Raw genomic sequence first — 72,089 nt, 5'->3', positions numbered from 1 at the left:
GAGATTAAACAATTTAATTGTATTTTAATATTTCACAGTTTTAATTTAAAAGGGATTTAGAAGAAAATGTACTTAGACAAATAATTAATGTCAAAATCACTTTAAATATGGTTAAAATCTTTACTTTACTTAAGACCAACTGTACTGTAATTGGCCAAAGTGTCACTTTCTTTAAATGTAAATGATTCATTGAATACACATTATTTATGTCAGGAGGTGAAAATTAACAGGAAGCATCCATGAAATAACTAATTGGAGGTATTGTGATTTAAATACTTAAAATAAGGGAATGGAAATCATTCTTCCATAAAATGGAAAAAAGTGGTAGAAATAGGTGCATTTTTATTAGATACAGCAAAACAGATACTTAGCAGTCTTCAGGTTACTTTCATAAATAAAGCCTACTACTGTTGATGCCTTATTGCTGGGAAATACCCTAAGTGATCCAACATATAGATAGGATTTCTGTGCTGGAAACTTTATGAAGTCCATTATATATTCCTGAAATATTGCTTGAGAATCTGAATTTAACAATTATGAATATATGTGCATATTTAATATGAAAATAAGTGGATTTCCCAGCTATTTTTAATGGAAACTAACCTTTAAGAACTGCTCTATTTTTTGAAGACACTAGGAATTCATGATACCAGTTTTATATAGCATCTTTTCAGTTCTACAACTCAAATCTCTGTTCAATCTAGGCCACCTCCTCCATGAAAATGATGCAGTTGTAAATTTGGATTTAAGCTGTATATAAAAGAATTATATTTACATTCATTTCTTTAAATCAATTGTGTGAATATTAGCTTTTAGTATGCATTCTTTGTGGTATATTTGCAGATTTTATAAAAATACAAAAAAAACTCGCTATGGTGTAGTATGTGTTCTTAAGCAATTTTGTTTAACTCGTATGATTTTTTTACTATTCTGAATTAAAATACCTGGGACTGTTTACAGCAATAAATTAAAATAATGTTGACTATCATGATCACAACCGTGAAAGATCGTGAAAGAGAACCTATGACCTTCCAGATGTTTTTGAGCTACAATTCTTATAGATTCAAGGTAAGGACTACTGATAGTTCAGCAGCATCTTGGAGGCTAAATTCTTCCATCACTGCACTAGATGAATTTCCAAGTCAGTTATATATCCTGTTGGCAGGATTGTTCATATATGTTTCTCCAAAAAGTTCAATTGTAGAAATGAAACTCTAAAGTTGAACTTTGTAAATTAAATTGTTCTGAATTATATTTTTAGAATCACATGAAAGGCCATAGCAAATATTAGCTTCACTTTGAGTAACAAAATGGTTTTGTTATCCAAATGATAATAGGAGTGAAATTGGGTAGAAGAGACTTTTCTAAGTATGTTCTTACATTGAATATTATAAATTTTGAAAATGCACAACTCTTACCGTATTCAGATGTTATCAAGGTTTTAGAATTACTTTTCCTCCCTCTGCTGTATCCTTCACTATGGCTTGGATGCAGACGGTTGCTCTGTGCATGAGAGATGTGTGTAGATACTCTTTCCCAACAAACAGACTACAACATATTTTTGTTGATTTTTTTTAAAAATAAGAATGTCTGTCTTAACTTTTGAATCAAAAATTCTAGTGATGCTTTATAAAAATTTAATACTATATAAAAAGGAGATAGTATTACAAGTAACTTGAAAGCATACAAATACAAAACAAGACAAATTGAATTTACAAGGTACAATGAAATAAAAGATTAGAGCATGGTATTCCAAAATAGAATACCATTGAGAACACTCTTTTTTACTATATTTCTCTAAGATGAAAACTATGTGGATGACAATCTTTAGATAGCTTGGTTCCAAAATGTTATGAATACTATTCACCTGTCCAGACAAGTCACTATTTGTCTTGTGTGAGAAAAATAGAAATTTATTGGCTCTCATTATGTCCAATAAATGGCGGATATTTAAATAGACTTCTAATCCTTACTTTTTGAGTTCACATAGCCAAGATACTACTTTCTCTCTTTTTGCTATATATTGCTCTACAGATCTAATTAAAATTAAAATTCTAATATTGAAGAAATAATACATGGAATGCTGCCAGTATAAAACAATTTTGCAGATAATTATCTTTTTTAAAATAAAGTATGACATAGAAGTTTTACTTTAACTTCCTCTGCCATTATCTATTACAGTATTTTCTTCATATTCAGCAAGAAAGTGTATAACAACCACAAGATGATCCTGATCTCTTTCCTTCCCTTTGGCATTTTGCAGTCTGTTAGCTAACATTAGAGTGGATTATAGTTGTACAGCTGTCTAGCATCTTACCAATTATGTTCTTGAGGATAAAAAAAAACTGGAAAAAACGGGATCACCCTTTTTTATAAACTGGCATTTAAGTGAATGGCCTCTGAGCAATCCATGACCCCAAAAAGCCCCTACAAGAAAGATCAGATTGTAGTTTATAGATATGGATAGATTAGGGATTCCAAGGTATAAATGGATATTTTAACATTACTTGAAACTCAAAAGATCCTATATACCCCCTTCTCAGTTTCCAGGTTGTAAAAGGAATTAAAAAGTTACATGGAGGACTTCACTGATTTTGCAGTTTAGCCATTCCCCCAAATCACAAAAAAATCTGACTGAAAATATTTGCCCCCACCCATTCCAGTAGCACATCACCAGCCATTTTCCTTACAATCCCTTGGTCATAAAAAGAAAAACAATCCCTCAAAAACACCTCTCACTTCGTTCAAATGTTTATTTGAAATCAATTATTATTTCTATATTGTGTAGAAACGGTTAAAGTGCTCAAATTTTCCAGCAAAATGTTCATAAGTATAAGTATAATCTTTATTGTCATTGTACTTTAAAAAAAAACCTAGCATGGAGTGACTGTGGTTGTATTTAAAAATCTGACAGCCCAAGGATAGAAACTTTAAACCTCTTTATTCGGCTGGCTATATGTCTTCTGCCCGAAGGTAGAAGTGCAAAGAGACACTGACCAGGGTGTGAATCATCTCTGAGTATCTTCCTTACTCTGCTAAAGCATCAAGATCTGGCGATGCCATCCAGTGCTGTCAGAGGGCAACCAATGGTTTCTTGTGCCAAATTGATCACTCTCTGTAGGGCCTTCCTGTCCGCAACAGTTAAACCAGCATACTATATTGTAACGCAATATGTGAGGACACTTTCTATGGTGGACCGATAGAAAGAGGTCATCAGCCATTGTTCCACCTGATTTTTTTGGAAAAAATGGAAAAGGAAATGAAGTCTCTGTTGGGCCTTTCATCAGAGATGTGTTGTTTTTCCAGGTGAGATCTTGACTAATAAGCACTCCCAAGAATTTAAAAGAGGAAACCCTCTCCACACAGCCCTCCTTGATACACAATGGGGCAGGCTCCTCTCTGTGCTTCCGGAAATCTAGCACCATCTCCTTTGTCTTACTAGTATTTAGTTGTAAGTTGTTTCTTGAGCACCATGCGGATACCTTCTGGACTTCTTCCCTGTATGCTGATTTGTCCCCTCCAGTTATGAGACCTAGCACTGTTGTGTCGTCTGCAGGGGAGCCTGTGCTGAGCTTCAGCGTGGAAGATGTAAAGGACCCAACTCTTGCTGTTTGTGGACGATTCGTCAGGAAATCTTTGATCCATTCACAAGTGAGGGGAGGGAAATTCAGGTCAGTTAACTTCAATGAGAATGCCTGGTAAAATGGTGTTAAAGGCAGAGCTATAGCCTATAAAAAGCATTCTGACATAATTCCAGCTTTCTCAAGGTGGCTCAGTGCAATATGTAGAGCAGTGGCGACAGCGTCCCCTGTCGACCTGTTGCTTCTATAAGCAAACTGGTGTTGATCAAAATTTGGTGGAAGACAGGACCTGAGGTGTTGTAGGACCAGTCTGTCAAAGCACTTCATCACTATAGATATCAGTGCAATGGGTCTATAGTCATTCAGGCTATTTATGGCTGCTTTCTTCGGAACTGGGATAATTGTGGCTGCTTTCAAGCATGATGGGACTCTAGCCTGTTGCAGGGAGAGGTTAAAAATTCTTGTCAGGACCCCTGTTAATTGGTCAGCACAGGTTTTTACCACTTTCTCCAACACCCCGTCTGCACCTGCAGCTTTGTTGGGATTTACAGCCTTCAGCTCAGCTCTCACTTGATGTTCATCCAGGGTGAGTGGCTGGAGGTTAGAGGGCATTTGGGCTAGAGCCACAGAGACTGATCTTTTGACCTCAAAGCGGGCGAAGAAGCTATTTAGCTCCTCTACTAGCAGGGCATTAGCATTGGCTATTTTTTTCGTATTGCCCTTATAGTTGGTTAGGTGTTGTAGCCCCTGCCACACCTGTCTTGAGTTATTATTTTTCAGATACTTCTCTACCTTTTGTTTGTATTTCTGTTTAGCTACCTTAATGCCTCTTCTCAAGTTTGCCCTGGCTTCATTGTATTTGTCTTCGTTTCCTGCCTTGAAGGTGGAGTTTCGGGCTCTCAGAAGTGATTTTACCTCTGCTGACATCCAGGGTTTACGATTACTGTAAACTCTGATGTACTTATTCACTTTTACATTCATTGTCTGTGCATGTTTTAATGTATGAGATTACAGTGTCAGTGAATTCTTGCAGCTGAAAATGTTCAAATATACTCCACTCGGTAATCTCAAAGCAGTCCTGCAACTGGCAGTGCTCCCTCCGGCCAAATTTTGACAGTTTTCAAGACTGGTCGTATCCTTTTCTTAAGGGGGATATACTTTGGGCACAGTAGCAGAGAGATATGGTCAGACGTACCCAGATTGGAGAGGGGGATTGCTCTATATGCCTGTCTTAAGTTTGAGTACATATGGTCTAGAGTATTCTTACCTCGGGTGGTACACTGCATATACTGCACAAACCTAGGGAGAACAGACTTTAGATCGGCTTGATTAAAATCCCCAGCCACAACAAAAGCACCCTTAGGGTAAGTTTGCTGCTGCCTCTCGATGGCGTCATGTAACTTAGAGAGCACTTTGCTAACATTTGCATCAGGTGGAATATAGACAGCAGTGATAACTATAACAGAAATCTCTCTAGGTAAATAAAATGGCCGACGAATGACAGTTAAGAATTCCACATCTACAGAACAGTGTGTATAAGCATGTGACAGATATTCAATTAATATCCCTGAACAATAGGTATATGATTAAATGTTGTTCTAAACACATAAACTAAACATTTATTCCATAAAAAATTAGCAATAAAGGATCATAGAAGTATCTGGATTTTTTGTTGCTGAAAATAATCATTTGGCAGTTGTACCTAAGCAAATGGCTAGGTTTCCTCATACCTTTTGATAGGCAAAGGTTTCATAAAATGAACAATAGCTGGATAATTTTTCATAGAAAAATTGCACATAGGCAAATTCTAGAAATGCTGCTTGTCCACTTCTGTTGGAAGTGACTGTGGCGGCTCCTGAAAAATCTATTTGTGGTGCCATATTTATCCTAGGATATTGGAATAGCCAGCTTCTTAAATCATTTGGATCTACACTGTTGAAAACTGTAGAATTATACAAAAGAACTGGCCTAAATGAAAAAAGTAAAAATTATGGGATGTGTTGCGCCATATACAATCGTATTAGGTAGCCTTTTTTTAGTGATTGTAAGAAAACTATTTAATTCAAATATTTTTGCTCATAAGAATCAATACATCCTTGAACCACTCTGTTTCCAGGATTGAATTCCAGGGAAGGGGTGGGGGAGTGGCAGTCATCATCCGAGAGGCACTAGTCCCTCGTAGGATCCCTGCTCCAGAGACTGTCGGGTGTGAGTCCCTTCTGGTGAAGTTGGACCTTGGGGGTCAAGTGGGTCTGTTTCTAACGTACCTACCTCCCAACTGCATTACAACAGCCCTGCCTGTGCTCCTTGAGTCAATAGCGGAACTGGCGGTTAAGTTCCCCAGGCTTATAGTGCTGGGGGATTTCAACCTGCCGTCGCTCAGCGAACGCTCTGATGGAGCACAGGAGTTCATGGCTTCCATGACAGCCATGGACTTGACCCAGGTAATTCAGGATCCGACTCATAGCGGGTCACACGCTCGACCTCGTGTTTCTCTCGGAGCAGTGGAGACGTGATCTAGATATGAAGGGCATTGAGATCTTGCCCTTGTCATGGTCAGATCACTTCCTATTGAGGCTTGACTTTCGGAAACCAATCCCCCACTGTAGGGAGGGGGAACCGATTAGGTGGTTCCGCCCCAGACACCTGATGGACCCTATGGGATTTCAGACGGCGCTTGGTGAGATACCTGACTCCCTGGCCCACAGTCCGGCGGAGTCCTTGGTCGCTGCTTGGAATACAGCAGCGGTGGAGGCTCTAAACTGGATTGCGCCTTTACGGCCTCTCCGTGGCAGTGGATCCAGGAGGGCTCCTTGGTTTACCGAGGAACTCCGGGAAATGAAGCACCAAAAGAGATGCCTAGAGCGACGCTGGAGGGCTAGTAACTCTGAATCCGACCGAACACAATTAAGAGCCTTTATTAGGACTTATCTAGTGGCGATTCGGGCGGTAAAATGTGCTCATTTTTCCGCTCTTATTGCATCCGCAGAATCTTGCCCAGCCGCTCTGTTTAGAATAGCACGCTCCCTCTTAAAAGGGAGGGATGCGGGCGAGCCCTTACAGGGTAGAGCTGAGGAGTTTGTTCAGTTTCTGTCGGATAAAATCACTCGGATTCAGACGGACCTGGACTCCACTTGGACAGTACCAGCCGAGATGCCGGGGGAGCGTCTTGATCGGATTTCGTGGAGCGAGTTTCAACTTGTCGCTCCTGAGGAAGTGGACAAGGCCATGGGAGCGGTGAGTGCCTCCACCTGTTTACTGGACCTGTCTCCCTCCTGGCTGGTCCAGAGGATTGTTAACACCTCTCTCCAGGAGGGATCCTTCCCGCATGCCCTAAAGGATGCGATGGTGAGACCCCTCCTTAAGAAACCTTCCCTGGATCCAGCCATCTTAAACAACTATCGTCCAGTCTCCAACCTCCCGTTCGTAGGGAAGGTTGTTGAGAAGGTGGTGGCCTTTCAACTCCGACGGACCTTGGATGAAGCAGATTATCTGGATCCCTTTCAGTCGGGTTTCAGGCCTGGTTACGGCACCAAAACTGCTTTGGTCGCGCTGATCGATGATCTCTGGCGGGCCAGGGATACAGGACATTCCTCTATCCTTGTGCTCCTTGACCTCTCAGCGGCCTTCTATACCATCGACCATGGTATCCTTCTGCGGCGGTTACGGGAGGTGGGAGTGGGAGGCACCATCTTACGGTGGTTCTCCTCCTACCTCTCGGACAGGTTGCAGTCAGTGTTGGTTGGAGGACAGAGATCGACCCCTAGGCCCCTCAAATATGGGGTGCCGCAGGGTTCGGTCCTGTCCACCCTCCTATTTAATATCTACATGAAGCCACTGGGTGAGATCATACGCCGGCACGGGATCAAATATCATCAGCATGCGGACGATACTCAATTGTATCTGTCCGCCCCGTGCCAACTCAGTGAAGCAGTGGAAGTGATGTGCCAATGCCTGGAGGCTGTCGGGAGCGAACAAGCTTGAACTTAATCCAGACAAGACCAAGTGGCTATTGATGTTGCCTCCCAAGGATAGTCCAGACATTCCACCTCTTAGCCTGGGGGGTGAAATTATACACCCCTCAGAGAGGGCCCGCAATTTGGGTGTCCTCCTGGACCCGCAGCTGACGTTAGAACACGATCTGTCAGCTGTGACCAGGGGGCTTTTGCCCAGGTTCGCCTGGTGCATCAGTTGCAGCCCTATCTGGACCGGGAGGCACTTCGAATGGTCACTCATGCCCTTGTCACCTCAAGACTGGATTACTGTAACGCGTTCTACATGGGGCTGCCCCTGAAGAGTGTTCAAAGACTGCAGTTGGTCCAGAATAATAATAATTATTATTATTATTATAAAATTGTATCACAGCGGCCAGTTGTTTTACCGGATTTGGCATTGGTTACTAGTCGGGCCCCACCCAGGGGCCTAGGACATTGTAACATATTTTCGTAATATGCGTGCAGATCCAAGCAGTGCGGCTTTTTGCATTTGACTGATGGTGATTTTGTCAATTTTTCACTGTTTTAAATGTAATTCCAGTGCTTTTGGAATAGCACCCAGTGTGCCAATTACCACTGGAATTACCACTGCTGGTTTGTGCCATAGTCATTGAATTTCAATTTTTAAGTCCTGGTATTTTGCGATTTTTTCATGTTCCTTCTCAGCGACTCTGCTATCACCTGATATTGCGATGTCTATGATTGTGACCTTATTTTTCTCAACCAATGTGATGTCTGGTGTATTATGTGCCAGTATTTTGTCTGTTTGTATGCGAAAATCCCACAAGATCTTGACCATCTGATTTTTGGTGACTTTTTCAGGCTGATGTTCCCACCAGTTTGTTGCTGTTTTAATATTATAATTTTTGCACAAATTCCAATGGATCATTTGTGCTACTGAATTTTGCCACAATTTATAATCAGTCTGCGTGATTTTTTTACAGCAGCTGAGTATGTGATCAATAGTTTCATCAGCTTCTTTGCAAAGTCTGCATTTGGCATCATCAGAGGATTTTTCGATTTTGGCCTTAATGGCATTTGTGCGGATAGCTTGTTCTTGCGCAGCCAGGATTAGTGACTCTGTTTCTTTCTTTAATGTACCTGTTGTTAACCATAACCAAGTTTGTTCACTGTCCACTTTATCTTTTATTTTTTCCAGAAATTGGCCATGCAGTGCTTTGTTCTGCCAACTCTCCATTCTTGATTTTATCACATGTTTTCTGTATTCTTATTTCGTCTGTTGGGCCTTCAGTAGATTTTTGTTCTTTACTTCAATTAATAGATGTTCTTGACTTTCTTTTAAATAATCAGCCAGTGCATGTTTTTCTTCTTCAACTGTTTGCTTCACTTGTAATAATCCTCTGCCACCTGATTTTCGGGGCAGATATAGTCTATCAGTATCACCACGTGGATGTAAACTGTAGTGCATTGTCATTAGTTTCCTGGTTTTTCGGTCCAAAATGTCCAAATCAGCTTGTGTCCAGTTAACTATACCAGCTGTGTATCTTATAACTGGTATTGCCCAGGTATTTTTTTTTAAATAAATGTTTTTTAATTTTAGTTTAAAACAGGTACAGCATCTTTCTTTACATCTGTAGAAAATGTATCAATCGATTACAGATAAATTTTGGTACATCTCCTCCACAGTCAACCAACATAACTCGTATTAACTCAAGCATTATTATATATCCATTTTCATTTAACTGTAATTATTATTTAGAAATATTAATAAAAGTAATAATCTTGAACAATACCTGCCCACACCGGTGGGAAAGAAAAAATCAAAAGAAAAAAAGGACAAATAAAAAATAAAAATTAAAAAAAATAATAATACAAAAAAAGACAAAAACGACAAGTGACAAGGCAGGAAAACAAAACAAAACACAGGTGTCTATTATGAAAAAAAAAAAGGAAGTATATCAACTGGTTGCAACATGCTTTGGTGCTTCTCTTCCATTAACTCATATTAATTCAAATATCTTAACTCGAATATTTACCATATCAACATCATTATACCTCCAGTTTAAATTACCTATGGTTATTTAAACATCCTTCATCCTTAGCTATGCTAAAGAATTAATCCATAACACATGCTGACAATTCATTTACTTATTTGTAAAATCCTCTATTATCATCAAATCCTCATATCCTATTTTAGCTGGACATCCATAATATTTAATTATATCATATATCATAACATTTTCCCAGTATTGATTAACATTTGATTGTATGTATTTTATTTAGTTTTTTTAATAGTGATAATTATTGTAGTTAATACTCTTTATGTATAATCTAAAGATGTTTTCTCATATCCAATTGTTAGTTATCATATCAACTCCACATTATATACATTACTATCAATATCAATTATTATTCAACTATATCTGTTACAAGAAAAAGCAATTAGGTTTAACTAGTTTTCAATTGTATTCTTCAATCTATCAGCCAGTTCCAAATTATATATATTACTATCCATATCAGTCATTATTCAGCTATATCTATTACACATTAAGGTAATCAGATTTAGCTAATTTTAAATTACGTTCTTCCATCTGTCAGCCAGTGTCTCTCCAATAGCAAAAACTTCTCAAGCCAATTGCCACGCATTGGATAAATTTACCAAATGTTTTCATAAGCAAGTCCAGACAAAGATATTTTTGCACCTTTGGACTCTGAATGTCAGTGATGAAATAATAATGTTGTCCTGGGCTTGTAAAATTTTCCAAATTAACTTTAATTCTCAAGGGTGGATTTTCCATTCCTCTTGCACTCTGTCTCTTTAAATGAGTCTTCTTTATAGCTCCCCCCCCTCCTTTCTTCCTCTGAGATAGACCAGACACCATTTCTCACATTTTCCATTTGTATTTCAGGAACATTTAAACATTCAACGATCTCAGTTTTTACTTCATATTTTAAAATCAGATGATTCAATTTTCTTTCCAGCCTTTGATAAGAGTCAAAAAGTCCTCTACATGCGGAAAAAAGAATCTGAAATGAAATCTTAGAGGTATTTTGAGACGCCATGATGTGTCGTAGTTAAAAATTGCAAGCTCTTTTTTTTTTTCTACAGACTTCGAAGCACTTTCCTTAGTCTCTTACAGGCTGTGCAATCTTATCTGATCGTAAACAGAGCCAAGTAATAAAGTAATAAAAATGTCGAATCGTGACGGGCTAATTAGTAGAAAATAAATTTTACGATCCACTTAGGGAGATTCAGAGGGGGGAGGATGTCGAGGAGTTTTTTGAAGCATTTAAGAAGTAAAGTAACCACCAGCCATAAATCCATTAAAAAAAGCCAATTCGCCGCTAAATTTCCCTGTTCTTTGGTTTCAGTTAGCTTAAGTTTTAACGCGAACAGTCTCTCTTGGATGATAAAATCAGCTTACCAGATGACATCACTTCTAACATTCTTAGGGGCAACCTGCAGTTTCAGTTAGCACGCAGCTAATCCAAAAAGGAATTGGCACGAGGAGTTAATACCCCCCCCCCCCAGAGACTTGCGGGTGTCTCTGAGGTCCTGGGTCTCTCCTCACCTTCACTGTCGTCTACGGGACAGCTAGAGTTCAAAGAACCTGTCCAAAAATCCTTCGGTATAGAGGAATTTCAGGAGTAGCCTGAAACTCCATCTTCTCACTGCTAAGCCCCGCCTTCTTCTCATTTTGCCCAGGTATTTATGGCCTTGATTGTATTTCCACCATTCAATTTAGATGTCAAAATTTTCCTAACTCTGTTGGTGTACTCTCGCCTGACAATAGTTTTTACTTCTCCATGCTTGATATTATCCAACTGCAGAATGCCTAAGCATTTGTAGGCTTCATTTTCGTTGCATTTAATTAGTTGGCCATTGGGCATTTCAATTCCCTCACATGCAGTGATTTTGCCTCTTTTTATGGATACAGTGGCACATTTTTCCATGCCAAACTGCATTGAAATATCGGTACTGAATACTCTGACTGTGTTTGTCAATGATTGGATTTCTATTTCTGACTTTCCATAGAGTTTCAAATCATCCATATATAGTAAATGCGAAATTTTTTCAGCTTCTTTGGCTGTTTGGTAGCCTAATTTCATTTTTTTTTAAGATAGTGGGATCATTGCGATGATGAAGAGAAGAGGTGAAAGTGAATCACCCTGGAAAATTCCTCGCTTGATATTAACCATTCCGTAGATCTCATTCCCTACTGCCAACTCAGTTCTCCATTGTTTCATCACCTTTTCAGTAAAGGATGTAATATTTTTGCTAATGCCAGTTGTTTCTAAGCATTTTATGATCCAACTATGTGGCAGTGAGTCAAATGCCTTTTTGTAATCAATCCAGACCATATTCAAGTTCGTTTTTCTGTTCTTACAATTTTCTAATATCATTTTATCAATTAGGAGCTGATCTTTTGTGCCCCTGCTCCTTCTTTTGTTGCCTTTTTGCTCTACTGGCAAGATGTTGTTTGTTTCCAAATAATCCATCATGTTATCTGCAATAATGCCTGTGAGTAATTTGAAGGTTGTTGGCAAGCATGTTATTGGTCTGTAGTTTTCAGGTGTTGTTCCTTTAGTTGCATTTTTCTGAATCAAGTATGTTTTTCCAGTTGTCAACCATTCATCAATTTGGCCCTTTTGTAAAATTTCATTCAGTTGCCTGGCCAATATTGCATGTAAACTGGTCAGATATTTGAGCCAGAAACCATGTAATTGGTCCTTTCCAGGTGATGTCCAATTCTTTACCTTTTTTACTCGATTTTTGACCATCTCAGTTGTTATTTCTAATACTTGCATTTGTTTGTTGCCAATGCTTTTCTCAAAGTCATGTATCCACTTTGCTTCCTTGTTGTAGTCCTTTGCATTTTCCCACAATTCTTTCCAGAATTCAACTGTGGCCTGTTTTTCTGGTTTTTCACTTTTGGTGTCACCATTCACATTAAGACTTTGATAAAAACGCCGTTGGTTTGATCGAAATTGCTGATTTTGTTTATATTGGATGATTCGTGCCTCATATCTTTCAATTTTTCTAGCTGTTGCTGTTATCTGCTGTTTTACAATCTCTACGGCTTCATTGATGTTTCTTATATCCAATCTATATCTTCTGATTAGCCGATCTATGGTTTTGTTGTTTTTAAGCTGTTGCTCATGCATGTTCTTTAAGTTACTAGCATCTGCCCTTAATTTTTTGACTTTTTGTTCTAATCGGATTTTCCACTTTGGCTTTGATGCTTTTTCTGTTGTGTGACTAGGTACTTTGATTTTAATGCCTAGTTCATTAGTGACTATTACAGCTGCGCTGTACATTAACTGGTTCGTTTCCAAGATGGATCCGGATTCAATTGTTGAAAACACTGCATTAACCATTTTCATGATAGGGGCCAAAATTTTCTTAGGCACAGTTTTTAGTGATGGTAAACGTTGCCTTTCCTCATTAAGCAGAAAGTGCTCCATGATCTTATCCTTCAATTCTTTTTGTTTTTGAGTTAGTTCATCAGTTGGTTCAGTGATAACTGGTTCTAGTGGTGGTGGTGTTATTTCCTCCCCGAGAGCTTCTTCTGGGAGTTCTACTATAATGTCTTTAGTTGTGTCTTGAATAGTTATTTCTGCTTGTGATATTGTTTTTTTGGTTTTGCAATTTGCCTGAATTTCCTCTATTTCAACTTCACTAAACACTTTATTCCGTATAATAAATCGCCTTTGATCTGCTAGTCGTTGTTCACTAACATTTGAATCTGGATATTGTTGTTTCCATAATTCATACATTCGCTTTAAATAGCCTCTTTTTTCTGGCTCTGAGTTGTAGTAACAGGCCATTATGGCACGGTTTTCATCTGCACTATATTTTTGTTGTTTTGTTGGCTGGTCCACTTGTAGCCCACTTGTCGACGGATGTCCAGGGACCCCAACATCCACCGCGGCCCTTGTTAACCCGCGCGACGACCGATGCGGTATGGAATTTATTCGTTTTTTTCACCATATTGTATGGGTTGGCAGGGTTTTTTTATGGGACCAGATGCCAACCTGACCCCAACCCTCCTTCTTTCTCATCCGGGCTTGGGACCGGCAACGGCGGAGTTGTTGTTGTTGTTGTTGTTGTTGTTGTTGTTGTTATTATTATTATTATTATTATTATTATTATTATTATTATTATTATTATTATTATTTATTGGTTTTGTATGCCGCCCACTCTCGGAAGACTCCGGGCAGCTTACAATAAAAAGGGAAGGGGGATATAAAAATAAAAGCAACAATTTAAAATTACAACAACATACATAACATAGAATGAGGCTAGATAATTCAACAGCCCTTGGTCTTGGTCGCTTTACGGAAGGCCGGAAGGGTAGTAAGGGTCCGGATCTCGATGGGGAGATCGTTCCAGAGGGCCGGAGCAGCTACAGAGAAGGCCCTCTCCCCGGGGGTCGCCAGCCGACATTGACCGGCAGATGGAATCCGGAGGAGGCCTAATCTGTGCGATCTAATAGGTCTCAGGGAGGTAATTGGCAGGAGGCGGTCTCTCAGGTAGCCAGCTCTGATGCCATGTAGGTTTAAAAGTAATGACTAGCACCTTGAAGCGTGTCCGGAGACCAATAGGAAGCCAGTGCAGCTCACGGACGATAGGTGTAACGTGGGTGTACCGAGGTGCACCCACAGTTGCTCGCGCGGCTGCATTCTGGACTAACTGGAGGCTTCGAACACTCTTCAAGGGCAGCCCCATGTAGAGCACGTTACAGTAGTCCAGTCTTGAGGTGACGAGGGCATGAATGACTATCCAAAGGGCCTCCCGGTCCAGATAGGGTCGCAATTGGTGCACCAGGCAAACCTGGGCAAAGGCCCCCCTGGTCACAGGCGACAGATGGTGTTCTAGAGTCAGCTGTGGATCCAGGAGGACTCCCAAATTGCGAACCCTCTCTGAGGGGTGTATAATTTCACCCCCCAGGCTGAGAGATGGAATAGCTAGACCATCTTTAGGAGGGAGCATCAATAGTCACTCGGTCTTGTCGGGATTGAGCGCAAGCTTGTTTGTTCCCATCCAGACCCTAACAGCCTCCAGGCACTGGCACTGCTTAACTGAGTTGGCACGGGGCGGACAGATACAATTGTATCCTTGTATCCGAAGGACGGTGCTTCCCACTCCCAACTTCCGCAGCCGTCGCAGAAGGGTACCATGGTCGATGGTATCGAAGGCCACTGAGAGGTCAAGAAGCACAAGGATAGAGGAGTGACCCCTATCCCTGATCATCGATCAGCGCGACCAAAGCAGTTTCCGTGCTGTAGCCAGGCCTGAAACCGGACTGAAAGGAATCCAGATAATCCGTTTCATCCAAGGACCGTCGGAGTTGAAAGGCCACCACTTTCTCAACAACCTTCCCAACAAAGGGGAGGTTGGAGACTGGACAAGTTACTCAAAATGGCTGGATCCAGAGAAGGTTTCTTCAGGAGGGGTCTCACCACAGCATCCTTTAGGAAGTGCGGGAAGGACCCCTCCTGGAGAGAGGTGTTAACTATTGTCTTGATCCAGCCGCGTGTCACTTCCCTGCTGGTCAAGACCAGCCAGGAGGGACACAGGTCCAGTATACAGGTGGAGGCACTCACCGCTCCCATGGCCTTGTCCACTTTCTCAGGAGCGACAAGTTGAAACTCACTCCATAAAATTTGCTCAAGACCTTCCCCCGGTACCTCGGCTGGTCCCGTGCAATTGGAGTCCAGATCTGTCCGAATCCGAGCGACTTTATCCGTTAGAAACTGAACAAATTCCTCAGCTCTACCTTGTAAAGGGTCGTCCGCATCCCTCCCTTTCAAGAGGGAGCGGGCTATTCTAAACAAGGCAGCTGGGCGCGGTTCAGCGGATGCAATAAGAGCGGCAAAATGCGCACATTTCACCGCCCATATTGCCACGAGATAGGTCCTGATAAAGGCTCTCATCAGTGCTCGATCTGACTCGGAGTTACTGGCCCTCCAGCGGCGCTCTAGGCATCTCTTTTGGCACTTCATCTTGTTTTGTTTTATTGTTTTATTTATTCATCTCCCGGAGTTCCTCGGTGAACCAAGGAGCTCTCCTGGATCCACTACCTCGGAGAGGCCGTAAAGGCGCAATCCGGTTTAGGGCCCCCGCCGCCGCTGTATTCCAAGCAGCGACTAAGGACTCTACCGGATTGTGGACGAGAGTGTCAGGTATTTCTCCAAGCGCCGTCTGAAATCCCATAGAGTCCATCAGGCGCCTGGGGCGGAACCACCTAATCGGTTCCTCCTCCCTACAGTGCAGGATTGGTCTCCAAAAGTCAAGCCTCAGTAGGAAGTGATCAGACCATGACAAGGGCAAGATCTTAATGCCCCTCAAATCTAGATCACGTCTCCACTGCTCCGAGAGGAATATGAGGTCAAGTGTGTGCCCCGCTGAGTGAGTCATTTGTTTGTTTCAGTAGTGAAATGTCTGCATCATTCTACTTTGCAAACCACATTAGCTAGCAGGATTACAGGTGTAATTCAAAGTGCTAGTTATTACCTACTAACCCTTGGTTCTGATAACCATGTCTTGCTGTCTCTATCCATCCTATAAGATTTCACTTGGCATGTCCTGCATCCCATCTTTTGAACAATGTAGCCAGGACCCAAGAGGTACATGTATGTCTTTTTCCTCAGTCTTTCAGATAGGCTGTGGACATTTTTATTTCTGGGATGATCATCTTTTTCATTAGCTTGATGTTGCATTTCTTTGGTTTTAAATTTGTACACCACAAAGAATAATTGAGATTAGACAGTTTAGAAATGTGAAATAGTTCAACTTCCAGGTTTCCAGTTATGACTCCCTTTGCTCTTAAAACTATGTAATATGAAAAGCTTCTCCTCTAAAGGAAATTCAACAGTAAGTTTACACATTTTAGACATCTATTTTTTTAACTCATTATGTGGGGATGTGATATATGTGAAGAAATATGCATAATGGCTGGAGCCTTGAAGGGCCTTCAGAGATGCTAAGCAAAGCGAAGGCTAACAAAATTAGTCAATACTTTTTAAAAGCACAACATTCTTACTTGTATGCACAAATGCACATTAAAATGGGTGAAACAGCATGAAGAACAATTACAATAAAAATAAATAACAGGAAAAAAAATACTGACAATGTCTACATCAAATGAGGCCAAGATTTCCTTACACAAGTTTTCCTATAAGGAAATTAGAAGTACAACACACTAACAATATATCTACAGAACACTTTTATTTTTTTATAAAAGAACACAAATTGTTCATTTCTCAAAACAGACCGCATAATTTCAATTATAGAATAAAATTTTGGAGTGGAAGAATTATAACTGGCTCATCAATGAAGGCTTCAGACATTAAAAATAAATGCAACAGAAGGTTCACATCAAAAAAGGGACCTGTATTTTTCTATAAATACTATAAATAATCACCATTTACAATCCAACTTGAGCAAAGCGAGAACTATTTGGTCATTTGGGACCAGATACTTTTCATATATTTTTGTGGAAAATACTTTTAACAGATGTACTGAAAATCACATTTTCCTCTTGCCACTCATTGATGTTTTATTGCATGCTTCTTTTTAATGTTCGATGCCACAACTGGATTAGTGTTCTGACTAGTTTGCAAAACCTGGAAGAAAACCTAGGTTCCATTTCTTAAAGTACTTGTTATATCAAAAAATAAAGAAGTGATGCAGATAATAGGCTAGGAAAGGAGAATGACATATTCAACAAAGTATTGCCAGATATATGTTCTATGCTGATATATGCCACTATTTTTATTCACTGAAATTGTTACGTTTTATGTACTACAAGAAATGACAAAATTATTAAAAATATCTGGCCAATGGTTTATTTAATACAGTGCAAAAATATTAAGTCGTTTTCTTTTTTTCTTTTTGTCCTGAAACAAGTCCTAGCCACCAATACTAGCTTTTCAACATCTACATAAAGTCTGACAGCACATTTGGTATTTTACATGCTTTATTAAAATTGTATTCATATTTACAATATCTGAAGGAACCATCCTCCCACTTTTTGCACTCAAGCACATCCATGCATACCCTCATTTCACAATATGAGGTTAGGCTCCTCATCTTTAAGGAGCTCCCTGGAGATGGAAAAAGTACTAATTGAGCTTATTTAAAAAGCAAAGGGAGAAAGCATTTGGCCATTATACTCTTTAAAGTTTGCATGTGTATGTATATAGACACACACATACGTTATTTATATCTATATATATCTATATATAACACTGTGCATTTCTTTATATTCTATATACAAAATGACATCAACTGTTCCAGTAAACTGACTGTTCTAGCCAATCTTCAATGCTGCTTTTAGTGACACATATTATATTTTGGGTTTTCTTCTAAAACAATTCAAGTCTAAGTGAAATAAGGCACAAATATTTTGTTTTGATTCAGGGGAAAAAGAAACATAGAAGGCAGATTTCAGATGATAATGTCTGCAAATAAATTCTCTTCTATCCTTTAGGAGAATTTTATTTGAAACTATATAATCTTAAGTAGTTTTCAGTCTGAGCAGTCCCATTTATTATGTTTCAGCCACTACACTAACTATGGATTCCCTAAAAGAACTAGGTTTTCCATTTAGAGCTCAAAAAGTAGAAATTACACATGAAACACGTAAGCCTGTAAATAACAAACTGTTCAAAGGCTTCAACATGCTGCAAGAAATTGCTTTCTTTGCATTTTATATCCCTGGCCCCCATTAATGAAGCCTTTCCAGACACAGATAAATTGCAAAAAAAAAAAAAAAAAAGGAATAAAGAAAAAATGTTTGGCAGCACAAAGAATGCCTACTAATCAAATCAAATCTTCATCAGGAAAGGATCATATATAAAACAAATCATTTTCTGTAGTAGTGTACCCCAAGTCGTAGGGCATTCTTTGAAGGGGAATAAAAGATTACAGTTCCAAAGGCCCCTGACTTTGGTGATTTACAAAGTTCATTCTTGTTTAGTGTGATCCTTGGTATCTTCTTCATCTGTATATTCTGATGGTTCCTCTCCTGGCTTTAGGAGTCTACCTACATAGTCATATTTTTCTGGAAAAGATATAAAGAATATTATAATACATATATTTAAAAACCAGTTGATATCATACTAATTATTACATTTGTTGTTAGAAAGCCATCATAAATGTATAAATTTCATGTCTGTCTTATTATAGTCTATTTTCTTGAAGTAATCTTTTTGTATTGCAAAAGTAACTTTTAAAATGAAAAGGCAATATGTTCCAAAGACATTTAACCATCACAGCTTTTGTCACTGTAAAGAATATATTACATGTTCTCCTTTAGTAATTTTACACGAGAAGCAATACAGGGATTTAGATGAGCTAGCCGGCTCACATTAACTCAGAGGGTACAGAAGCTTCCAGTTTCTCTTTAAGAAATAAATTGAGATTGCACAGACCTCTGAGTTAATTGACTCAGATACAAGGATAAGAACATACTGCTATCTGAAAGCTTTTAAAGCACATATCTTTGTGATGTAAGGGAATGGAATGGAAAATATAGGACATGTCCCACTTCTCTAATTGCACCTCCAGAAGTTATGGAGACAGTATACAATCAAACACTTCTGTATTCCATTTCATCTCTTGAAGTTGGGTTTTGGGCGTTTTTTGTACCTGATAATAGAATTCTAGTAAAGTCATCTTCCTATTAATTCTTTATATATAAATACTAGCTGAATACCCATGCTCTGCTATGAAATTATGTGATCAGGCTTGATAAATCGACACTTACAGCTTGAAAATTAATTAGTAGTTACGATCGGCCTCTTCTCCTTTTCTCCCCTCAGGCTTGCCCCACAGAGGCCTCTCCAATCTTATCACTATCCCTTCCTCAAGCTGGCTTCATTGATCCTCTCCTATCCCCTTCTCTCCCTCAAGCTTTCTCCACAGAGGCCTTTCCTATCTTATCCCCTTCTCTCCCTCAGCCTAACTCCTTAGCATCAGAGGATTTTTCAGGTGGGGAGGGGGAGTAGAATGTCTAAATGCCCAGCCTGCAGGCCGGATGAATCATGCTCTGGCCACGCCCACATGGCAGTTGGAACAGGGTTCTTTTCAGGTTGGAAGGGGAAGTAGAATATCTAACTCTAGCATCAGAGTGTGTTAATAATAATATAAGAAATACTAATAATCTGATGATCATTTCGGAAAAGCCTTTCTTAGAGAGCACCTAGAAGCTAAGAGGAACATACATGCCAAATTTCACGTTTGTAGACTTTACAGTTCTGGAGATTTCGTGAGGATTTTTGCGTGGTATTTCGCGCATATACACACACACATTCTTGAACTATTCTATTGTAAAAGAGAAGTTACCACTTGTAGCAAGATGTGTATATGCTGTTTGAAAAATATTGAGCTGTATTTCTATGGCTTGTTTTCCATTTGATCGAAAGAAATCTTTCAATTAAAATAATTACCTTTAAACTGCATTTCCCATTCCCTAACACTTTCCATTTGCACAGCATTTAAGTCCGATAAATCATCATATTCATCTCTGAGTGCATCTTTATCTAGACAGAAAGTTGCTAGTCCCCTCGAGGCATCTCTGCCAGCAAATATTCCATAAGGACCTTCTGAAAACAGAAAAAATACATTTATAAAACTACATATATTTAATGGTATACTGTTCATTCTTGTCTACATAGTGACTTCTACATAGTGACTAAATCTTTCTTTAAAATAATTAAATTTGAACAATCAATTATATATAAAATATAAGGTACCTGAAAACTCATACTTTCAATTAGCTTATTTCTTTTAATTCCAGAAAATATTTTGAGATTGACAAATGCTAAACAAAAATCATTTATTGCAATCAATTGAGATGCTGCCTGAAATTTCTATTTCAGACTTCTAAATATAAAATTATTATATTTTACCTGGATCTAATACCACTTAAGGAGTATTACACCCAACAAACATAGTCCTTCCTCTGTCAAAATAAGATTATCCATGTGAACAAAGTAGAGTTATTACACTGATTATATAAAGCAACAGGTTTTGCACCAAAACTGTACTAAAAGATGTTGAAATATATATAAGGCATTGAACATTTTCATTTAGGTACAAAATTCAAGAGGGCTCATGTTCCTGAAAAATTGGGGGGTTTCATTGTCTTTAAAGAAACTAATCAATATTTATCAAATTATCTTTGGAAATAGCTCATCTGTAATTTGCAGGTTATATACTATGGAATCTGTAACTGCTTATTAAAAATAATATAAAGAATTTCACATTAGAAAGAAGCTTTATTTTTTATTGCACAAACTTCATCCTTCATTTCATGACCAAAGTTACAACAGCGCTGACAAGAGACTTATGATTGTTTTTCATTTACAACTGTTCCAGCACATCTCTGATCACATGATCAAAATTTTGAATACTTGGCAGCAGGCTCATTTATAACACTTGCAGTGATCATCTTTTGCGACTTCTGACAAGCAGTCAATGGAGAATCAGATTCACTTAATAACTGTTTTACTAACTTAATTGGAGTGATTCACTTAACAACTGTAGCAATAAAAGTCATAAAATGGGGTACAACTCACTTAAGGGATTGTCTCATTTAGCAATGGAAATTTTGGGCTCAAATATGGTTGTAAGTCAAGGACTACCTGTCTTATGTGCTTATATTAAATATAGAATTATTAATGTATCACTAGATTTTAGTATTTCAGTAATATGGAACGCAGTTGGATTCTAGGCTGACTAAATAATATATGCATATATATAAATGTATATTTATTTGCAGCTTCAAGACAGTAATCACTCTTTTGACTAGTCTCTGCAGTTTTCTTGGCAAGTTTTTGGAAATGGTTTGCCATTGCCTTCTTCCTAGGCTGGTAGAGGGTGGCAGGCAGAAGGTGACCCTATTGGCTTCACAAACTAAAATAGTCCCACAATTTCTAACTTAGTTGCTTAATCACCAAACCAAATTGGTTAATTTGTGTTAAAATGTGAAATGCAAAAATGTATAACTGTTTCCCAAGATTACTTCTTTCCAATATTGTACAAAGTTTGTTTTATAGTGGTGTTTCTTCAAATCTGATGGTATTGTGTGCTAAACAATGATAGAACAAATGATGTTAGGATCAGGGATGTGCAGTCAAGGGAGGCAGAGCCTCACCACTGTCATCATGAAAAGAAAAAAAATGTAAAAGGAAAAAGGCCGAGCAAGTTGCTGCCAGAGTCACAGTGGATGACTCTGCTTAGTGCTTAACTGTTTAAAAAAGCCTCTAAAAAACTATAGGAGGAGGCGGGAGAACGAGGTGCCTCATCTAGTCTGACTTTATGATCACTCGAGCAGAGCTAAGCAAGGGTTAAAAGCCGAAAAATTCCTGACGTAATGAGGCACGTTGTTCTCCTGCCTCCTGTAGAAGGCGTTTTTTTAGAGGCTTTTTTAAACAGTTAAGCAGAGTCATCCACATGGTGACTCTTGTCAGCAACTAGCTCAGCCTTCAGCTCTTGTCTTTTTCCTTTTACATTTTTTTTTCATGATAGCCGGCAAGAGCAGAGTTGAAATCCTCTCTGAAACAGCTGGAAAAGGTACGTGATTGCATGCAGAGCTACGTTGCCTTTTCTCTCTCTCTCTCTCTCTCTCTCTCTCTCTCTCTCTCTCTCTCTCTCTCACACACACACACACACACACACACACTCTCTCTCACACACACACACACACACACACAGCTGGATAAACGTATATAAGCCCAACTTCACTGATTACAAGTTTGAAAAGGCAACGTGGCTCCACCTGCAATCAAAGGCTCGGATCAGAAGGTAGCAGGGGAATGGGGAGGGGGGTATGGCAGAGGAGCTGCTTTCAAGCCATTGGAAAATATATCCAGTCCAACTTCTGTGTTTGTGTTTGTTTGAGATTGAGTGAGTGGGTGAGGGATCCAACTTCTCTGTGTGCGTATTGTCTGTCTGAGAGTGGGGGGAGGGAGGGAGAGAGGGAGGAAAGAGGGGGAGGGAGAAGAAAAAGAATGATGTAAAACTTTTTCGCAAAGGAGAAAAACAAATGCTGTCGCTTTAAATCGGAATTGAGCATGCCTGGCTGTGGAATTCTGGGAGTTGAAGTCCACAAGTCTAAAAATATTTGAAACCTCTGTGTCAAGTGCCTCACCAGCCATAAATCTCACCGCACGTCACTGGTTAGGATTTATCTAACAATAAGGGAGCTAACATTTAACTCTTCATCTTAAAAAAAAGCAAAACTTTGGACAAATATAAAATTAAGATACAAACCCCAGGTGTAAGATGCTCAACGTTGCACATACAGATCATAACACTTTTCAATGGATGCTCTCGGTAAGGCAAATAAGAAATCTCTTGCAATTCCCAATGATTTTATACAAGCATAAAGACTGAGATAATCTTATTATCGAGCAATTGCTTCGAGAATTATAAGTTCACTCACGTATAGAAAGTGGAACCATATCCAACCTGTAAATATATATTTGCAACACATAACCAAGTTTTGAAAAATGAATTTCTGAAACATTTGCCCAATATTAAAATGTTAGGACTTCAGAAAATTCCATCTTGAGGTATAACTGTGTTATTTTTCCTCTGGCATAGTTTTTGTATTATGACCAAGTACTATAGTGATATTGTGATACCAATGTTAGCTTTAGTTTTGCATATTTCATTCCCACATTTTATTAAACTTTTATCCCTGCAACACAAAGTATCATTTTTTTAAAAAAGTCAGCTGTATATTTCGTACCTGCTTTCTAATCATCTAGCAAAAGTTATTATTGCCTTGCTAAAAGCCATTATAATATTATTGTAGAGTATTTCATCTAAAGTTGATAATCTATTCTAAGGTTTTCAAACACCCACAGAAGCACACTTTTTTTAAATGATTAAAAAACCTGAGCAGGTAAAACAATAATTGATTAAAACTGAAGCACATTTTGAAAGTTGGTTAAATCTGTGGGTATAGGAATCTACCACAACCATCTGCCAGGCAGATCAAATTTATTTATTTTGCTTATTTTGTTTATGTATGTATGTATGTATGTATGTATGTATAATATATATATATACACATACACACACTCTCTCTGTTTCCCCGAAAGTAAGACATGCCCTGCTAACAAGCGTAATCAGGCTTTTCAGAGCATGCGCCATAAGCCGTCCCCTGAAAATAAGCCTGCCCCCAACTATTTAAGCGCATGTGCAACCTGTCCCCACCATTACCATTGTACCACCTACCAGTACAGCTTGCAGGGCAAAAAGAGGGCTCACTGCAAAAACAGCGGCAGGCGAAGCAAAATGCTTTCACCCCCCCCCCAACCCTTCCCTCTCGTACAAAAAGAGCCTGCTGCAAAAACAGCGGCAGGCCAGTAAGGCGATCCCGCCTGTTCCTTCTTGCGCAAAAAAACACCACCCACCCCAATGGTAAAGGTAGCCTGCCTGGTTCCCTTCCCTGCCATCCCTTTAGCGAGGGATGGCAGGTGGGGGGGAGAAGCGAGGCGTGCCTCTTACCTTTCCAGGTCCATTGCATTCCTCACCCTTTCCCCCATCAAATCCCCTTGTAAAAAAAAAACCGCATGAGTTCAACTCGCGAGGTTTTTTTTACAAGGGGATTCAATGGGTGAAAGGGCGAGGAACGCAACGGACCTGGAAAGGTAAGAGGCGCGCCTCGCAGCCAAATTCCGCCCACCTCACCCCAATGGTAAAGGCAGCCTGCCTGGTTCCCTTCCCTGCCGTCCCTTTAGCGAGGGGTGGCAGGTGGGGGGAGAAGTGAGACGCGCATCCTAGCACTACCAGAGACTGACAGCTCTGTTCCTTTCCTCACCCTTTCACCCATTGAATCCCCTTGTAAAAAAAACCTCGCGAGTTGAACTCATGAGGTTTTTTTTTACAAGGGGATTCATTGGGCGAAAGGGCGAGGAACGCAACAGACCTGGAAAGATAAGAGGTGTGCCTCGCTTCTCCCCTCCACCTGCCACCCTTCGCCAAAGTGATGGCAGGGAAGGGAACCAGGCAGGCTGCCTTTACCATTGGGGTGAGTTGGGCCACAAGGCGCGCCTCTTACTTTTCCAGCTCCGTTGCGTTCCTCGCCCTTTCGCCCATTGAACCCCCCTTGTAAAAAAAAAAAAAAACCTCGCGAGTTGAACTCATGTTTTTTTTACAAGGGGATTCAATGGGCAAAAGGGCATGGAATGCAACGGACCTGGAAAGGTAAGGGGTGCGCCTTGCTTCTTCCCCCCCCTCCTGCCACCCCTCGCTAAAGGGACAGCGGGGAAGGGAACCAAGCATGCTGCCTTTACCATTGGGGCGAGGTGGGCAGTGTTGAGCCACGAGGCGCGCCTCTTACCTTTCCAGCTCTGTTGCGTTCCTCGCCATTGTGTTCAGGGAAGCCCCTGGTAAAAAAAACCGTCCTCGTAATTTCAAGAAGTTTGATTGAACTCGTGAGAAGGGTGGTGTTTTTTTTTACCAGCCACTTTCCGGAGCACAATGGTGAGGAATGCGACAGAACTGGAAAGGTAAAAGGAGCGCCTCGCTTCTCACCTGCCCTAAAAAATAATAAGTCCTCCCCTATAATAAACCCAAGGCCATATTTCGTGGGGCAAAAGAAAATAAGACCATGTCTTATTTTTGGGAAAACACGGTATATATACTCATGAAGGTAAGTAATATGTACCACCTTCCATACTGCAAAGTTTAAAAGACCTGCTATAATCTGAAAGAACAAATGCATTTATTCAAATTATTTATTGTTTATCATATTGACATTTTTCTGAAACTCTTAATTTTTTTACAGCTTGGGGCAAATTCCTTATAGAACTCATCACAATAGGATGGTTACACATCAATACACAAAGGAAAATAACCGATGCCCAAAGTTTTATACTACTATAGAAAAGATAGGTAATATAACAATACCCTATTTCTTTAATTGTAGATAAATAGTAATATTAAGGTGCCCCAAACAAATTTAATATTGCTGAGCTAAGAGGTTTACTTTTTTCCCTATAAAACCTATTGCCATAACTATAAAGCCCCTCATTAAGAAAATAATCGCAGGTGAAGGAGAATTCCCCAAACTGCCAGATTACCCACACTTTCTTTGCTTTTGAAATATATACACACAAAAACCCACTATCCATTAGCATCAGAAGGGAATGGAGCATGCTGAAATTCATACAAATCTGTCACTGACTTTAAAAAAAAAAAAAGAATCACAGATTAGGGAAAAAAACATCTTAGAAGTTCAATATTTATAAAATAAATCTTTCCCCAGGGTGAAATCTACATTTTGCGCTCCTCTCAACATTTGGGACCTCACCTTAAACAAACTCACAAAAGTTAAAGGGAACATGAGAAAGTTCCTAAATGATTAGTTTATTGTAAAAAAATGAATTTGAAGGTACATTAAATGGTAATCAGAAAAAAATATAAATTTCTTAAAATAGCTCTTTTAGCTTCGTCGATGTAAGGGATTCTCTTTCCTATGGTTATCAATGGAACTGGGAAAAAAACTACCTTTGGTTGAACCATGTGTCTCTGCAATGAATTTAATAGTCTCCAATTATGTTATTTTCAATGATAGATGATTTATTATTCTGATGTAAAGCTGCAGAAGATAAAAAATCTGATTATAATAACTCATAAGGATTTATAGTTTAACATGTTTTGGAATGTATTGACAAAACGTAAGAATATAAACTATTTTTCAATAAAAGTATCAGAATATATTGGCTCAATAAATTTAGCCGGTTTATAAAAGCTAAAATCCCATAGGTTTTGGTATCCAATTGAATTCTGAAGATCTGCACAAACGTAACTCCTGTCCTTCAAATTGTTATGGCAAAGTTCACAAGATTTTGAAGGGAATACTATCTATGTTGTATTCTAGAACAGTGGTCCCCAACCTTTTTATCGCCGCGGACCAGTCAGCCTGTGATAATTTTACCATGGCCCGCTGAGCGCGCGCAGGGGTGGGGGGGCGTTGTTCGCGACGACACATTGATTGTTTATATATCAGATTGTTTTGATTAAACAACTTTTATTTTATTGTATTTAAACATGCCTTACAAAATAAAATACAATTACATAAATATAAAGTGCTTTAACATTTTAACAGTTAAACTTTAACTAAGCGCTCTAGTTACTAGAATCTAGTGAATCAATGAGAACCCTGAGCTTGTTTTTCTGCAACGAGACGGTTCCATCTGGGGGTAATAGGAGACAATGACACCCGAAGTGTCTTGCTTATGTCCAGTTTATTTCGTTGTTTTGTTTTGGTTGCTGTCATTGCAGAAAACCCCGCTTCACACAGATAGGATGTTGGAAAAGGCAAAAGGGACTTAAGAGCTGTAGTGGCAATCTCAGGATATTCCGCCATGACTTTAATCCAGAACACCGGCAGAGTTGTTGTCTCAAATGCAGTTTTAAGGCCGCCGTCATTTGCAATCTCCAGCAGTTGATCTTCTTCTTGTACAGACATGCTACATTCGTCTGGTTTGTTGACAAATGGGTCGCGGATCCATTCCTTACCAGTTCGTGGGTCTTTTGTGGTTGGGAAGTAGCGCTCAAACTCTTCTAAAAGCAAAGACAGGTGATCGTGCACCAACTGGGAGAATGAACGCTCAGGCTCAGTCTCTCCTAAAATCCCCGCTAATGTCTGAAACATGTCCAAAATGCCTCTGTTCACACGCCGTCCCCACAACTCCAGTTTGGCTTTAAATGCAGCTACTTTGTCAGCCAACTTGAAAACAGTTGTCATTTTCCCCTGAAGGGACAGATTGAGTTCATTGAGCAGGCTAAATATGTCACACAGGTAAGCCAGTTTTGCAAGCCATACCTTGTCACTGAAATGTGCTGCCAGTGGTGACTTCTTTTCTGAGAGAAATCTTTGCAATGGCTCTCGTAATTCAAACACCCTGGATAGTGATTTGCCTCTGGATAACCATCTTATTTCTGTGTATAAGAGAAGGCATCTGTGCTCTGTGTCCATCTCCTCACAAAGCTGCTCAAATAGACGCGAGTTAAGGGCGTTTGCTTTGATGTGGTTAATAACTTTAACCGTATCATTAAATACACTGTTAAATTCTGGTGACATTTTTCGGCTTGCCAGCATTTCCCTGTGAATGATACAATGTGTAGATTCGCACTCAGGTGCAACCTCCTTAATCCGAGCAGTTAAACCAGACAGCCGTCCGGTCATGGCAGCAGCTCCGTCTGTGCATATGCCGACACAAAAGGACCATTTTAGTTGTCCTGATATATAACCATCCAGTGACTTGAACAGTTCTGCTCCTGTGGTGTTGGTTGGCAAAGATAGTGCACATAATAAATCCTCATGCACATCCTCCCGATAAAGATATCGCACATAAACAAGTAGTATTGCCTTATTGTCGATATCTGTAGATTCATCAACCTGTAGTGCGTACCACGGTGATGTATTAATCCTCTCCAACAATTGTGTCTCAATGTCTTCAGCTATTTCATCAATGCGCCTAGTCACGGTGCTAGCCGACAAAGGCACATTTGCTACCTTTTTTACAGCAGCCTCTCCTAAAAGTTCACGACAAATGTCTTTAGTGGAGGGCAAGATCAATTCTTCACCGATAGTGAATGGCTTTTTAGCCTTAGCAATACGGTTAGCCACCAAATATGATGCTCTCAGAGCATTCTCCTTTATTGCTGTGGTAGCCCTCAGAAATATCTTCTGTCCTTCGTGTTCCCTTTTTTTTCTTTCAAAATACTGCAGGGGTTTGTCTTTTAATCCAGAGTGCTTGGCATTCAAGTGGCGAAGCAGTTTTGAGGGTTTCATTGCCTCATTAGAGAGCCGCTCACCACAAACTATGCAGAGCGGGGTTGGCACGTGGGAATCACCTATCCCGATAAATCCATATTTCAAGTAGGACTCATTGTATTGTCTGTTAAAAGTTTTATGTTTCTTTGATGCTGAAGGCTCTTCTTCTGTCTCTTCACTGGGCCTTTTCTTTTTCCCAAGGAAACTTTCTAACGACATCTGTTTCGCTAATTTGTGGGTTAAATTTGAGCAAAAACAATATACACCTACACCAACCACTGTAAAAATGAGAAAGTACCAGTGAAAAGCGAGAAAAAGATGCAAAACATCAGCTTGCCCTCCCCCCCAAAAAATGTACCGACCCATTTTTGTAGTTTTGTTATAGCTGGAGTTACCCTAGTTGGGGAACACTTGTCTAGGTAAGTATTTTATTAATGTAAAAAAACTCCCAGCCCGGAGTACCCCTTTAAGTAATCCATATTTCAGTAAACTGATCTACCGTCAGGTTGTTGCTTGTAAACTGGACTAACTATTTCTAGTTAATTTCTATTTGAATGGAAGATTATATGCTTATAGTTTCTATTCTTTTGTTAACACACAACCACATTTTTATTCTTCTACAGACACCATTTTTAATTACCAGGATAGTACACCAATGACAGCACCATGATCAGAAAATGTTAGATGTTGCATTATTTTCAATATGTATTTGTAAATATATGCCAAATAGATTGCAATGGCTTTCTGGACTTCCTTTAAATTTGCAGGTAAATGCTGCAATAGATATATAGCTCCCATCAGATTGATGATCACCCAAAAATGTTATTCATTGAATTCACTGTGAATCCTTTCTTAGTAAGTGCATTCAAGCCAGCCTACTACTAGCTGGTAGCCTCTCTGTCCATTCACCAAATTATCTGGGACAGGGGTGTCAGAGTGACATCGAAAATGTCAAGGTAATAGCCATGACTATGAAATTAAAAGCCTATTTATTCTTTTATTTGCATCACATAAAAACCAAGATGGTTCCCATCTTGAATTTTTCTAAATACATCCTACATACAACCATGATGCAGGAGTTTTCATTCAGCAAGAAAAAGGAACCGGTGACTTGAGCCAAGTCAACATCTGGAAATCTTATCCCAGTCATATCCAACCTAGCTTATTTTTTGAGATCACCTCAAGGCGAGCTGGAGCGGGACGCGCTGCGCCACGAGTTGGAGAGCTTGGAGAGGCTGAGCGCGCAACTTGGAGAGCTGCGTCTCTGCCGCCTGGAGCCCGAGCTGGCCCGGCGGCAGCAGCAGCTGGAGGGGCTGTGGGCCGACTGCGCCACTCTGGAGGCGCTGCTGGAGCAGCTCCTGGCCGAGCACGAAGGGCTGCAGGAAGCGCGCAAGCAGCAGCCGGCCGCGCTGCTGTCTGCCCTGCGCGTCCTCCGGGCCGGGCGCTCCGAGAAGCGGCAGCTGGCCTCCGACTACGCGCTAGTGCTGAGCTGGAGCTGCGCGCAGAGCCTGGAGCAATACGAGGCCGAGTTGCGGGTGCTGCAGGAGCTGGAAGGGGGCCGCCTGGGCCAACAGGACCTGCGCAAGCTGCGCGCGCAGAACCAGGAGAGCCGCCGGCGCCTCGAGGAGCTTTGCGCGCTGGGCGAGCAGCTGGAAGAGGAGCGGCTGGCGCAGCAGGAGAGCCACGGCGCCCAGCTGCAGTGATCATGGCCCCCGGCCGCTGCGCGGCCCGGTGCCAGGTACTCCGCGGACAGGCACCGGTCCGCGGACCGGGGGTTGGGGACCACTGTTCTAGAACATTAAGTAAAAACAAGCTTAGATTTAAGAAAGACAGGCATCATGGTAATAATAAACTCTTCAAAAAACTAACTTTGAAAAATTCATTCCACTTACAAAAGAAACAAGCAACCTATAACAAAGATAGTCAATTTTCTTTGGCTGATTTTGAATTTTCATTTTAAAATATTGGCTTCTGAGAGACTTTATAGAGCAGTGATGGCTAATCTTTTTCCCATCGCGTGCCAAAAGCAGGGAGAGCCCAGGGGGGTCGTGCGCGGGTGTGCCCACACCCATAATTCTATGTGTACGACCCTCACGTACATGCACATGTGACCTCTGCCCTCCCCCTGCTTTTGGTGCATGATGGACCCGTTTTTCTCCCTCCCCAGGCTCCAGAGGCTTTCTAGGAGGCTGGTGAGGGTGAAAACGCCCTCCCCCACCAGCCCTCCAGAGGCTTCGAAAAACGGTCCTACAGGCAACCCAGAAGTTGCCCGTAGGACCATTTTTCGCCCTCCAGAGGCTACAGGGAAGCCACCTGAGGGTGAAAAACAGCCCCATGGGCAACCTGGAAGTTGCCCCGTCAGCGCCAGCTCACATGCACGCACTGGCCAGCTGACTTCAGCCTTTGTTTTTGGCCATTTTTTGCCCTCCAGAGGCTTCCCTGAAGCCTAGGTTGTTTTTGGGCCGAAAAAATGGGCGAAAACAAAGGCTGTTTTGTTTTCCATAGGTTCACCATCATGGTTATAGAGTATTGCCAGCAAACCAATATAATAATGGAATTTTCAGAATTGCCCTCTTATGATACTTCAAGGAATAAGATCAGTGCATTAACACTCACAGAGGCTTGATATAGTTATTCTGACCCTTACTGCAGTTAAAAAAAATGAAAAAATCAGTATAATCCAAAAAATTTCTGAAGACCATAACATGAATGTTGTTATATGTGCACCTCATATGTCTTGTACTTCTATTCTGAAGTGTGCTCTTTTTTTCACAACCTCTTCTTTTTGAACCATTAATTCATTCTTTTGGCAACTGAGAGATTTTAACCTTCAAAAGGTTGAAGAGAGCATTTTCAACCTTTTCTCAGAAATTTTATTCTTTAGACTTGTCTCCCATATCAGACTGAACCTTATTTAGTATTATTATACATCATAATCCCTACTTTCTAATTTTTCTACTGTTCACAGAGAATTTGGAAAAAAATATGCATGCTTGCCACTAATACATGATTGATTTTTAAGAAAATTAGAATTAGTATGTAATTTTTTGGCAAATTCTAATGTGACAGCAGAAAAAAAAAACCCTCCTTAAAAAAAATCTGCACCTATTATATAAAGTAGCAAAAAGAATGTGTCTATTAAATGCTGAGGAATATATGGCCAGACCAGTACTTAAAAGACAAATATTAAGCTAATCTATACGACTCACAAATAGTTTTATCATATCTGCTAGATTCCCGTACTAGTTTTAGAATTTTAATTTAACAAAATTAAATGGAACCTGATATGCTGTAAAACACTAGTCTCAAGTATCTCACTTAATAGGCATTATTTTTTAAAAAAATTTAAAAAGTAAAAAAATAGGTGTTGCTATCTGGTGCTTTGGGAGATGGGAGAGACACATTCTCAGAAAAGAAGACAAAACTGAAAGTAAAATTTTGAAATCCTGAAAAGTAAAAACAGTTGTTCACCATCATGCCTTCTTGGAAAGAGAGATTTTTGTGATTGTCAACTAAATTCATGTCATGTACTATCAAAGTTACAAATGTGCCTATTTATCCCAGTATTGCATGCTCTACAGTATACTAGATTGGGGTGGGTACTTCCAGTGATTCATCAAAACATTTGTTGATTGACATATGTAAGAAATAATTAAGCTAAAAGATGAACAAACAAAATATGTATGCATCTCAAATATAACTCAGCTATAATCCCAATCAACCTATAGAAAAACTGATAGGTAAACAAAAAACGCTCTCTTGATGAATCTCTGGTATGTACATACAGTTTACAAATATAACACTAGATATGCTTACTTCCACTTTTCTGCACTTATTTCTGAGTCAGGACTTTATTTTTCTTCTCATCATATACCTAATTACCCCTATTATAAATTTCTATTACTGAAGAAAATATATGAATAAAACTAACATGAAATCTTAAGCACCAAATTAGTCCTCCTTTTCCTCTTCATTCACCTATATTTATATCTCAGCAGATTGTTTACAAGCCAATTCCACTTCAAAAGCAAATTCTGATGTATCAAAAGATTTAAGAAACCCATCTAGGCAACATGATATCTACTCAGAAATTTTAACTTTTCCCATTTAATAAATTCTATTGTCCTATCTATACTACTAACTTTCTCCTGTCTCCTTCAATTAGCCCAAATAGTGCACTTGTAGCAAAACGTTTTTTGGATCAAGGTGCTTCAAATCCAGTAACTTATAAGAATGTATATAAAAACCAAGACCCATTACACCATATAACTGGTATTTCAAGAATCTACATCTCAGTTGTTTTCATAAAGTTGTGGTCACAATTGTGATTTCTGATGCACCCTGCTAGCTTCCTACAAGCAAAATCAATGGGGAAGCCAGCAGAAAATCAGAAGTCACTCCTACTCCCACTGCTTTTTTGCCAGCCCTTAATCATTTGATTTTTTTGTTTAGGAAGTATCTCTGAAAGAAAGATCCAATGGGATCATGGGTTGTCTAGTTTTGCTAGATCAGGAAGAGTTCCAGTCCAGCCACACCTAAGCATTTTTCAGTCCCTAGGAATTTAGTAGGAGCCCAGGTATGAATGTGAATACAGTGGTACCTCGGTACTTGTCGTTAATTGATTCCGGGAGGTGCAACAAGTACCAAACAAACTATGTAACTTACCACGTGACCTTTTGTTCTATTGGGAAGGTCTTCCTGTCTGCCTCTTTTCCTTTTGCAGCAACCTTCACAGCATGGCCAACTTCTTGTCTGTTCTCTGCAGCTGTTCCCCTTTCCTATCACAGCAGGTTGAGTACCAAACAAACGAGTACTGGGACATTTTTGCATCAAAATGCAACAAATTTTGAAACAGTCAAGTACCAACGTACCACTGTATAGCTGAAATCAATAGAACTGGAAACTGTATCCATTTAGACATTCCATATCCCAGTGTTTTTCAACCACTGTGCCGTGGCACACTAGTGTGCCGTGACATAGTGTAAGGTGTGCCGTGGGAAAATTACTTTATATATAGTCAATATAGGCACAGAGTTAATTTTTTTTAACATTTTCTAATGGTGGTGTGCCTCGTGATTTTTTTCATGAAAAAAGTGTGCCTTTGCACAAAAAAGGTTGAAAAACACTGCCATATCCAATATGGGATGAATGACATCGGGCTTGCCAATGTTCTTTTGCTCTTGGATTTAATTAGTTTAGAATTTACATTTCTAGCATCTATTTCAATCTCGGATCAAAAAGCATACTGTTAAACGCATGCCATGGCCAAAGAAGGATCACAAAATGTACTCATTACATTTTGACATGGTAGAGTTTTGTTTGAAGCCCACCAAATACATTACAGATACATGTCGTTTCCTATCAATGATAGATGACAACCTTGAATAGGTACATGTAATGTAACAACCAAAATTGGGAACAGCAATGGAGTCATTAAATGAACTGTGCTTAGGATTTTATTTCAGCTTTCCTTTGCTTTACAGTGTCAGAAGGGCATGATCCCAAACAGCAGGATTAGCTCAACCAACAGGGAAGTCTTCTGGAACTTTGTCACAAGGAAGCCAGGTAAAAGGGCAAATCTTATAGCCCTTTTCCCTACTCCCTAGCCCTTTAAAATCCTCACCCCAGCAGTGAAATTATTACCAAGAGAATGTTTGTATTTACATTCATTGGAGAGGAAGGAATTTCAAAAGAGTAACCAAACACACAATGGGAACAGACATTGAAACAAATGCACTAACAACGGCAGTTTGCCTAGCATTAACTTAGGAGGCAAAAGGAAGCTTTCAATCTGAAACTGATTATGGTCTAGTCAGTTAAATGCTGCAACTGTAAGTCCAAGATTCTAATCTACTAATTAAGATCACAGAGCTTAATTTATTAATTTGTGTTGGCATTTTAGTGATACATTGACCAAAAAAGTAGCTGAAGAAGAGATACCTTGTTTAAGTAGTCTCTGCTCTGTGAGCGAAAGATAATGCATACTACCTAATGGTAATAGTGAACATATTACAGAGAGGGACACTGTAAAGATCATAAATGCAGGCATTTGTTGCAAAGTTACTTTTTCACCAATGTCACAATTGCAAATGGTTGTTGTCTGAGGCAGTCACTAAATAAAGACACTATTTATGGTACATTCTAACGTGCCTTCTATAGTACATTCTGAATCACAACAGACATGTTATTCTTGAGGAGGGCAGAATTCATAAGTCTTTTCATAAGCCATTGATAATTACTACATATTGTTTCTGGCCAAATCTGTTTTCTGCAGCTATTCAACTGTTCACTAAAACCATGCCTACTTGGCTCTTTCAGGTGATTGGAAAAGTGAACCTGGATTTGGGAGGAGATAAATAACTCTTTGAATCAAGAAAGGTGTAACAGCCAATCTTGAAAGAGGCAGTGGTATAATTCCTCTTGAAAGTACATTTTAAAAACTTAATCCATCTACTAAATACTGGCACCTAATGGAACCCAGATGTTCCTTCTATTTTACAGCATCCACGCCCAAATTTAGCAGGCTTTAAGAAAGTCCTAAGTCCTGTTTTTTTTCCCTCAGGTGTTAGGCCAGGGACTTATTTACCTTTGTTGGAATTATAGGAGGCATTTGGCTCTCAACACAATATAGTTTACATTTTGTTTTAACTTTATTATTTTCCTATACTGAAGTTTTCAAACCTATAGCCATCTATAGTTGTTTAACAAATTAACATATAAATTTAATAAACCACACTGGACAACTTTATGTAATTTCTTCCTTTCGGAGAAGATTTTAAAGGTGGTAGTGAGAATTCATTTTCAGAAGATCCTACAGGAAATATAATATATGACGCTTTCTATTCAAAGTTCAACCCAAACATGGGACAGGAACATTGGCTGCCTTGGTTGATAACCTCTACTAGGACTTGGATGGGGAGAGTGCACACCTGAACCTATTGGACCTCTCTGCAGCATGGTATCCTGCTGGACATTCTATGAGAAATGGATCCTTCCAAATGTCTGGAAGAAAAGTGGGTCAAGTCTTTGGCTCCTTCACTGAGGGATGACATAGAACTTCGTGTTCTCTCCCATGCTTTTCACTAATTACACAAAACTGCAGGGAGCGTGACATACCATCAATTTGATGATATGATGATTACTACACATTGCAACTCCAACTGAGCCAGATACGTTGGAGAAGTTCTAACTAGGTGTTTGGAAGTGTAAGAATTTAGATGGCCAAAAGATCAAAAGATGTATTCATGGAGCATAATTATCGCTATGTAATTAATCTATTTTGATCTCAATCATTATTTTGCCTCTAAGGATTGATGTATTATTCCCTCTAAAAGAGCAGGAATGCATATTGGGAGTCATCCTGGAATTGTGGGTACTGCTTAAAGAATAATTGGAAGCTGTGGCCAGGAAGGCTTTTTCCCAATTGGGCTGATGTGCCAGATGTGTGGAGCTTTTTCTAATAAGGATGCCTTGAAACAGTGATTCATATCCTCATCACTTCCAGGCTAGTATATTGCCTTTTTCATGGCACTGCTCTTGAAGATGATTCAGTAGCAGCAATTAGTTCAGAACATAACATTCAGTAGTAGGACAACTATGCTGAGGTTACTACACTGAATGCCAGTACGCTTTCAATTCTAATTCAAAGTGCTTATATAGATCTTGTCATCTATGTATTTGCAGGACTATCTCTCCCAGCCAGAATCTTTGCCACTGTTTATATCCCTGAAGAATTAGAAATAATTTTATTTCAAAAGGGCTTTTAAGAAAGACAATATGTTTGGGGCACATTATTTTGAATAATCTCTAAATACATGGTGAAGAACATTCATGGAAGACGTAAAGGCTGTAAACATCACATGGGAAGACCCTGAAGTACTTTCCAAGACCAAAAATGCAGGAAATTTCTTGGTGCCCAATATGCTACCTAGCAGGGGTGGGTCTAATGATATAATAAACATGTAATGTTTATACTTTTGAATAACTGTCTTAACATAAGGATTGGTATAGAAATTTTACAGTTAAGTTATTTAGATTAAGTTATTTAGAGTTGTAAATGTAATGTTATATACTCAATATTTACAATACTGATAAACAAACCAATCTCTACTGTATAATGTGTGAATATTCACCTTGATACATTAATTTGCTACAATTATGTTGTCCTAAATTAACCCAAATATCTAGATTAGCAAGATCTAATGGTCCAAGTATGTTAGCTACTTGAATCCTGTAGTACAAGTTACACATAAGCTACATGAAATATATTTAAAAGAACGCTGATAGGTTAAACTGATGTCTCAACTACTTTGCTGGCTTTCAAACTTTATTTACAATAAAAGCAAATAGCTATTAGAGGTCACCAATTTTTAGGAATTTAGGAATTTCAATGGTGTCCCTATGCATGTCATATAAAGTGATAGCTTTTAAAATAACATAATTAAGTTTTTTATGATCCTAAGTATTTAAAAATAAGTAGGTTCAACTAATTCTACTGCTATTTTACTTACAACTACACTTACATAAATTAGAAATAGCTTGACTTATGCCATGTTTTTTTACTATACACTACATGCTTCTTTACAGATGTCTGCTATTGTTATTACAATTCTGTACTATTCATTCACAATAGATTTTAACTATCAAGTTCATTGAAATCTACACAAGAGACTAATTTTCATATTTCTAATGAATTGTAATGCAAAATATCACTACAATTCCACACTATCTTAAAAATACATTGTTCATTTTTAATTGGAAGCTGGGGATTTTTTAAAGGTAACTATGGGTAGCTATTACTATAAAAAACTATGATAAGATCAAAACTGCCTACTCATATTTAACACAATGTAATAAGCTGGACTATGGCCCATATTCAATTCCAACTGTTGAAATATCTTCAATTAAGATGACAAGGCAGCCTTAATGAAATGACAACACTACCCAGAACTTTGACCAGATTTAGACTTCTGTTTGAAAGAACATGTTTCCATCTACTCAGGCCAAAGGCTAAAGGAATGTCGGCACCTCTTTTATCCAATAAAATAAAGTTGCTTCTTTTATCTAATAAGTATCTGATAGTATTGGGCTCACACAAGACATCATTAGCCTGAAATTAGTAATGAATTAAGTGAACCCAAACAATGTAGTAAATCCTGGTTAGGTTAACCACAGATTGGCTTAATGTGGGAACTAGTTGAAAAGACTGTCCAACCTTCTCTCCCCCAAAGGCCTTTCTACCCACAGCAATACTGAAGACCCCTCATGCCCCCAAACTGCGTTGAGTCAAGAAAAAAAGCAACAACCCTCTTTTCTTCCCTCACCGGGCCCGTAGAACTTGCTGCCTTTGGTTACATCGAAGACTTTGCCGTTGACGGCCAGAAGGATGCGCGGCAACCGCGCGCCGTCGTACTCGCGCAGCTGCTCCAGAGTGAAGTCCCGCCGCTTCATGCGGGGCAAGGAGTGGGCCTGACTTTGTTGCGCCGCGCCCCCAGCTCCGATCCTTTTGCCCCAGCGCTTGTAGACCTGATAGGCCAAAAGCGTCACGACCACCAGCGTCAAGATAAATAGCATGTCGAACCAGCTTCCCCACAACCAGCTTCCAGACGAGGCAGCCGCCGTCTCCGGCGGAGCGCCGTCGCTGCCCCCGCCGTCGCCTTGTTCCGTCCTTAGCTTCCCAAGCACATCGTCCGCCATCACTGCCCAGCCAGCGCCTGCCTGAAAGGAACCGCTCCGCCCCAGTCGGGGAGGAGGGAGAAAGGCGGAGGCGGGGCACCCGCTGTGTTTTTTCATTCCTTGCTCCTATTGGTTGCGGTGAAGGACACGTCACCCACACTAGCTCGCGCCCAGCAGAAACGAATAAAAAACAGGTGCACGCGGCTACCCAACGGTTGAATTCCACCTTATGAAAGCTTCGTTGGAAGAGGGCGGGAGAAATCATGAAGCAAAAAAACCGCGCCTGCGTCCGTCATTCCCCTTCCCCGCCCCCCCCTTTATATTGACAAAAACCTTCGCTCCTCGGTGTCTGTCGGTTTGGAGTTTGGCGGGTGGTTGGAGCTGCTGAAATGTAGGCGTGCTTGATGGACTCTGACGTTGCTGTGAGCTGAACTCGTATCCCTCGAATGCTTTTCGTTTATCATCATTACTATAAATACACTCTAAGGTCTCGCCCTGCAGCATAAAGCAGACGGTAAATACTATAGTTATTTGGAGGAGGATTTTCGGGACGGAGTTTCAATGTCCTTTTTCCAGTGGAGAAGATGTACAATTTCCTAAGTCTCAGCCTTTATCCAACCGGATGCCCTCCGGTTGTTTTGGACCTCAACACCTATAATTTTCGATGGAATTGGCTAGGGTTGTGACCAATGTTCCCTCTAATTTTTTTTCAGTGTGAGCAGAAAAGTATAGTGTTTGAGTGGCATATTTTCATGCCTGAGCACCTGAATTTTTTTCACAGATGTCACCTAAGACAAGGAAATCAGTATTATTTGAAACTCAAAGTTATGTTTATTCAAGGTACCCGCTTAATTAAAAGTTATATAATATCAGTATCATTTAACAATGGCCCTGCTTAGCAACAAAAATGTTGGCTCAGAAACTCTGGCATTGAAGCATGCAAGTCTTAAAGCTGTCAAGTTACAAGACCCTTGCACCCCTAACCCTTTAGGAAAAAAAACCCCAGGGGTCTTCAAACCTGACAGCTTTAAGATTTGTGGACTTCAACTCCCAGAATTCCTCCTCCAGTCATGTTGACTCAGGAACTCTGGCATTGAAGCATGCAAGCCTTAAAGCTGTCAAGTTACAAGACCTTTGCACACCCTTTAGGAAAAAAAAAACCAGGGGTCTTCAAACCTGACAGCTTTAAGCCTTGTGGACTTTAACTCCCAGAATTCCTCCTCCAGTCATGTTGCAGCAACGTCATCTGCGTGGATCTGCTCCATCTTCGTTTTTTTTCACAGGGGGCAGGGCTGCCACTGAAGATGCCAGCGAGCCCCCGCCGCCACTAGAATAGCTGCTGCCGCCTCCTCCTCCTCCTCCAACAGCACCAACATATTTGCTGCCCAGCGCTGCAGCCGAGGTGAAGCCTCCAAAGCTCCTGCAGGCGCCCCCGCCCATGGCAGCGGCGGCGGTGCCTCCCCCTCCACTCGGAGCACCTCAGCTGGGCTCTGGGTTACCCCTGCTGCCGCCTCCACCTCCACCGTTCTTTTGAGAAGCCATGAGGCCTTTTTTCCTGCTTCCGCCCCCTCCGCTGCCTTCCTACTAGCTCCCGCGGCCAAATGGCTCCTCAAAAGCACGGTGGAGGAGGAAGTGGGAGGGATAACGCGGGGGCCAGCTCAGGTGCTCTGTGTGGAGCCTCCACACACAACCGGTGTGCTCCACAAACGTTCCTGATCACTAGCTCAAAAGGGCCCTCGCTGATTCTCCAGGCAGCCCTCGCCCCTCCGTCCAGCCGAAGGTCGCTCCTGGCCAGGCAGGCTCCCCGCAGCTGCTCAGAGGCTTGCTCTCCTCCTCGTAGCACTGTGAAATCCTTGGGTGGCTCCCAGCTCCTCTGCAATACAGCCAGTCCTTGACTTAGCCTCCACGGCGGAGGGGGCGGGAGCAGGAAAAAAGGCCTCATGGCTTCTCAAAAGAAGTGGAGGTGGCAGCAGGGGTAACCCAGAGCCCAGCTGAGGTGCTCCGATCGGAGGGGGAGGCACCACCACCGCTGCCATGGGCGGGGGCACCTGCGGGAGCTTTGGAGGCTTCACCTCGGCTGCAGCGTTGGCGGCAAATCCGGCAGTGCTGTTGGAGGAGGAGGAGGCAGCAGCAGATATTCCCCTCAGCTTCCGGAGCCTGTGACAGAAATCACTGCACGCAGTTAGAAACGGCTGTGCGGTGTTTTCTTGCCACATGCGCGGCCACGCAGCCGCGCACCTTAGAGGGAACAGTGGTTGTGACTAGTGATCTCATTTATTAATAAATGAATTACTATTGCTGTATGAGAACATAAATATCGATTAAGCAGGTCTTGTCTGAATCAGCCACAGAACACACAAAGTTTAATAATGCTTAATATTATCTTGAACTCACTCAGCAACAATTTCCAGAGACTTTATTAACAATTGTAAAAGATGCACCTGCTTTTGCATAAGTATAAGTATAATCTTTATTGTCGTACTTAAATACAACGAAATTGGTTTTAACCTCACTGGTGCAAAATTATAGCAGAAACGAAAAAAGAAAAAAACTAGCATGTGCATGGAGTGATTGTGGTTGTATTTAAAAGTCTCATAGCCTCTTTGTTCGGCTGGCTATACTTTGATGCCTTCTGCCTGGTGGTAGAAGTGCAAAGAGACACTGACCAGGGTTTGAATCATCTCTGAGTATCTTCCCTACTCTGCTAAAGCAGCGAGATCTGGCGATGTCATCCAGTGGTGTCAGAGGGCAACCAATGGTTTCTTGTGCCGAATTGACCACTCTCTGTAAGGCCTTCCTGTCTGCAGCAGTTAAACCAGCATACCATACTGTAATGCAATATGTAAGAACACTTTCTATGGTGGACCGATAGAAAATGGTCATCAGCCATTGTTCCACCTGATTTTTTCACAGGACTCTAAGGAAATGAAGTCTCTTTTGGACCTTTCCAATCACCAGAGACGTGTTATTTTTCCAGATGAGATCTTGACTAATAGCGCTCCCAAGAATTTAAAAGAGGAAACCCTCTCCACACAGCCCCCCTAGATATATAGTGGGGCAGGTTCCTCTCTGTGCTTCCAGAAATCTAGCACCTCTCTAAAATAAGGTGACCAGACGTCCCGGTTTTGGCGGGACAGTCACGATTTTGCACAATTTGTCCCGCGTCCCGGGGTGTTCTTAAAAAGTCCCGGTTTTTGTGACCAGACCCGGAAGTAAGCCTGTCCCGCCCCCAGCCCTGTATACCCGTCCTGGCCGGCCAGTATTTTTTCCCTTCTGTCTCCCCGTTGCTCAGAAAAGCAACTTCGGGAAGGTCCTTTGCTAGCAGGCAGGTTCTAGGACGCCTGCCGCCACCAAAGGACCTTCCCGGAGTTGCTTTTCTGAGTAACGAGGAGACAGAATCTCCTTTCATTCTCCCTCTGCCTCATTCGCTCGTTCGGGCAGCAGAAAACGAAAGAAAATTGCATAGCCGAGGACAAAGGAGCCTGCAGCCTCCTTCATTCAAACGTTCAGGCAGCGGGGATGGGGGGGGCTTTCTCACATGCCTTCTTTCTCTGAAGCCGCGCCGGATTCAGCAAAACGGGCAGCGCGTGCCCTTGGGATTGTGCAACAGCCGAAGAACAGGAGGCGAGAATTCGGGTGCTGCACAAGGCCACGGGAACGCCCTACCCTCTTCTCTCTGATAGCCGCCTGGTTAAAAAGGAGGAGGCGACTCCGCTGGTCTGGAGCCCATCCGGGAAGACGAGGAATGCAAGGGGGATCCCTCCCCCCGCAGATGGGCTCCGGACCAGCGGAGCCTCCTCATTGTAAACCAGGCGGCTATCAGAGAGAAGAGGGCAGTGCGTGCCCATGGGCTTATGCAACAGCCGAACATCGCCTGGTTAAAAAGGAGGAAGACGAGGCTCCGCTAGTCCAGAGCCCATCTGCGGGGGCAGCGATCCCCCTCGCGTTCCTCGTCTTCCTCGATGGGCTCCTCCTCCTTTTTAACCAGGCAGCTATCAGAGAGAGGAGGGCAGCACAAAGGAGGAGCAGAACGGCCTTAATCATGTCGAGCTGCCCAGTCAAAAAACCCTTTCCTTCTGTAGAAAAAAAAAGGGGGGGGAATTCCAGAGACCGACTGAAAGAGGGAATCCTCAGCCAGGGCACCCTTTGCTCCGCCACAGCAACCTTTTAAAGCAGGATCAGATTAGTTTGAAAGCCTTGCCTTCTACTTCAGCGGGGAAATTCCCTGCTGGCCAGGCTCCATCCCGCAGAAAAAATCCCCTTCGCCAAAGCTTGAGAGGCAAGCGCTGCCTCCGCCTGCCAGAATCTCTGGAGAGAACTTTGCAACTAGCTGAGGAGCGACGAGCAGCGGACTTGAGCATTTGCACGCATTCAGCCAACGTCTTGCTGAGCCCCGCTACTTTGGATGGCCCGATGGATTTTACGATGGATGTGCACCCCCGGGAGGTGCTGAAGAAAGACAGGCAGCTCAGCCTAATCCAGGACGACAGGCGCGACAGCAGCTTACAGACAGAGACACACACACAGAGTGAGAAACACACACACAACACACACAGGGAGGGAGGAGAGACAGAGAGAGAGAGAGACAGACACACAGAGAGAACGACAGAGAGAGAGAGAGAGAGATGGAGGGAGATAGAGGCAAAGAGCCACACAGAGAGTGAGAGACAAACAGATACAGAGAGAGAGAGAGAGGCTGAAGGAGTGTTTATGCACAGAAGAGGGATTTAAGAAACTTCGGAGTGAATCCAGGAAGAGGGAAGAGATGGCTTTTCGCTCCGATTTCTGAGCCCCCAGCTGTTAGTGACGGAGGAGGAGGAGGAGGATGAAGGAAGGGGTTGCATTTTGTCAGGCTGACAGCTCATTCTGTGGCGTTTTTTAAAAGTCCCGGGTTTTTTTTAAGCACAAAAGGAAAAATCTGCAAAAAGTCACGGGGAGCCCCTGGGATTGTTTCTCGCAAAGCATCATGGTCGCAGAGAATACAAATGAAGGTGCTTATCTCCCCGCCCGGCTCCGTGTCCTTCTATTCAAATCGAAGTCATGCTGAGTCCCTTTCAGAGGGCAGAGGGACGCTGTGCTTTTTTGTTTTGTTTTACCTATGTTCTCACATCCATGAAAAAGTGGGTTTTGTTGTACAAGGATCTTTCTTTCCCTGTCTGCGGTTCCGATTGCAGTTGCTTCGGATTAAAGCACCGTTTCTCATTCCTTGCAAAACTGGGGAAATGGCAGGGCTGCCTCCCCACTTTCCTTGCAGCATCCTCGGTTGCAAAATGTTCCCCTGATTTGATTTATAAGTTCGCAGCAATGCGATCCAACAAATAGGAAAGTTTTAATAAGATCTTCTGACTTTATTTGGTCTCTACTTCCCCCCACCCCCGCCCCCTTAGCCATTGGGTTTTGTCCCCTCCCAAGGAGAGAGTGGGAAGGAGAGGAAGGATGGAGGGATGGGGGAAGGAAAAGAAGAAGGGAGGGGGGGAGAAGATGGAAGGAGAAAAGATGGAAGGAAGGAGAAAGAATAGAAGGAAGAAGGAGGAAGGAGAAGAAGGAAGATGGAAGAAGGAAGGAAGGAATTAAAAGAAGGGAGGGAGAAAAGAGGGAAGGAGATAGGAAGAGAAGGGGAAGAGAGGGAAAGAGCAGAAAGACAAAGAGAATGAAGCTGATAGGCAAGAGGAAGGAGGAAGGAAGAAAAAAAGGGAGAGAGGAAAGAAGAAAAGATGGAACTAGAAAGGAAAGAAGGGAGGGAGGAAAGGGGAAGACAGGGAAAGAGCAGAAAGACAGAAGGTGAAGGTAGAAAGGCAGAAGGAAGGAAGAAGGAAGAAATAGGAAGGAGAGAAGGTGAAAGGATGGAAGCGAAGGGGGAGAGAGATGAAAAGAGCAGAAAGACAGAGAAGGTAGATAGGCAAAAGAAAGGAAGCTGAAAGAATGGAAGGAGGAAGGGAGTGAGCGAGGAAAGAGGATGGAAGGAGAAAGGAAGGAAGAGAGGGAAAGAGCAGAAGACGGATAAGGTGAAGGTAGATAAGCAAGAGAATGAAGGAAGGAAGAAGTGAGGTGTCTCGAGGAGGGGGAAAACGTTTAGTGACCAAGTTACAATGGCATTGAAAAAAGTGACTGATGACCATTTTTCACACTTAGCGACCATTGCGACCATTTTTCACACTTAGCGACTGTTGCAGCATCCTCATGGTCACGTGATCAAAATTTTGTTTGGCAACAGATTAGTATTTCTGATGGTTTCAGTGTTCTGGGGTCATTAATCACCTTTTGTGAGCTTTTGACAAAATATAAAATTTTTAATCAACCCCCCCTCCCCCGGTCAATGGTGTTCCTCTTTACCAATCTGAAAATCTGGTCACCTTACTCTAAAAGCAACTCTCTAAGAGAATTCCAAGATTTTTTCCAAGTAATGTTGGAAAATTACTTGACACTTGATTTCATACTAAATGGATAACTATCTCTACATAAAAGTTGTTTATGCTTTAAGTAGTTTGATTAAAATAATTTTATAGTGCTTTTTTACAAAAGGCTATTTTTATAATGTATCAAAATATTTTAAAATTGCTTTAAAACAAAGCTATATTTAAATGTTTAGTGAGTAATTTACAGGAAAAGAGTTATAGCCTTAGATAGATTCATACAATTTTCAATGAATTAATGGATGGCTAATTTCATATTGTACAACAAGTTTGCTACCGGATTTCTAGGAAGCTACAATTTTGAGATAAAGGATTTATATCATATACACTATATATATAGACACTGAAGATGAGACCAGATTCTATAAATCAACAGCATCTTGTATGCTGCCTGGCTTTTAGAAGATGTAATGTGGAATTATCTGCTGACCTGGCAATTTCAAATGGTTTCATTTTTTTTTGGACATGGGTTAGTTTAAAAGTTTGGCTTCAGACACTTCAAACGCAGGTGACAGGTAAATTATTTCCTTAAATAAATGAATACTGATTAGTATTCATTTATTAGTGAATAAGGATTAGTTATTTATTATTGTATATTAATTATTATAATTGTTTAATAGATCCTCAACTTAAGACCAATCACATAGCATCATAAGATGTTATGATGGACTCCTCAAAAGCTATTTATGACCAGTTATGGCTTCTGTAGTACTCCTGTGGTTGTTGGTCTTTATGATAGACTTCTGGTATGCTGCAGCACCTCCCTGCCTATCTTCCCCCATTCCCCTCATGGGTCTCCATAAGGCTTCCAACTGCACCAGGCCCCACACCCTCTTTATCTTTCAAAGGTCTCTGGAGCTTGGATTAGGGAAGGGGGAACATGCTGCTCCTGGGCCATATGTTGTGATCGTGGAAGTGGCCACCAGAAAATGGCAACTGCTTCTAGGATTGTGTAATGCAGCCCAGGAATACAGAACGATGCTCTGCTTCCTAATACAAGTTCCAGAAAGTGCCAGTGTGATCTGCAATTGTCTGGAACTCATGTTAAGAAAGCAGGAGAAGCCTCTCCATTCCAGGCCATGTGGCATGATCTTAGAAGAGGCTGCCATTTTTGCCCACAATTCAATGCAGCCATCCAGGAAATAGTGGCTTCTTCCTCGATTGCACCAGACAGAAGGAATGCAAAATGGAGTGCTTCGGGGTGGAGGAAGCCCAGTGCTGGGCCTGCACAAGGCCTTCCCAAGCCTTTTCCTAGGGCTCCTGAGACCACCCTGAGGTCCACTTAGACATTTGAGACATTTTATTAAGATTTATAGGCCGCCCTTCTCCCTGAGGGGACTCAGGGCGGCTTACAATCATGAGGGAAGGGGGTGCAATAACAAAAGACAAACAATAAGTGAACAAAATAAAATGGTAAAACACAACATGCATTCAACAGTCAACACTCGGGCGGGTAAATTGGAAACCTATCCCCAGGCCTGCTGGGAGAGCCAGGTCTTGAGGGCTGTACGGAAGGTCTGGATGGTGGTGAGGGTACGAATCTCAACGGGGAGGTCGTTCCACAGGGTCGGAGCTGCAACAGAAAAGGCTCTCCTCCGTGTAGTCGCCAGTCGACATTGACTGGCAGATGGAATTCGGAGGAGGCCCAGCCTGTGCGATCTAATCGGTCGGAGGGAGGTAATCGGCAGAAGGCGGTCTCTCAAGTATCCAGATCCACTACCATGGAGTGCTTTAAAGGTGGTCATCAGTACCCTGAAGCGCACCCGGAGACCGACAGGTAGCCAGTGCAGCTCGCGGAGGATGGGTGTAATGTGGGCGAACCGCGGTGCGCCCACTATCACTCGCGCGGCTGCATTCTGGACTAACTGCAGTCGCCGGATGCTCTTCAAGGGCTGCCCCATGTAGAGCCCATTGCAGTATTCCAGCCTAGAGATCACAAGGGCTCGAGTGACTGTTGCGAGAGCCTCCCGGTTCAGGTAGGGCCGTAACTGACGGACCAGGCGAACCTGGGCAAATGCCCCCCTGGTCACAGCCGACAACTGATGGTCAAAAGTCAGCTGTGGATCCAGGAGGACTCCTAAGTTACGGACCCTGTCTGAGGGGTATAAAATTTGACCCCCCAGCCTGAGTGTTGGAATATCGGCCAAATTATTGGGAGGGAAGCACAACAGCCACTCGGTCTTGTCCGGGTTGAGTACCAGTTTGTTAGTGCTCATCCAGCTCTTAACGGCCTCAAGACCCTGGTTCGTCACGTCCACCGCTTCATTGAGTTGGCACGGGGCGGACAGATACAATTGTGTATCGTCCGCGTATTGATGGTATTTTATCCCGTGCCTCCGAATGATCTCGCCCAGCGGTTTCATGTATATGTTAAATAGTAGGGGGGATAAGACCGAACTCTGCGGCACCCCATATGTTAGGGGCCTCAGGGACGATCTCTGCCCCCCGACCAACACCGACTGCGACCTGTCCGAGAGGTAAGAGGCGAACCACTGCAAAACAGTGCCTCCCACCCCCACCTCCCGCAGTCGTCGCAGAAGGATACCATGGTCGATGGTATCGAAAGCCGCTGAGAGGTCAAGGAGAACCAGGATGGACGCATGGCCTCCATCTCTGGCCCTCCAGAGATCATCGGTCAATGCGACCAAAGCGGTTTCTGTGCTGTAACCAGGTCTGAAGCCGGACTGGAAGGGGTCAAGATAACTAGCTTCCTCCAAGGCCCGTTGAAGCTGGAAGGCCACCACCTTTTCAACAACCTTCCCAATAAAGGGGAGGTTGGAGACAGGACGATAGTTGTTTAAAATGGCTGGATCCACGGATGGTTTCTTCAGGAGGGGTCTCACCACCGCCGTTTTAAGTGCGGCGGGGAAGTGCCCCTCCCGAAGGGAGGCGGTCATGACCGCCTGGATCCAGCCATGTGTCACCTCACTGCTGTTGGCAACCAGCCAGGAGGGACACGGGTCCAGAATACAGGTGGAGGCACTTACAGCTCGAATGGCCTTGTCCACATCCCCGGAGGCAACATCCTGGAACTCAACCCAGAGATGGTTTGCCAAGTAATCCCCCTGTGTCTCGGCTGGATCTACTGCGGTGGAGTCCAAGTCCGACCGAAACCGAGCAACTTTGTCCGCCAAGAACTGGGCATAGTCCTCAGCCCTACCCTGCAAGGGGTCTCCCACATCCCTCCTATTAAGGAGGGAGCGGGTGATCTTAAACAGGGCGGCTGGGCATGACTCGGCGGACGCTACCAAGGCGGAGATATGCGTTCTTTTGGCAGCTCTTAGTGCCCGGATGTAATCCTTGGTGCAGGTAGTCAGAAGTGCTCGGTTCGCCTCGGACTTATCGGACCTCCACAGGTGCTCTAGGCGTCTCCTCCGGCACTTCTTCTCCCGGAGTTCCTCGGTGAACCAAGGAGGTCTCCGGGATCCGCTGACCCGGAGGGGCCGTAGTGGCGCAATCCGGTCAAGAGACTCCGATGCCGCCGAATACCAGGCGGCAACCAGAGCCTCCGCCGAACTGTGGGCGAGAGCGTCAGGAATTACCCCAAGCTCCGTCTGGAACCTCAAAGGGTCCATAAGTCGCCTGGGGCGGAACCACCTGGTCGGTTCCTCCTCCCTACGGTGGGGGTTTGGCCTCCGGAAGTCAAGCCTCAGTAGGCAGTGGTCTGACCACGACAGGGGTATGATCTCATTACCCCTCAGACCAAGATCACACATCCACTGCTCCGAGAGGAATACGAGGTCGAGCATGTGACCCGCTGTGTGGGTTGGGCCCCAAATTACCTGGGTCAAGCCCATGGCTGTCATGGAAGCCATGAACTCCTGTGCCCCGTCAGAGCGTTCACCGAGCGATGGCAAATTAAAGTCCCTCAGAACGATAAGCCTGGGGAGCTCAACTGCCAGCTCGGCTACTGACTCGAGGAGCGAGGGGAGGGATGCTGCAACGCAGTTGGGAGGCAGGTACGTTAGCAGCAAACCCACTTGACCCTTGAGGTCCAACTTTATCAGCAGGGACTCACACCCGACAAGCTCCGGAGCAGGGACCCTACGAGGTAACAGAGACTCCCGGATAACAATAGCCACACCGCCACCCCTTCCCTGGGCTCTCGGCTGATGAAGCACCTGAAATCCCTCTGGGCACATCTCTACAAGGGGGACTCCTCCTTCTGTGCCCAGCCAGGTTTCAGTAATACATGCCAGGTCTGCCCTCTCGTCAACAATTAAGTCCCGGACGAGAGGAGCCTTGTGAATAACAGACCTGGCATTTAGCAACAGCAGCCTGAGACCAGGGTCCTGGCTACTCACGCCATCTGGTCTTGGAGTGGGACTCATAGGGCCGGAAGGAGGGATCTCTGTAATGTAGCGAACCCTCCTTCCCCGGTAATGGCTAGCCCTAAAGTCCCCGCCATATCTGCCCCTCCCTGTCACGACCACAATGCTCCGACCCACTCCCGTGGCCATGGTCCCCCCACCCACCCCGGTACCCCCCGCCTTCCCCGGCAGGTCCTCCGAATCAAGCATACTCAAACACTCACACAACCAGTCCCCACATGATAATTAAAATACACAAATACAACAGTAATAGCAATAAAAGTGGGTCACTCACATACAATCCCATATACTCAACATACCTGTTTAAAAATTAAGATTTGGAGGTAGGAAAAAGAAGAGGAGAAAGGGAAGAGAAGGGGTTTTGTTAAGAAAGGAGAAAGAAAAGAAAAAATTATTAAAAAATTATAAAATGCGCAGAAGTTCTGTTAAAATTGCGAGTTCCGGGGGAGGTCACATGGTTCTCCACAGATGGCTTCACAGTCAGCAATAATGATATTAGAACCAAAACAATAGTGATGTTAAGAGCGGAGGCTAAGCCACGGGGAAAGGCAGGGAGAAGGGGAGGGCGTCTGTGAGAGTTGTGATGATGGCAGTCACAGTCAGTCCCATAAATTGGGCAGACTCTACAGGCACCCAACCCCAATCCACGTCCTCTAAAGTAATGTCGGTTTGATTGTCGGTTTGAAGAGGAAACCGGAAGTTCAGCCAGCTGGGCAATGTTAGTTAAAAGGTGCTGCGGGGATTCAATGAGGATGCCCAATGCCGCCATCATCTGTCCACCCGCAGTCTCAGCGGTGGCCCAGCCCAGGAGTCTTCTTTCTGGGGGTAAAACCACCCCAGGGAGTTCCCAAAATCTCACCGTCAGGGGCAGGCAAAACGAAAAGATGGAACAGGCACTGGAATGGCCAAAGAACGCTGCTGCTCAGAATAAAGCAATCTTAGCAATCCATGAGTTTGTTTAATGACCATATTGGAAAGAGCAGGGATGGAGGTACATAAGTGAGGTCGTTACAGTGCTTCACTTAACAGCTATCATAACTTTCAATTGCGTTTGATTTCTACTATGGTCATGAGTTGGGGACTAGTTTCAACAAAATATGTTCATAAATCTCTAAATATAATCACTAAGAATACAGTGATATTTTAGAATTTAAAAATAGCATGATTTCTAATCAATAGTCTAAAATACCAGAAGATAAAAATAAATAGCAAGTCATGTAGACACAAAAATATTTGATGTGAAGAAAATATGTTAGATTCAGCCTTACAAAACCCTAAACTGAATTGGGATTGTGCTGAATTTTCTATTGGTAACTATGAGAGTTTTCTAGATTCACTTAGCCATCAATTAGGTGATGTGAGCCTGTCATCATTGTGCACCATAATTATGTTTTTGAATAAGGGTTTTGTGGATGATTTTTTGGGTTTTATTGCATGTTGTTGTGAGCCACCTAAGGATAATTATGTATAATTATGTATAAGATAGGAAGGCATAAAATTAATAACTCTTATTAGCATAAGAATAGGCTTGTCTACTGGAAGGTTGGCAGTTCAAGATGCAAGTACTGCATGAGTATTTCATCAAGTGATATAGCAAACCAGAAAAGCCATGATTTATTGATTGCAAATTTAGCTGGCTATATTTCAACCACTATGTAGCGATTTATTGTTTTGAACAGCAGTCTGATCTGAATCAAAGACACTTTGTCTGGTTGCGAAAACTGAAGATGAAACAAGATGCTGAGACATTTTTTTTAAAGTTTATAGACCAACTCCTATAAGGGGAGTTAACCCTAAGTTAATATTTCTCATGCTGCTAATGACAAGTGATTTAGGGATTAGATAAATAAAGAGTACTACTAGGCTCTCCAAACTAGGTGCAAATCTCACCCAATCCCTCCAACTGTACATGCCTTAACTATGCTTGAACTTAGAGTAGCAGGAGTCTCTCAGACATTGCAGCTAAATAAGAATATTTTACAACTTAGATTGAAATCACTTTATGTAAAATAGTGCAGTCCCTTTATATGCCCACATACCTCTTACCTTTTCTTTCCTCACATTCCAGGATGCAGTGAATTCTTGGTTCTGTCTTTATGACCTTGAAGCCCCCATTTGATGGTTCTTGACATAAATGATTTTTCTGTCTGAGAAGTACTTGCTCTTGGCTTAGTCTCATGAGTGCAAACTGAAATTGGGTGGGTCTGTCAGTTGTACAAGTCAGGGTTTGGATATCATGGTTAATGCAATAACAATGTTGCAGCTATTACTTGTTGTTTAGAGTTACTATCATGTAAAATCAATAACAATATTGCAGTATTGCTGCAGCATCATTATAGGCAATAATTTATGAAAAGTTTGGCATTTAGTGGCTTCCTGCAATTGTTAATGTATTTAAAAAGTTAAGGAAATGTGTTAAAGACTTGTTTTGTTCCCGGTAAAACAGTACATACAATTTAGAAAAAAAATCTTGACACTATTAAATTATGTAAAGAAACTTGATATATATTCAACTCTAATGTAGAGTTGGCTGAAGACATGTAAGCATAAAACTTGGTAAGGCTGCCTTGCATTTCATTTAGGAACTAGTTTTTCAATTGTTGTAAAACATGTTAATTATCTGGGTGTGGAAATCTGGAATTTCTTTCATAATTGCCAATGCATGGTAATGCATTTTGTAAATTAGGATGTAGCTCAAACAAAGGATGCTTCCTGTGTAAATAAACTGACACCTTCTCTTTGAAAGTCTGTTTAGACATTCCCAAACATTTGCTTAACACCCAGATGATAGACATACAAAAAAGTTCAGGGATTTCATTAAATTGTCCCTTTACATTGCAAGAAGTCTTAGAGCTTTACTTTTTTCAGGGTCAGCTTCCTTACCCTAATAGTAATAGCTCTTTCCAAGTTAATGGTTAACTCAAACAACACACATCAGGACACACATGTCTTATCTTATTTAATATTGCTGTGTGTTTTACTGCTGCATTAATAGATATACCTGATTCTCATCAAACATTCTCCCTGCTATTCCCAATTACCGAGAGAAATAATGACTCACCAAGCAGATATTATTCATAATCCTAAAATTCTTACCTCAAATAGATATTATTTTGAATTTCTCTAAATATCAAATGCACGTGGTACAAATCTAATGCACATGGTGTACAAGTTATGTTCAAATCTATTCAAATGTAATGCATATGGTGCACAAGTTATATTCAAAATAATCAGCTCTACTTAATATTATTCACATGTTTGCAATAATTTGCTGTGAAAGCCAAACACACATTCTCACCCCAGCTTGTAAAGTACTGGTAACAGAACAATGAGAAATGGGAAGCCTATGCTATCTGGAGAACTGGATTAGAATACTGCATGCAAATGCAGTATCTCCAGCATAGGCTCTAATGCAAGCATTAGAATAGCAGTACAACATAATTCCAAAGAGAAGTCATAACTCACCAAACATATCAATAACAGTGTGGCATAATATTTATGTTTACAATATGACATGGTATGCATATCATAATGGTTGGAAAGCGAGAAGGTGTTAGAAGCAATACTGCTTATTGTGGACCAATAGCTTTACAATAGATATGGGCTTCTGTTGTCCCTGAATTTGTTCATTTTTTTCTGTCCAGTTTTCAATCTATAAATATACCTAGCTCTAAATGCTCATGTCATTAGGATGTTTTAAAAATAAATTCTTCTCATCACCAATACCTGGGCGAAGCAGAGATATGTTCTGCTTTCGGTCCTGCATTTGAAGAGAATTATCCCCCTCTATCTAATTTATTTCTTACTCTTCATGTCTTCAGTTTTCAAAGCCCACCGAAATTATTTTTCTATGCAATTGATTTTGATGGCTAAAGCTATATATTCTACTGAGAAGAACTTTTCATATAATTTGATGAATAAAATGTACTTTTATATAATAATGTAATATGAGCTGTTGTGCTACATACTAGTTTAAATTCATTTTCACAATAGTGATTAAAAACATCTAATAATGTTAACTAATATGAATCTATTTTTTTAATTACTGATATATCAGCAAATTAATAGCAGGATGATCTTATAAGATGCTATACGGGAATAATTAACCTACAACATAAAATCATAGTAACAAAGAACGCAAGATACCTTGGAGATCTTTTACTCTAATCTCCTTCAGAAATCCAGTATTAAAGTAGCTCTGTCAAATCTCCAGTCAATCAATCATGCAATCCATTAAAGCATTTTAATGCTCTAGCTCTTTGGAGAAGTCTGTAATACCGTGAAAGGTGGAAGGGGGAGAGAAAAGAGGATGACTAGCATCAGAGTGCATGTTAGTTACATTTCCGAAGGGTATACCTTTGGAAAATCTGAAGGACTAATTTGAGGACAAATCATCTTGGAAAAATCTATGTGATTGCTAAGAACTGACACCAAGTTGATGGTTCATTATCAATATAAATTGTAGTTTAAAACAATAAGATGTTTTTTTTTAATGCAAAAAAAGTGAAGAGTAAAGAGTAAACTGAAGAGTAAACAATAAAATGTACATAGCAAATGATACAGTAGACCTGCAGTATGTAATTTCTTTGTGGGAATGCTTCACTAATAAGAAGTTAAAAGTAATAAGTTCCTCATTAGCAGTTTAATAAATCCTTTCTTTTTAACTTTCCTTAAAGATCCATGTTGGAGAAATAAAAAACGAAGAAGCACATAGGACAGTGATGGTGAATCCTTTATCCTCCGAGTGCCCGAACTGCATGCGTGCATGCATGCCCAAACTGAAAGGTGTGTGCACGCAAATGCATGCGTGAACATGCACATGCATGCTCAGCAGAGACCCGAAGACCAGCTGGCCGGCAGGAGGCGGGGCATCCCAACACTGGCAGCGCAGCAAGAGTTAGGATCTTTTTCTTTCGTGAGCTTCTGTCTCGTTATTTGCAGGGAAAGAAGCTCACGAAAGAAATGCCACGGAGATCTGACCTGGGGCGACAGCGCATATGCCAGCAGAATGGCCCTGTGTACCACCTCTGGCACGTGTACCATAGGTTTGCCATCATGGGTTTAGCAAAACAAATTGTTTCAGGTTCAAGAATAGGAGAGTAAAAATATACCAACAGTGTAACATATTCAAACCTCATTACTTTTGTTCCATGATTTCTGAAGAGAAATCTTTCATAGCTATATGATCTGGTATATTGACTGAAATATAAGATAAAAAGCAAATGTCAGCAAAGTTAAATGTTTTGATTACTCATAAAGAATTCTCTAATTTTGTTTGTTTTTGTTTTACTTAGGGCTTGTGTGTGAGAGAAAAAGAGCAGGGGAGAAATGTATTCTTGAGTTTTGGACTCAAGCCATGTTTTGATCTTTGTTGCTTTGATAACAAATCTCTCTTCTCTTTGACAAGGTCATTCTCTTTATTCTCTATAATTACTTTAGAATTAACTTTTATTTGGTCTGTATATCAGTGAACTTCTCATAATGTCAATAAAAGTCCAAATCTACAAACACTAATGTATATTAGATCAGTGTTTTTCAACCACTGTGCCGCGGCACACTAGTGTGCCGTGACATAGTGTAAGGTGTGCCATGGGAAAAACACCCGCCGGCATTGCATCCCAGCTGGCGGACAGAGGCTGAGTCGGCCGGCCGGCCTCTCCCCGGCTACCTCGGCCGCGCCTGGTGGGGGGCGGGGAGGCGGCGTGCTCCAGGCCACCCCGCGCCCCAGCCGCATCCCCGGGGCCGCAGGAGCTGCCAGTTGGGAGGAGCGTCGCGTCTCGTCGCCGGCCGCCTCCAGGATTGCTAAAAATAGCGGCGGGCGGAAGCAGGGAGGGTCTTGGGCTCCGTTGGAGGGTGGCCCCTCTGCGCTGCGCTCGGGGCTGCTCTGGCGTCCGTCAGGCCCCGTTGGCCCCTCGGCGCTCTTGCCACGCGTGCCACGCTCCCGCCCACTTCCCCCCCGCCAACGCGGGGCCCTGGAGCAATGGAGGAGAGCGAAGAGCTGCTCCAAGGAAGGGCGCAAAAGGCGAGGTTTTTGAGGAGGCTTTTCCCGTGGGATTCCCGTCGCAGGAGGAAAGCGCGGAGCCCAACCAAGCCAACTCGGGCTCCGGCTCCCTTTTTGTATGTTTTCCTCCTCCACCACCACCGGGGGAGAAAAGTGCCAGCGCCGTCAAGGAACAGGCTGCGCCAAACGGCCGCGCGCCCAGGCTCAGCGGGAGGCCAAGTCCGCGCGCCCCACCTCACCTGCGCCAGTCGGGGAGGGGGAAGGAGGGGGAGGGGGCGAGCGCCGCACCTGGCCGGCCTCGGGGAGGACATCGCCGCGCCGCCCCTCACGCTCCTTTCGCCGGTAGGATGTGATATTTGAACGGGCTGTGGAAGGGGGGGCGCGTAGTCACACCTCTCCCCCATCACCTGAATCTCCACCCGCTTCCCTTTCCCCGGGCCGCTCCAAAGGCGCATCCTTTCCTCCTCCCCCCCCCCGTGGTTCCTCCGCGCGCGTGGCTGGTGAGATGAGTTTGCTGGTGTGGAGGGATCCAAAAAGTAACATTTTTTTTTTTAGCCTTTGCTTTAAAAGAAATGAAAACTTTTATCCAGCAAAGGAGAAGTTCAGAAAGGTGAGGAAGACTTAAATTCGAAGCTTTTATTCCGTGCGAGGGTTGTTTTGCTTTACTTAATATGTGAGCTTGGGTGGAAGGGGATGCTGGGCAGGGGTCTGAGCTGGGCCTGCATACAGAGGCCGAGAGACCCTCCCAGCCAGCCCCTGCCCTCCCAGCCAGCCCCTGCCCTCTGAGACCATGGGAGTGAGGATCCCACCTCCACAGCCAGCCACAGGAAAGGCTCTTCAGGGGGTCCACTGAGAACCCAAGCCCAGGGCTGCTTTCTTTTACGCACACCACACACACACACACACACACACACACACACACACACACACACACACACACACACACAAGCAGATAGTTCAGCAGACCAAGAATCAGCCCCTGCTGCTGGGCAAGAGCAGAGGTCAGCTGGGGCCGCATTAGCAAACGATGGCTGGACAGAGTCTTGCTTCCCAACCTTGGTTGACTGAAATAACACACACACACACACAAACACACACACACACACCACTGAGCTGGCCTTCCACTGTGGCCTGGCAGGGAGGCTCCTTACTCAGTGTTGACCAGGGTGCACCATTTTCTAATGGTGGTGTGCCTCGTGATTTTTTTCATGAAAAAAGTGTGCCTTTGCACAAAAAAGGTTGAAAAACACTGTCTTAGATGCCTATATTTTAAAAAGAGTTATATTATTTTGCACCATGATAAATATTATGTGAGATTCCTAAAATTATATGCAGGTTGAAGATAAATGTGCAGCTAAGCTACAATTTTAAAAGTCACATTTTCTCCCTGTTACTTTAAAGGATGTAATATATGATAAACTAGGAAATGAAAATGAAACATTGATCCATCTAAAAATGGTTGGTCATTATGCTGGAAGTGTAAATTGAGGGTGGAAGATTTTATCCACATGAAACTTGGTTTGTTCCATTATTGTCCTATATTCTTTTAATACTTAGAAACTGTTAATAAAATTTTGAATAGAATAAAATGAATCAAATACAAGAATGTGGGTTTTTTGTTTAGATACCAATAATTTGAATGCTTTTATATATGAAAATCTGAATTGAAATGCAACCAAAAAGTAAGCACCATCCTGGATTTATAGATTTAAACTGGTGACATCTGTCTGATCTCTGCTTAGAAACTCTCTCTCGCAAAATGTCTATGGAGATTCTCAGTCATCCAGGTCATGGTTGTCTCTTTATCAATGTAATCAATATTTATCTTACGATCAAGATTTAGTATAACATTTAAAAATGAACCTTTTTATACATTATATTAATTCTTGATTCTTTCTTCCTCCTCCTCCTTCTTCACATTAGAGAAATTCAAATGTTTGAATTTCTCTAATGTGAGGAATGTGGCACTCTTTGGTGCCATCTCTTGGTTAGTCAGGTTTAGTAGTCCAATCTTTATACTCATCTTATCTCGTTCAGTCAGGCCTTAGTAGAAAAAAAAAAGAATTTTATTTTCTACTGCTCATTATGCAACATCATATGATGAGAACAACTTGGGACACAGATAAATTTGGCTGCCAAACTAAACTAAAAAAATAAAAATGAATATCCACAAAGTTACATTTGCTGGTTGAAAACAACTTAGATATTTCTAGAAATAAATTGAACCAAATGAAACGCAGAAGAAGCAAAAGTTGAATAGGAAATTTGGAAATTTGTAGCACCCTATTAATTCAATACCAAATAAACTATATTAATCATCTGAGACAGAAATCCTGAAGTTGGAAATAAAATAGCATTTGAAAGAACAGGAAAATTTTCATGTATACAAAATAAAGCAGGAGACAAACTAAAAAAAAGCTTTTTCTTGAAAAAGTACATGTATAAAATTACTGAGAATTCTTAGGGATACACTTTATATGGTAACATAATGCTATGAAATTGTCAGATGTGAAGAATTGGGAACACAGGTAAAATTCCAGTTAATTTGACTTATTGTTCATGTCTATACATAAGAATCTAGTCAAGTAATGGTCAGCACTAAATTGATGCTAAATAAGAGTTAATGGAATTCAAAGGGACACGACTTGAATTGCTTGTGGGAACTTAATGACCCCAGGCTTTGCCTCTTCTACAGAAATATTTTTTACAGAATTTTATTATTTATTAGTTTGACACCTCATGGATTGGTGGGGACATAAATTTAATACAACATAAAAATAGCACTTAAAAATATAATATGCCAGTACTGAAATGTACCATGTGTAATTATTGACTCTGTTTGAAAAAATGTGGTTTTCAGCATGTAACTATGTCAGTAGAAACCAGTCAGTCAGTCACTAAAAGAGAGCCCTGAAATAGGCCACTCAGTGTTTCTTTTCGGATTGATGCCGAACCATTAATATACCCATTCATTAGGTTCAAACATATAACTGGTTCTATTTTTATCTAAAGGTAACCTAGTCCCACCCTCATTTTGCCAATGTCTATGCTAAAACTTCACAGGAGATTGTGCTGAATGTTTTGCTGAAGGTACACCATGTCCATCATATATGGTTGACTATGGTATTATAACAAAAAAGATCAGATTGGTTTAACACAATTTATTTTGTTACATTCAGCTGGTTCTTTCCAAGTAATGTATTATTTTAAGACCCTTAAACTAACTTTTAAATAATTTATTCCTGACTTTTTAATAATTTATTCCAATGACAACATCAAGCTGGCCAGTTTGCAGTTACCTGGCTTCTATCCCTTCCTCCTTTCATGAGAGAGAAACATTTTGCTTTTCTTGAATCCTCTGGCAATATGCCCATACTCCATGTTTTCCCCCCATAAATATTAGAAAATTTATACTCATAAGCTCCTTCAAACTCCTAAGCGTTTAATTGGTCTGGTTTTGGTAGCTTAAATCTGTTCATTTAGCAGATTCTCCCTAACTATTTTTTTACTTACCTTAGGCTGGTATTCTTTCCTTGTATTGGTTATTTATCCAACATATAACATAGAACCTCTTCCCGGAGAAGACTGAAACAAAATAGGTATTGAGGGGCTCTATTCTTACTTTGCCACACATTACCTGTTGCTATCCTGCTATGTCCTAGCAGTGCGTCCAGCCCTTTGTTCTTTTTTTAAAAAAGTTAATTATCGACATAGCTGGAAAAAAAAGTCTTTGTTGCTTTCAAAAAAAGTCTTTGTTGCTTTATTGCTTTATGCATCTTTAGATATTAGTCACTTGGTTATATATCTCCATGGTAATTGCACCCATTTTCTATTTCTTATACATATCCCTTTTAGTCCCTAACTAAGTTAAAAACGTAAAACAAATCTTAATCTTTTTTCTATAGGAATCATGTACTGCCAGTATTTTATTTTTGAGCAGCTCCCATTCACTTGTATTCCTTTGGTATGAGAATTTCTATCCATGGAATCTCTAAGTTTGTTGAAATTTGTACATTTAGGACTGTGCTCCAATTTCTTTTACTGTAATATGTTGAACCTCAAGATGATGTGGTCATTTAACATAATCACAGCAGTAACACAGAATTGAATTAGCTACAGCTCGGCACCATTTTCCCAAATTTCATTCCCTTAGGAGTCATGGGTCCCAGATTTTAGACGCATTTTGAAAATTAGCTCATTTGAGGTAATGGTTGCTCTATGATGCACTGTTTCCCAGGTTAAAAGTTATGGGAATGAGAGTTTTGATAGTAGACTGTATAAATTTCTCCCATTTCCTTATCTATCATTCATTAGTTATATTTTGTTCTTGGTTTCTATTCATGATCCCTTAATATACAAAGTGTGTTTTCATTTCTTTGCTAATATTAACTGTGCCTCTGTTAGCATGACCCATTGAATCACAAGATAACCAACTGCATTTTAATTTAAGTGTTCTATGTGACTGGAGTTCATGTGATCACTTTTTGATTCAGCTCATAATTCAGACAAGCTGGTAACCTGAGCATATCATGCTCAAGATTAACATGGGAAAACATGTAATGCAAACAGAACCTCTGTCTTTAAATATCTAAGGTCTAAAAAAATCAAAGGTGTAAAACAATGTCTACAACAAAATAACTCTGTAGGTTATTAAGATAATATTTGGAATCTTCTATCAAGCAAGATGTTTCTGAAAATGACCAAAAGGTGGCAACACTAAGCATTGCAAAGATTTTCAAATGTATTTTCTATTCTAAAATGTTTGGCTTCTAATGTTTATAGCTTCTAACTGGAGCAGAGTCCAGTGTCATGTAAAATTACTTGATTTTAACAGTGATCTTAAATCTGCATTAATACCACATTTAAAATGCTACTATGCATAAACTAATCATTGCTTAATTCCTGAATCACATGCCACAGAAACTGCTGGAATGTCATGCATATTTTTCTTCAGATCTTACATTCTTGCCAGTAAAAGAAGGGGAGGGAAAAAGAGAGAAAGGGAGAGGGAGAGAGTGCAAAACAGTCTTTAAAATATTGACAGTGTTTGTACATCTCCAAGTAATTGATGGCAAAAGCCTTGGAAGCTGGACTGTAATTACTGACTGTTTTTTGTTCCCATAGTTTCAGTTACTTGTGCTCTTGACATAGCTGTAGCTAGAGCTAAAAGCTTTTTAGCATTATCTAAAAGCCATAGATTTAGGGTTAGGATTCCTTGCTATAGGTAGGTAAGACATATGTTCTTGCTGGAAAGCATTCACCTATAATGGAGTTGCACATTATGGTTCCTGACGTTTTATATCATAGGAAATAAGGTATTCTAGTCAATTCTACAAATCCTAATTAAATAAACCCTGACAGCACAGTCTAACCTATTGAATAACATAGCATACAGAAAGTGTGAATACAACCACTATCATTGGTGTCTGATAGAAGTTGATGAAGTTGTATACACCAGAGGTGGTATTCCACAGTTTCTGACCAGTTCTGGCAGTAATCTTCCCCTGGAGTCAAGAGGGAATGGAGATTTTATAGTATCCTTCCCCTGCCACACCCACCAAGCCACGCCCACAGAATGGTACTAAAAATTTTTGAATCCCACCACTGGTATACACCCATCATACCTTTGTATTATTGCACAAATGATGCAAATCACATTATCCACATCATTTGAGTGATAAAGCTAAGACGGTATCATTTACTCTTTTCTCCCTGTGCAACCATTTACTCTTTTCTCCCTGTGCAACCACCCATAACCATTATCTAGCAACATGATTCCAAAGCAGGGCTGTCAAACTCCTGGCCCATGGGTTGCATCATACCCCGCCTGATTTAGTGAAGGGGAAAAACATCCCAATATGTCTATGACAACGCAAGTTTGATACCCCTGCTCAAAGGCTTTCCTAAATAGAATTTTATTGACTACCCAAAAGTGAGTGTTGACTAAACTAGGCCCCTCTTTTTTAAATGGGAGCTTTCTTAATAATGGGATTAGAGTTTTATATATGTATCTAGCTCAACTGCCCCTCACCTTTTGAAGTCCAACTCAAGCTAATTTGAATAATTTTATCTATCAGAAAATTCCTTAAATTGACTCTTGTTAGTGTTTATTTTGTTCCATTCTTTCACTTATTACCACAACGTAATCCTTAATATATACTTTTTACATGTTTGATTGGATTTCCCAACAGTGGATTACACATCTCATCTGTCATTTTGCCTCCCAGAGCTTTTCTGAAAACCAGGGAACCCCACAAGATTGACTGTGGACCTGGAGTCAACATTGACTGGAAAAAAAATTCACCTGAGTCTCCCCTAGTCTAATCCCACTGTACTGCCTCTCATTGAAAGAGGACAGTGACCTCTGGAATACTAAGTCACCTTCAAGCTTCAGGCTCTGAAACTTAGTACATACTTATCTCACTTTTCACTTATTTGGTTATATCTTATCCAATTTTAGGTATTTCTGTTTTGTTTTTAATTTTATTAATTATTGTATCTCATTTGCTTCTTTATTTATATTTTCTACTAATTTGTGCTATTGGAATTATACCTATTGTAAAATGTTGGGTGGAAAAATGTTACTTAGATTGAATTGAATTTAATAAATTTATAGGCCGCCCAATCCCGAAGGACTCCGGATGGCTTACAGAAACAAACTTCAAAAAATTAAAAATTAAAAACAGAGGAAACAGTTTAAAAACCACATCATACATCCACTCTGGTCGGGGCTGGACCTCAGTCATGAGGTCAACAGCCCCAGGCCTGCCAGAAAAGCCAAGTTTTGATAGCCTTTCGGAAGGCCATGAGAGTGGGTAGGGTCCGGATCTCTGGAGGTAATTTATTCAATAGGGTCAGAGCGGCTACAGAGAAGGCCCTCCCACGGGGAGCCACCAGCCGACATTGTCTGGCTGATGGCACCTGGAGAAGGCCCACCCTGTGCGATCTTATCGGCCGTTGGGAGGTATGCGGCAGAAGACGGTCTCGCAGATATCCGGGTCCTAGGTCATGTAGGGCTTTAAAGGTAATAACCAGGACCTTGAATCGCATTCGGAGACCGATAGGGAGCCAGTGCAGCTCACAGAGGATAGATGTAACGTGGGTGTATCTTGGTACACCCAGTATCGCTCGCCCGGCTGCATTCTGGACTAATTGTAGTCTCCGAACACTTTTCAGGGGCAGCCCCATGTAGAGCACATTACAGTAGTCAACGGAAGCAGAAAGAGTAAAAGAAGTCATGGTAACCTGGGCCCAAAACATCGGCCACACAATAGACCTAGACGACTGGGAAAGAGTCTGGGAATGGAACCTAAAATTGACAAAGTCGACGGCCTATAAAGAAAATATATATAAAATGTTCTACCGCTGGCATCTTCCACCGACAAGACTGGCGAAAATGTCTTCAAAAGTTTCGGCCATATGCTGGAAATGTAAAACAGTGCTGGGCACGTACTACCATATGTGGTGGACGTGTCCGGTAGCCAAAGCATATTGGAAGCAAATACTAGGATGGCTGAATGGAATCTTGTCAATTAAACTATGTCTTAAGCCGGAAACTTTCTTATTAGGGATAATAGATCAAAAAATTTGCAAATCTGACCAATACCTCCTAGTCCATATTCTGACAGCATCAAGGATTGTTTACGCACAGTGCTGGAAGAGTGAAAATGCCCCCACCAACACTATGGTGATGAATAAAATTTTAGAACTAGCAGAAATGAACAGATTGACGATGCGAATTAATGACAAAGAAGACACAGACTTTTATACAGTCTGGGAGAAGCTGTACAAATGGCTTGATGAGTCAGTGAAGACTTAGACACAAAAAGAGATAGCTGACTAACCTAATACGATTAAACCAATAACTCAAATGAACAATATACAACAACTGAGAGATAAGCGAAAGGAGAAATGTATTAGGGGCGAGAACCCACCGTCGAGCAATTTTGTTACACTACAATGTTGGGAAAACTTTAAAAAGCTGATAGGAAATCCGCTATAATTACCTGCATGAAATTAGCGATTAAACTTCATTTTAGATGAGGCGAGAGGACTTATAATCCTTGCCTCTTTAAGCAAGGAAAGGAAAAGAGAACCAGGTTGTCCTCAGCAGAGGAAAATATGCAAATGTAACAAAGGTTAGAAGGGAGGGAAGGAGGACAGTAGGGAAGTCAGGATGGAGAGGAGAAAGGAGAGGAATAGGAAAGGCAGAAGAAGGGGGGAAGGATAAAGAGGAGGAAGAGAAAGAAGAGAAGGGAAAGAAGGTGGGAAGAAAGAAGGAGAGAAGAAAGAGAAGAAACTGGGGGAGGAAGGAGGGAGGGAAGAAGAGAGGGTAGTAAAGAGGGAAAGAGGGAGGGAAAGAAAGAGAAGGAGTGTTGAAAGGAAGGAAAGAAGGAGGGAGGAAAGGAGGGAGGTTAAGAAAAGAAAGGAGGAGGGAAAGAGGAAGGGAAGGAGGGAAGGTATGTGTGAAGGAGGGGGGATCGAGGGAGGGAAAGGAGGGGGAAGGAAAGGAGGAAAGGAGAAAGGAAAGGAGGGAAGGCAGGGGAGAAGGAAGTAAGGAGGGAGGGAAGAAAAGGGTATGGAAAAGAAGAAATGACGGAAGAGAAGAGGGAGGGAAGGAATAAGATACCTAACCTTTGATGTTTATAATGATTTGATAGTATGGGAATATCTCGAAATGTAGTTGTATTGTTTTTTACAAGTTATGGATGTTGTATTTTCTTTTTACCAATAAAATCTTTAAAAAAAAAAAAAGTCTTGAGGTGACGAGGGCATGAGTGACCGTTTGAAGTGCCTCCCGATCCAAATAGGGCAGCAACTGGCGAACCTGGGCAAAGGCCCCCCTGGTCACAGCCGACAGGTGATGTTCTAATGTCAGCTTTGGATCTAGGAGGACTCCCAAGTTGCAGACCCTCTCTGAGGGGTGTAAATTTTCACCTCCCAGGCTTAGGGATGGACTATCTGGGCTGTCCTTGGGGGGCAGTATCCACAGCCACTCGGTCTTGTTAGGATTGAGTGCAAGTTTGTTCACTCCCATCCAGACCCTGACAGCTTCCAGGCACTGGCACATCACTTCCACCGCTATGCTGAGCTGGCACGGGGCGGAGAGATATAGCTGTGTATCATCCGCATATTGATGGTATTTGATCCCGTGCCGACGAATGATCTCACCCAGTGGCTTCATGTAGATATTTAATAGGAGGGGGGACAAGACCGAGCCCTGCGGCACCCCATATTTAAGGGGCCTAGGGGTCGACCTTTGCCCTCCAACCAACACCGACTGCGACCTTTTGGAGAGGTAAGAGGAGAACCACTGTAAGACGGTGCCTCCCACTCCCACCTCTTCCAACCGTCGAAGAAGGATACCATGGTCAATGGTATCGAAGGCCGCTGAGAGATCAAGGAGCACAAGGATAGAGGAATGTCCTGTATCCCTGGCCCGTCAGAGATCATCAGTCAGTGCGACCAAAGCGGTTTCGGTGCAGTATCCAGGCCTGAAACCAGACTGAAAGGAGTCTAGATAATCTGCTTCATGCAAGGTCCGTCGGAGTTGAAGGGCCACCACCTTCTCAACAACCTTCCCCAAAAAAGGGAGGTTGGAGACCGGACAATATTTCCTAAGAATAGCTGGGTCCAGAGAAGGCTTCTTGAGGAGGGGTCTTACCATCACTTCCTTCAGAGGTTGCGGGAAAGATCCCTCCTGCAAAGAAGTGTTCATGATCATCTGAAGCCAGCCTCATGTTACCTCCCTGCTGGTCGAGAACCAGCCAGGAGGGACACGGGTCCAGTAAGCAGGTGGAGGCACTTATCGCTCCCATGGCCTTGTCCATTTCCTCAGGGGTGACAAACTGGAACTCATTCCAGGAAGTCTGATCAAGACCCTCCCTCGGCATCTCCGCTGGTACTGTCCAAGTGGAGTCAAGGTCTGCCTGAATCTGAGTGATTTTGTCTGACAGAAACTGAGCGAATTCCTCAGCCCTTCCCTGTAAGGGTTCCCCCGTGTCCTCCCCCTTCAGGAGGGAGCCGGTTATCCTAAACAGGGCGGGTGGGCGGGATTCTGCGGACGCAATAAGAGCGGAAAAATGTGCACATTTTGCCTCCCGTATAGCCTAATGAAATAAGTCCTAATGAAGGCTCTTAATAGTGTTCTGTCGGATTCGGAGTTGCTAGCTCTCCAGCGTCGCTCTAGGTGTCTCTTTTGGTGCTTCATCTCCCAGAGTTCCTCGGTAAACCAAGGTGCCCTCCTGGATCCACTGCTGTGGAGAGGCCGCAAAGGCGCAATCCGATCCATCGCCCCAGTCGCCGCTGTATTGCAGGCGGTGACCAGGGACTCTGTCGGATTGTGGGCAAGGGAGTCAGGTATCTCTCCAAGCTCCTTCTGAAATCCCAGTGGGTCCATCAGGCGCCTGGGGCAGAACCATTTAATTGGTTCCACCTCCCTGCAGTGGGGGAGTAGCTGCCGAAAGTCAAGCCTCAGCAGGGAGTGATCTGACCATGACAAGGGCGAGATCTCTATTCCCCTTAGTTCAAGATCCACTGCCCCGAGAGAAATATGAGGTCGAGCGTGTGTCCTGCTCTATGAGTCGGACCCTCAATTACCTGGGTCAAATCCATGGTTGTCATGGAAGCCATGAACTCCTGAGCCCCATCAGAGCATTCGCCTAGAGATGGCAGGTTGAAGGTCCCCAGTATTATCAGTCTGGGGAACTCAACCGCCAATCCGGCTACTGACTCTAGAAGCGCAGGCTGTTGCGACGCAGCTGGGAGGTAGGTACGTCAGAAACAAGCCCACTTGAACCCCTAGGTCCAACTTCAAGAGAAGAGACTCACACCCCACAATCTCTGGAGCAGGGATCCTGCGAGGAGCTAATGACCCTCGGATAATAGCTGCCACTCCCCCACCCCTTCATTTGTGTCATGGTTGGTGGAGCACCTGGAACCCTTCTGGGCACATTTCTGAGAGGGGGACTCCTCCCTCATGGCCCAGCCAGGTTTCAGTAATACATGCCAGATCTCCCCCTCGTCAAGTATTAAGTCCCGGACGAGGGGAGCTTTATGGATCGCAGACCTGGCTTTTAGCAACAACAACCTGAGGCCAGGGTCCTGACTTCTCTTGCCACCAGGTCCTTGAGTTGAGCTTGCAGGGCCAGAACAAGGGATCGCTGTGACGTAGCGAGCCCTCTTTCCCCGGTAATGGCTAGCCCTGTAGCTCCCGTCATGCCTGCCCCTCCCGGTTGTAACCGGAATGCTCCGACCCATCCCCATCCCCGTAGACCCTTCCCCCTCTCCCATGGCCCCCATTCTTCCCGGCAGGCCTCACATATCATTCATTCTAGGACGAGAGGTGAGTCTGGGCCCCCTTCCACTTCTGCTTATGCACTCAGTGGAGGGGGCACCAGGCTGCACTCTTGGTCCTCTCATATATACCACACAAACTCTCTCAAGCATACCACACTATAATCATTAAAACATAAAATACAATAATACAATAATATAATTTAAAAGTGGGTTCATTAATCTTCATTCACACAGCACACATTCCACCAGCAGAATTGGCGCAGGTCTTAATTCCGCCTGAGCAGATCAGCGCAAGTTCGATAGAAGATAGAAAAGTTCGATAGAAAAATAGAACCTCTAAGTATTCAGGGATTATTTTCTTCTGATTGTTCAGTGTTAATCATAACAATTTTAATAGATCACAGCTATTGCCATTGATTATACATAACAAAAGGAAGAAAGCTGCCACTCAGACATGTCTTTATTAATATAGATTCTGTAGACGTGCTGTTAGATAATGTATTTTGGATCAACTGTACATCAGCATCTCTTTATGATTCAGAGTTTGACTCTCTCATTCCTTGGATTTTGGCATCTTAGCTTGAGGAATTATACTCAAGGCATACTATTGATGAAAATTCTCAGTCATTCAGGTATTATTTGGAAGTTGAGTCATGGCAACTGGACTTCTTTTCTTGTTTGCTTTGAAACATTTCACTGTTTACCCAAGTAGCTTCTTCAGACTAAATTGCCATTATTCAACTTCTAGTCAAGGCATATCGCTGTCTATATGTGTTTCATATAGTATCATAGGTGAATAGAAGTAGTCAACTTATGACCACAATTATAGCTGGAATCTCAGTCATTGAGTGAAGCAGTTATTAAGTGAAATGATCATGTGACCACTTTGTTCAATGACTGAAATCCCAGCACTCCTGTTTGCGGTCATTAAGCAATCTTCCAGGTTGTGGAGTGGATGGAGTGCCAGGTAAGAAGTAAGGGGTGCTTTAGGGGTAGAATGGGGACTGGGAAGATCCACAGAAGGGGAAGTTTTTCAGGATTTTAGACTCTAGAAAGTAAAATCTTCATTCCTACAGGTCAACAAAAGATTTCCCTTCCATTATATCCACTGAGGGAAAATCCTTTGCTGGCTACAGAAAAGGAGTTAAAATCCTGAAGATTTTATAGCTCTATTCCTGCAGCCCAGTGAAATTTTCTGTCCCTTCTAGCCTCTGGTGGGGTGTGGGGGTGTGGACTTTCAGGATTTTTTTTTCCTGTAGCCCAATGAAAGATTCCTCACACACAACACACAGAGGAGAGGGAAAATACCTTGTTGGCCTGCAAATTTCATCTTTCAGTCAGCCCCTAGAGACAAGAGGGAATCTTCTTAGCAAATAGCAATAGCAATAACTAGCAACCTTTCCTGCCAGTTTCCCCATTGACTTTCTGGAGAAGCTGGTAGAGAAAATTGCAAATGGTGATCACATGTTTAGCTTGCTTGATCACCGGGCATAAGTGTGCCAAGCACCTAAATTGCAAACACATGACCGTGGGGGTGGGGGTGGAGTGAGGTGCTTTTTAACAGCAGGAAGGGCTTTATGACTCAGTAAGTATCCTTTAATTTCATAGGATAAGAATAATTTTTATTGTTAAGATATGTATTTATACTTGCAACTTAGTAATCATAAAGTTAATAACCAATACTGTCATATGCATGTGTCTTGTTGGCTGTATTAGGGTTCAGCAGAAGATATACAGCACTTATTTCATAAGCTAGGTTTCCAGCCAATGAATGGGGAGTTAATAGGAAAAACGGGATATATAATTCCTCCAATATTAACCCAAAATTTTATTTAGAAAGTAAATAGCTGGTTCAGTAAACTTATCTAAGTACTTGGCCTTCCCAAATGATATCAGAACAGATTGATGTTTCAGTAAAATGTGTCTAAAATAATGCTTTTACTTGTCTCATGTCATCTTGTGTCAGAAATGTAAGAGCTATATTTTCACTGTTTTTTAAAATTCATAGTATATGCTTGATGCTCTTTTTCTGAAAAGCCAATTTAACAAATGGCAATGGCTATTTCTATAATACTCCAGGCTTTATAGATGTTTGTCACAGACAATTTACAAGAGAGATTTTGCAATAGAGAATGTTCATTATCAGTGAGTAAGAAATCAAAATGAAGAAAAACTAAAAGTTATTAATACAGTATGTCTAGGAAGGGAAGATTAAAAAATCAAGATGTAAAATGATTATATTTGTTTAATTCTTGTACTTATGCCTTTGATTATAATACTTCTACAAAAAAGGTAGTTATTGGCTTTAAAACAAATTGCATATGCATCCCAAAAGGTGTGATGCAATATTAAAATCCATTTTATATGCTTGGTAAAGTTTTGTCCTGTGGGCACTTCTAGCCACATGTGTACTTGACAAGTTATGTCCAAGTTGATTTTCTAAGTTATATGAAGCTGACATCGCTGAAATCTCTTCAAGAACTAGGAAAAGCCTGGAGGATATATGATAAGATCAGCTTCAAGCTGTGCAATATTAATTTCTTTAGAATGGTTTATTAAAACTGTTTCCTGACGACAGAGAAAATATTGTGAGTTATGGATGCTTGCCTCCATGTTCAGAATAATTAGATGCTTCTCTTTCCAGTCTGAATTTGAACAGTCAAGGATAAGAGGGAGGAAAGGTTACACACACAAAATAGACATTTGAAAATAGTTCCAGGGTAAATTAAGCAGGAAAAGATCAGAAAATGAGTAGGGAACATAAAAGGAATTCATTAAAAAAGAGACAATCTACCTACCAATTCATCTGAATAATCCTCACTAAATAAAAGATCTATACAAGAGTTGATGCTGGCAGCCTTAAGGGAAAGTAGGTCTTCCCCTTCCTTAAAAGGCTGTATCTGGATCCATAGGGATTAGACAGCTACTGGGTCATTTTCAACTTACTCTTTGTGGGAAGGTGGTGGTGCAGGGCCAATAAATGAAAACCTTAAATGATGTAGTTTATTGGCACTCATATCAGTCAGAGTTCAGGTTTGAATGGAGAACATAGATGCCATTGGTTGCTTTGGTTGATGACATATCGAGATCCATACAAGGATAGCAAACCTGATCTGATCCACTCTTTAAGCAGCTGACACCCTAATTGCCACTACTTAGACTAGTGCAACACACTGGAAGAAACCCCACCTTGAACAGTGATGGGCAACCTTTTTTCTCTCAGGTGCCAAAAACATGTGTGTGCTATTCTGTGTGCTCACTTGCCCACCCCCATAATTTAATGCACTCCTGTGCCATGACCCCCCCCCCTGCTCCCCCATGCATGCGTGCACGGCTTTCTTGGAGCCTGGGGAGGGCGAAAATGACCTCCCTCTCCCCCAGAATCCCTCCAGAGGCCAGAAACGGCCCATTTTCTGACATCTGATGGGCCTGGTAGGTCCAGTTTTTGCCCTCTGCAGTCTCCAGAGGTTTTCTAGGCTTTCCCTGAAGCCTCTGGAGGGAGAAAAATAGCCCAATGCGCAAACCGGAAGTCTGCTGGCCAGCTGATTTTCAGTCATTTTTCACGGGCGAAAAAAGGCTGAAAATCAAGGCTGAAGATCAGTATATCCATTAAAACTCTGAAATGGTTTCCAAATATATACTAGCCTCACCAACCTTTGGTCCTTTCCATGCAACAACAAGTCTGACACAGCCCTTGAGACAATTTAAATTGTGTAAATCTCTATTATGTAGGAAGCATTCAGAGATGGTAGACACACAGACAGATGAGAGTGAGAGGAGTTTTCATAATACAAATAGGAATTTCCAATATGATCCAAGTGATGGTTCAGAGAAGCTATTTGTAGTTAGGGTTAATTCTTTTCCCCTTTGTTCTCCACTTATTAGAGACTTAAGGCTGCTCAGATTTTCCTATGGTTCTGCCCCTATAACAAAATTTGTGTACCTTTGTGTAATTAAGTCTGATTTTTCATATTGTTAGTCATGCAGCAAATATATGAATCATTTTGTTAACAGAATATATACTTTTTCAGGTAGTCACTTTCAGGTTTAATGCAAAAATGACATGGATAAGAGAAAAAAGTGGCTTGTGTTACAAGGTTAGTACCAACTATCCAGATGTAGAGAGTAGATAATATTTGGAGCTAGAATTTGTCCTCTAATGCTGTCATTTTTCTTTCTTAAGTACCCATGATAAAGATTTGCCCTATCATTGAGCAGTTTACCTTGTTTGTAATTTCACACAGCTTTCCATCTGGCAGATTGATTAACCTAGACAAAGCTGTGGGTAATTGGATTGGTTTTTTTTAAAGGCTGGAGGTATCCCTTATGTTAAACATGTCTTTGAAGTGTATCAATAAAGTTATACCATACATAATAAAAGCCAATCTCTATGGAATAATGTCAAATTTGTATCTGTATTAATTAAGCATTTAGGTAGATTAAAATTGCTTTCTGAATTGCTAGACTATTTTTTACTCCTGTTCCTGGAAACTGATTTATCAGGAAAGCAAATTATCTTCTTAAAAATCAAGACTGTAAATTCTTGGACTAATGAGAGGCATTTTTCTTAGAGAAACTGCATCCTTTGAATCCAATTGTTTTTGTTAGCTGACTACTTAACTGAGGATGAATTTAAACTAGAGAATTTTAGACAAAACTGCATCCCAGTTGAAAATATGTCTTTGTATGTGTGTGTGTATATATATATATTTGTATTAATCATCTGTGCAGGTATTGGATAAAATTATATTGGATTGATTTGATACAAATAACCCTTTCCATGTGGAATAGATACATGTTGATTACTGAAGAATATTTAAAATAGAAACAATAATTACAATAATGTAATCACTAGACTATTTTTTAAAAAATAGTTTTTATTTTGTATCTATTGATATAAGACTCTAGGTATGGATATAGGTATATGTTCTGACCCCCCTTCTTCGCTCGTTCACAGATGACAGTCAGACAGACTTAAAAAGAAATAACTTTATCAGTCCTGGCTCACGCTGGCTGTGAGCCCAAAATAAACATAAATAAAGTCTCTGGCAAAAAGGTTATGCAGCAGAATGCAAAAACAAAGAGTTCTTACAGCAAAACCAGGTTTACAGAAAGAAAGCAAATCACTTCTCCAAGTGTCTCTTTGAATCAGGGTTACAGAAAGCAAATCACTTATCCAAATGCCTCTCACAAACAAACCACGACCGATGAACGACAAACCATGAACGAATGAACATTGACTTCTGCAACTAGGGCGTGGCACCATCAGTCCTTTTATCTCCAGAAGATGACACTAATAAGCAACAGCTGGAGCAACATTCCTGCATCCCGACTCAACTCACAGCAAATTTCTGCTGAGTCACAACACTATCCCCCAAGGCAGGGCCCTTTCCCCAGGTTCCGAAGGCCTAGATGCAGTCGGAATGGATTGTCCATAAGATGGTCCACACTCATTTCCTGTATTTCTTCCTTCATGATTCCCCAATACCTGCAGGAACATTCCCCTTGCTCCAATGCTCCCCAGGTATCCAGTGGCCACCACGTCTCCTCCCACCCTTCACGGCGTCGACACCCTGTCCAGGGTCCTCCACCCTCTCCAAGGCCGACCCACCAGCCCCACTACTGTTGGAGTTTGGTGGCAGCTCTGATAGCTCCGGCCAAGCCCTAACACCCTGTCCAGGGTCCTCCATCTCCTCCAAGGCCAGCTCATATGACCCCTCACCATCGGAGTCTGGTGGCAGCTCCACTGACTCCTGCCGAACCGCCACACAATCCCCTCCCGCAGGGCCGTTTCCCCGGTTCCGACGCTCGGGGTGTGGCCCAGAAGGGTTGGTGACAGCCTCTACGGAACACAGTCCAAGACACTGGTACCCTGCCGGGAACCTAGAAACAAAGTCCAGTGCTGCGGGGACCGGGGTTGACAAAGGCTGGAATCTTGGCGAAGCCCTCCTTGCAGACCTGGCCCATTGGCACTGGACACATGACTCCATGTACCTCCGCATGTCATTTCTCAGATGGGGCCACCAA

The 72,089-nt window shown here is 41.8% G+C and overlaps 2 protein-coding genes across 3 annotated transcripts in view; one reads left to right on the top strand and one right to left on the bottom strand.

Annotated features, from left to right (window-relative positions):
- Positions 1-871, top strand: part of LARP1B (La ribonucleoprotein 1B) — a 39,603-nt gene extending 38,732 nt beyond the window's left edge. For both annotated transcript variants that reach the window (XM_087724388.1, XM_087724389.1), the window contains exon 19: positions 1-871. This exon is cut by the window's left edge and continues 1,159 nt beyond it. The gene's annotated coding sequence lies outside the window, so the exon portion shown is untranslated.
- A 16,631-nt stretch (positions 872-17,502) lies between these two features.
- On the bottom strand, positions 17,503-38,078 carry PGRMC2 (progesterone receptor membrane component 2). Its single transcript, XM_087724387.1, has 3 exons — positions 37,668-38,078; positions 19,994-20,149; positions 17,503-18,606 (listed from the first exon to the last, which is right to left on the bottom strand). The coding sequence occupies exons 1-3, from the start codon at positions 38,038-38,040 to the stop codon at positions 18,509-18,511; spliced, it is 627 nt and encodes a 208-aa protein (XP_087580513.1). The 5' UTR covers positions 38,041-38,078; the 3' UTR covers positions 17,503-18,508.
- Positions 38,079-72,089: the final 34,011 nt, after the last annotated feature.

This window comes from Thamnophis sirtalis, unplaced genomic scaffold (assembly GCF_051295495.1).
Source record: "Thamnophis sirtalis isolate CommonGarterSnake01/CBP01778 unplaced genomic scaffold, rThaSir2_p1.2 scaffold_10, whole genome shotgun sequence".
NCBI lineage: Eukaryota > Metazoa > Chordata > Lepidosauria > Squamata > Natricidae > Thamnophis > Thamnophis sirtalis.
The sequence above is the reverse complement of the archived record's forward strand: the minus strand, read 5'-3'. Positions and strand labels throughout refer to the sequence as shown.

Excerpts from the sequence above, each read along its gene's own strand:
- PGRMC2 (XM_087724387.1), bottom strand. The coding sequence starts at position 38,040 with ATGGCGGACGATGTGCTTGGGAAGCTAAGGACGGAACAAGGCGACGGC. Across the intron at positions 20,150-37,667 it reads CAGCAAGTTCTACGGGCCCG|AAGGTCCTTATGGAATATTT; the intron begins GTGAGGGAAGAA and ends TTCTGTTTTCAG. Across the intron at positions 18,607-19,993 it reads ATGGGAAATGCAGTTTAAAG|AAAAATATGACTATGTAGGT; the intron begins GTAATTATTTTA and ends TATCTTTTCCAG.